The sequence below is a fragment of the Sceloporus occidentalis genome, unplaced genomic scaffold (assembly GCF_023333645.1).
Source record: "Sceloporus occidentalis isolate IW3139 unplaced genomic scaffold, rSceOcc1.0.p SCAF_4, whole genome shotgun sequence".
Lineage (NCBI taxonomy): Eukaryota > Metazoa > Chordata > Lepidosauria > Squamata > Phrynosomatidae > Sceloporus > Sceloporus occidentalis.
The window spans coordinates 29,347,779-29,419,867 of NW_028316984.1; the positions used below are offsets into that span (position 1 = coordinate 29,347,779).

The following is a 72,089-nucleotide window of genomic DNA, read 5'->3' on the forward strand; positions in this document are numbered from 1 at the left end:
ACCCGAAAAAATGGATTGCCAAGTTAGTTGAAATGTCCAAATTCATGTGGGTTTTAAAGGATAAACCAACTGAGGATTTTCTGAAAAACAGGAAAGAGTTTGTGGATTTTATTGAGCAACAAGAAATCTAGCAATGTAATAATTTGTGGTTATGGTTTTTAGGAATTTTAGTAGGATTTTATAGCTGGTTCTGTAATGGTGGAATAATATTTCTTCTTTTTTCTCTTTTATTTTTCTTTTCATTAGTTAGAATTGTGGGGGTTCTGAGATCGCATATTAACTATATTTTCTTTCTTCCTTCCCCCCCTCTTTTCTCTTTTACTTCTTTCTATCTTTTTATTTTCTGTAGGTATATTACTTTAAAATGGTTAATTAGATTGTGTTAAAATTAATAAAATATATACTTTAAAACATTTCCAACCACAATATAGAGTAAAGTTCAACTTCCTGGTCTCTCCGCTTCTTGGCAGGCAATTTATTGCTTGAATTTAGCCTGCTGTTGGAATTTTGCCAAGCCCTGTTTATTTTCCAAAGGCTTTCATTTTAGCGCTTGCAAAGCTGACTGGGAATTTTTTAATATCAAGTATGTAGCTGCCTTGTAAGCAGTTTCCCTTCAAGAAAGCACATTATATTATTGACTCAAGCAATTTGTTTTGGAAGAGCCTTAAATTAATTTAGTAAAATAATTACCCCAGTAAGCTTTGAGGCCTAAAGCATATGAGGGCAAAGTAATACACAGAAAGATAAAAACAGGGGAGCTCTGCAGGGTTGTATTATTCCCACTGTTATTAATTGCTGTCAAGTCGACTTCTACTTATGACAACCCTATTAATGAGAGACCTCCAAGTCACTTAGTTATCAATAGCCCAACTCAGGGCTGTGGCTTTTTTGGAAGAATCTAACCACCTGCAATGAAGCCTCCATTTCCTGCTTGCCTTCCACCTTACCAAACATTATTGTCTTTTCTAATAAGTCATATCTTCTCATGATATGTTCAAAGTATGTCAGATTTGTTATCTTGGTTTCTAGAGAGAATTCAGGCTTGTTCTAGGACCCATTTGCTTGTCTTTTTGGCTATCTATGGTATCCGCAACTCTCTTCTTGAAGGGATGTCATATTGAGGAGGGAGCAAGCTTGTTTTCTGCAGCACCAGAGACTAGGACCCGGAGCAATGGATGCACGCTGCAGGAAAAGAGATTCCACCTCAACATTAGGAAGAACTTCCTGACAGTAAGGGCTGTTCGAACACACTCCCTTGGAGTCTCCCTCCTTGGAGGTCTTTAAGCAGAGGCTGGATGGCCATCTGTCGGGGATGCTTTGATTGAGACATCCTGCATGGCAGAATGGGGTTGGACTGGATGGCCCTTGCGGTCTCTTCCAACTCTATGATTCTATAATTCTCCAGCACCACATTTCCAAGTGAGCTGATTTTCTTCCTAACAGCTTTTTTTGCTGTCCAGCTTTCAGAACCATACATGGAAACTGGATAGCATGGACAATCTTGAGTTATGTATTCAGTGATCTATCTTGACATTTCAGGATTTTTCCTAGTTCTTTCATAGCTGTCCCTCTAGTTTTCTGATTTCTTGACTGCAGCTTCCATTCTGATTTATGACTGAGCCAAGGTATAGGAAATCCTGGACTATCTCAATGTCTTCTTAATCTATTTTAAAGTTAGGCAAATCATCTGTGGTCATTACTTTTGTTTTCTTAATGTTGAACTGTAAACCCGAATTTGCACTTTCATCTTTGACTTTCTTCAGTACTTGTTCCAAGTGCCATTTTCTGCTAGAGTGACATCTGCATATCTTAAATTGTTGATGGTTTTTCCTGCAGTTTTCATACCTCCTTATTCTTGTTCAAGACCTATTTTATGTATGGTACATTCAGCAGACAGGTTAAATAGTCAGCATGACAAAATGCAACATTTGCTGCCACTTTCCCAATTGGAAATCATTCTGTTTCCTCATTATCCACCCTAATAGTGACCCCTTGTCTTGAGTATAGGTTATGCGATTAGTTCCCGCAATTTTTTTTTAAAACAGATGCAAAAATTCCCTGAGGGAATTTAGATTAATATCTAAGTTTGGTTTTTATAATCAAACCCTACAGCATAGCTAATTTGATTTTACTTGTTAACTGGATAATACATTGTCTGTATTATATTTGGTCTGTTCCCTGGCTTCACATGAAGTTGTTTTAGTTTTTACTTGATGACTGAGATACAATCTTTAACATCCCATCTAAATTATACTGTTTTATACTCTTGTTAAACTGATCATCCTCCCTAGGATGACAATGGTGTAGGAGATGTATTAAAGGATTATGTTTATAAACAAATATGTTAAAGTTATATTTTAAATATATTGTCAACCTTCCCAACTTTATTACATAATGGAACATTTAGGATCTAGTTGTCTCAGCTATGAACGTATATGTATTTTGATGGAACATACTACATTAGGATGACATCCATTATTTGTATTATTGGGATTACTGTCTTGATTGCTAATTTTTGCTTTTTGTATGAGCTGGTCATGTGCCATAAATAAAAGTCATTCATTCATTAAATGCTGTGACAAATCCATTTCTTTAAAATATTGCAGGAAATCCATTTTCTTTCACAAACTTAGGCCTGTTACAAACTGCCAAAATAAAGCTGCTTCGGGTCTCTTTGGAGGTATGCTGTTTAAATGATGCATGCATCCTAAGAATCCGGAAGCTGCACCAAAGCTGCACTCCAGTGCTTGGGAATGGAGTGTGGCTTTGGCACGACCTCCGGACTCTTAGGACCCATGCATCATTTAAATAGCATACCTCCAAAGAGACCCAAAGCAGCTTTATTTTGGCAGTCTGTAACAGGCCTTAGAGGTTTTTTTCATGATCTACACAATCAAAGGCTTTGCTATAAAGCAAAGGCTGATTTTCTTCTGGACTCAGTTTTTGCCCAGCGCTGACACCCATTCTCTTCCATGCCAGTATTCTCTGAAGATGCCAGCCACAGGTGCTGGTGAAACGTCAGAAATAAACTCTTCTAGAACACGGTCACATAGCCTGAAAAACGCACAAAAAGCTATGGATGCCGGCTCTGAAAGCCTTCGACTTTATGTTGTAAGACTGTTTCCAGTATGTAGGCCATTGTTTTGTTTTCCATATTTGTTGGCAATTTTAGTTAGACTTTGTGTGGGTTCTGTCCCTGTAGCTTGAAGCTCTTTTGGTACGCCATCTGTGCCTGAGAATTTATTTCTCTCAAATGCTCTATGTGCAGTTTCCACTTGACTTTCTAAATGAACAAAGTAACAAAATAGATTGGACACTGGGGGCCCTTAAAGACTACAGTTATACGTAGCACTATTATTCTACTTTAATTGGCATGGCTGCATCCTGTGGAATCCTAGGATTTGTAGTTTGGTGGAGTGCTAGAGGAGATTTGTGATGAGAATTCAAAACTTAAACTACAAATCCCAAGAGTCCATAGGATGTTGCCATGGCAATTAAAGTGGAACTGTATTGTGTGAAATGGTTCCAGATGATTGGATTATTACTATTTATTAATCACTTTAAAATTAAATGCTTTGGTACAAAAGATAAAGAAGAAGGCAAGTCCTTAATGAAACAGTACAGGAAGAATTGTTCAAAAAGATTAAGAAGTGTAACCTCACAGAGGAATCTATGGCAACCAGATTCATTTGCAGTTTTGGCCACGGAGCCTTTTAGCTTTGCCACTGGAGAGAAGGATCATGCTCCATAAGGTTGTAATTATTCTGAAATAGATTGCAATTATGTCAGTGAAAATTACATGCATAAAAATCGAAGCACTGTTGCTACTTTGGACAATATTCCAAAGGGGTGTTGAAACATAATTGTACTGGAACAAATATCATAATGTAGCTACCATATCTAACTTGGGGAATGAATGTGCTTTCCATGAATCATTTTCATACTCATCCATGGAAGCATCATAGTCAAAGCATTTCAACAGTTTAGGATATGCAACAGGGTCTATGATTGCCTTACTTCACAGTGACGCCTAAATGCAAGATGCATGGAGGGGGGGGGGGGAGAAATCTTCAATGATTTGTAAACATTTAAAAGCTCAGGATAATAAATGATCAATTATGTGTGTGTGTGTGTGGGCGTGTACGTGCACATATATATTTGTGTATGTGAATATACACAAAGAGAGGATTTTTCAACCTAAAAATATGGAATATGGAATGATGACAGTTTTGCAAACGATTATCCCCAAAATTGTGCCATGTATTTGAGTATAGTAAGGATTTAATTACTGGGTGATATAAAATGGAAACACAAAGGAAATGCTCAATGTGACAGGTAAATTTGAACTCACAGATATTAGTTGAGATGTATGCCTAGTTATATATCAATTTGATGGTGATTCATGTTCAACTTGACTTACCTGCATCTGGGGGAGTGGGCGGGGGGGGGGGGAGGAAGAATGTTTTCTGACTTACTAGGTGATATGTTTGCAAACCCGGGGTCAGAGTGGGGTCGGAGAATACCATACACATTGGCATTGAGAGTGCTCAGATTTTACTTAAATCCGGATTAATATAAAGTTGCTTTGCTTGTTTGTGCAGAATTCATAAGGTTATTAAGGACACTGCTCTTACAGTCATGCACATCAGGTTGGAATTTCTATTTCAGTTTCATACAGATTGCTTCTTTAGTGCAAGATTTGTTTGGTCCTGTTTTGTTTTCAGTACTGAGCACACACATATATGGGAAGAACTGCAGTAACATAAGGTGAATGTACGGGTGTAAGGCAGAATGAGGAATGAAATGTTCCTTCTGTGTATCTTGGTATTTCTGCCAAGATCCTCTGTGCTCCTTGCTGTGGGTACTACCTACACCACAGCTAATCTATTGTGCTCAATAACATTTAAGGCATTTGTTATTGACACCCAAGTCTTGGTAAATGTAGACCCCTCTGACCTACCTCTATGGAGATAACTTACTGCAAGACTCACTAAATTGTTCCTGAGAGTTCTTGGGCTGAGTGGTTTGCCCCTAATAATGATAATAACAATTAAGATAACAATGATGGTGATTTTTTTCTTCTACCCTTCTGTAGCGCTTCTAAGCAGAGTTGAAGAAACAAAATACAAATAAAATATTAACAACATATGAACATTATTTTTGTATTGACATCCACTCCTGGGAGAAAAACAAAACACCTGCATGGAAAAGAATAATACTGGTGGCAAGTAAACCTCTCCAGGCAGGGTATTTTAGAAATGTGAATTTCGTAAAGATGAATTTCTCCACTTTACCTGAGATAGCAGTGGAGATTCTTTGAAAAGAATCCCAGTGCATGGACATCCCAAAATATCTGTATTTTTTACCCTGTATCTTTTTTCCTCCCTCTAGGAAAAAAAAGGACAGGTTTACTCAACTTCACCTGATATTGAGGGAGAAACAGATTAACAGAGTAGTTCCCTTCCTTCTTAAATAATTTGCTGTAATAATACATAATGATTGTGGGGTGAAACACATGGAAGAAGGGACAGCTTTAAGCCACCCCTTCCCAAAACAGAATGGGGCTGTGGTAAACATTATGTACTTTCATTATGTACTTCATAGCAGAATCCTATATATATGTAACCTGCTTGACTTCAGTGGGGTTTATAAGTAGGCATTGTTTTGCACTGTAGATAACTTTATTTTAAATGGATCGCCTTTGATGTACATAAGGAGCAAAACAGATGGCCCTGAGAAACCTGGATAGGGGCTGCAGCAACCATACGCTGTGGCCCTGATCCAGCTTTTTGCCGGCCCAAAAAGAAGCAGCTCCTTCTTGAGCCGGCAAAAAGCTGGCTTTTCTGCCACTGCTGCAGCTTTGTGGCGCTCCTGCAGTGTGTGGTGTATAAATGCCGCACTACCGGAGCACTGCAAAGCTGCCCGCCATGTGCTAAGGCAGCCAGCTTCACAGTGGCTTCCTGCCAACTCATGGGCGTGCGTCGTCTAAATGACATATCCCATGCTGCCAGGAAGCCACTGCAAAGGCCCCTATGTAAACTATCCTGAAACTTTAAAAAATATGGGGCATACATATTATAATAACCAACTGTCACTGCCTACTTTTTCTAACATTACAAGAAGACACTTCATGGTGGTCTTGACTTTTAAACATTTGGGTGTCCCATTTATTTCAGAACAAGCCACAGGGTGAAACACATTTGTCCCATCTGGAGGGCCCCATATTACTGAAAGGCAGAATTTAATATATTAACTAAATAATATTATTACTGTGTTAAAAAAATAATTCTAATTCCAGTGAATAGGCCTTAAAGGAGAATTTGGAGGATTGTCTAAATAATTTCTAAGAATAAATGTTAAGAAAAAGTTCAGGATCAGTGATTGGCAGAAGAGAAGAACAAATTAATGGGCCATAAAAATTCAGTAATTTATTATGCCTTGGAAACCAAATTACGAAGACATTCATCGTAAATCCCCTGATGTGGTATTTGAAATATTGTGCCTGGCAAGCTGACCAGAGCCTGGGAACAGCTTTTGTCAATTAGCTGATTCTTCCATTTCGCTGCTATGTTTGCTGCATGTGCACTTTTTCATCATCACAGAAGGAACTTGAGACACAAGTCTTGTGGTCAGTGAAAGCACCAGTTGAACCACCTGCATTTCTAGAAGTGCATAGCTTAGGGAATCAAGGGTTTTTCCCCCAGTCAGCAGAATTGGCATACTTACACAAACACCCTCTGCCTAGCTCTGATATTAGTGCTTATTTGCAAAATTTTCATCTGTTAATTTTGAATATCTATGGGTCAGCTGATCTATAGAAGAATCTATGACCAACTGCATGTTAATATTTGTGGCATATTTCTATAGGATCCAGTCAACACATAATGGATTTGAACACAAGAGCCATCACCTCTCACTTTTTAAAAAAGAAAATGTTCCTTGTGACGTCTATACATCATTCTGCAAAGTTGAAGACCCAAAAATGTATACTGTTCTTTTTTATATGGAGCAGCTTATTACTTTCCCCTTTCTGTATATGTTCCCCCACTTCTCACAGCTTGTATACTTCACCCCTTTGCCTGCAAAGTGTCTTGCAAATTCTTCACAGTAGGCTGTCAAGTGGTCTTTTTTTCTTTTTCTTTATTTGGGCCAGAATACAAAAGGCTTCTGACCACTCAGAACAGCTCTGCTGTACTACACTGTGCAGATACAATGGTCACAGGGAAGTATAATTTCCTTCTTCCAGAGATCAGCCAGGGCTTTGACAGGATCACCTGCCAAGGCAACAGGAAACTCCCCAAGAGCCATCAGGAATCCATCCAGATCCATAAATCTACTAGGGCAGACCATCTTAATCCCCCCCCCCTCCTTGCAGACTCTGAGTCCCAGTAAGTCTAACCCTACAAGTTAGTGATGAGTCCATGATAACAGAACTGCTGAAGTTCCTCTGAACCCAGATCACTGTTATCCAGATAACCAGGTCCTCTGGTTGATACTGCCTACCCAATGGAGAGAGATTGTGACCACAGGCTGATGCTGTCTAGCTGAAGGAGATAGATTGGCCATTGTGACCCCTGGTTGATTATGCATACTTGAAGAAGAGAGATTGGTCATTGTGACACCTGTCTGATGGAGAGAGACTGCCCTGTGACTGATGCTGCCTACCTGAAGAACAGAGAGTGACCATTGAGACTCCTAGCTGATGCTGTTTAAATGAAGGGGAAAAAATGACCTCAGTCAGACAGGGCATCCTTGAATGAGAGAGATTGGACATTGTCACCTTGGCTGACACTTGAAGGACAGAGATAGGTTATTGTGAATGCAGGCTTATTCTGCTTGCTTGAAGGATTGAAACTCACCTTTGTGATCTCAGGCTTATACTGCCTACCTTAAGTAGCAAAACTTCCCATTGTGACCCCTGGCTGTTGCTGCCTACCTGAAGGAGATTGGCTATTGAGAGCCCTGCCTCATTCTTCCTTCTTCAAAGAGATATATTGGTTACATTCACACCTTGCAGATGGAGTGAGACTGATACAGAGAAACTGGCCATTATAACCCTGGCTGATGCTGACATCCTGAAGGAAATAGGTGTCCTCAGGGTGATGCTGCATAGCTGATGCTGATTGCTGATTATGACCCCTGGCTGATGCTTCCTACCTGAAGCAAAGATTGGCCATTGTGACCTCAGGCTGATGACTGCTTGGAGGAGAGATCTTCCATTGTGACAACTAAAGCCCTCCCAGCCCTGGGTTAAAGCCCTCCCAGGTGGGTATAATATCAAGGAACAGGTAAGGGAAAGTGGGTGAGGGGACAGAGTTTCCTTAGTCCACAAAAGCATCTTCACTTTGGCCAGGAAACCTATCTGGAAAATAGGCCACATTGAGTGTATCTATCTGACTCTGAAGGCTAAGGACAGTCTGGGGATTCTGTTAGCATACCGTCCACCCCATTGCAAGGACGTAGCCAAGGGGAGGGGGGGTTCTTGGGGTCCGGACCCCCCCTTCCATTAGAAAAATGAATGGTGTGTGCTGCTGTGCTGCCGCACCCAAGCCCCATTATAATGGTGGCACTTAGTCTGGACCCCCCTCCTTCCTAAAATCCTGGCTACGTCCCTGCCCATTGTCTAACAGACTCTCCCTGGCAAAGTTGACACAGCTGGTCTCGGAGCTGGTGCTGGAGTCCCTCAGGTTTCTTGTCCTGGGGGACCTCAACATCCCCTTAAAAGCTGGTTTATCAGATCCCACAGGTGCAGCTCAGGAGTTCAGGACCTCCATGACAGCCATGGGCCTGTCCCAATTAGTCTTGGTTCCTACACATTGTGCAGGCAATACACTCGATGTGGTCTTTAGTACAAATCAGGAGTATCTGTGGGCAGAGGTAATTAATATCTCTGCCCTGTCATGGAAGGATCATTTTCTGGTCAAGGTGGGACTGAAGGCTACTACCCACAACTCCCTCAGGGGCAGAGGACCTATTAGAACGGTCCACCCTCGAAGGCTGATGGAACCCAAAAGGTTCCAGGAAGCCCTAGAGCGTTTTATGGTTGGGAACGACGGCAATTCTGTCGACGCCTTGGTTGATACCTGTAACAACGACCTTACCAGGGCTATAGACATTATTCCTCCCAAGCGTCCTTTCCAGCCCGCTTCAAATAAAAAACCTTGGTAAATGGGTAATCTTCGTATAATGAAGCGGACTGCACAACGACTAGAGCGCCGCTGGTGGAAACATTGACTTTTGCCTGACAAGACAAACTCCTAAGCTGCACCTGTGGGTACATGTCTCATTTTTAAAACTTAGCACAGTTCAAAGTTCTTTAGCCATCCATCCTGTTCTTAGACACCTCCCATTTTTCCTCCTCATTAGAACTATATTGAAATTGTGCCTTCAGTATCACCCTTCTGAGAAACTCCCATCCGTCCTGAACTCCCTTCTCTTTTAGTATCTGTGTCCACAGGATCACCCCCAGTATTTCCCTAAGTTTACTGAAATCAGCTTTCCTAAAGTCTAGAATGCGTGTCTGACTATGCTGGGCTTCTTGTTTCCACTGTATAACAAACTCCAGGAGAACACGATCACTCCCACCTAAGCATCCCATCACCCATTCCATTAATCAGGTCACCCCTGTGGGTTAGGATTAGATTGAAAATAGCTGATCTCCTGTTGCCTCTTCCATCTTTTGGACAATTAAATTGTTTTCCAGGCAAGTGAGGGATTTGCTACATCTTAAAGTTTTGGTTCAGTTTGACACCTAGCAAATATCAGCATAGTTGAAGTCCTGCATCACCACTACATCTTTCTTTTTCAGGGTGTGTGGTCATCTGTTCCAGAAAGGCATCATCCAGTTCCTCAGCCTGATTTGGGGGTCTGTAGTAGACTCCCATAATAACATCCCTATTGTTTCCCTACCCTTTAATTTTTATCCAGATGCTCTCCACCTGGCCTCCAGGATTTTAGTCCTAAAAATTTCTTCACAGGTAAACGTCTCTGACATAAAACACTCCTCCTCCTTCTTTCCTGTTTGACCTATTTGTCTTTAAAAGGTTATATTCCTGTTACTACATTCCAATCATAAGGCTCATCTCACCAGGTTTCAGTGATGCATGTTTGCATCAGTGATGTCTATTTGCTTTGTTGTGCTAGGTCTGGAGTTCAAATTCATCTTGTTTATTTCCCATGTTCTGTGCATTAGTGTAGAGACATTTAAGACCACTGGACCTCCCCTCTAGCTACCTATGGATTTCCCCCCCTTCCACTGTTGGGGCTTTGCCCAATAAAATTTAGCCCAAAATTTAAAAATGGAGGACCTTAAATGTCCTACATTTTGGGCTAAATTTTATCCTACAATTGTCCTACATTTTGATCTAAATTCTGTCCTACATTTTGTCCCGGTTTATAGTAGAGAATTATGGCAACCCTATGTGCGTGGGAACTGATCTTCTCCCCAGAAATTTCCTCTGTATGTTCCCCATCCAGAACTGTCTATTCAGTTCTGTCCAGGAAACCTCTTGCTCCCTAAAATGCTGAAATTTACATACCTGGGCCTTCAACTGCTGGACTTTCTCTTTCAACAGAGATATTAACTTGCAGTTGGTGCAGGTGAAGTTATCCTCATCCTTAGACAAAAACACAAACATACCACAACTGTTGCAGGTGACTACAGCAGTTCCCTCACTGGCCATGTTTAGTAGTCTTCAGTAGGCACTGAAGCAGGGCTCTGGGCTTCCTTCTCAAAAAATCCCATTAAGCCCCCATGTCTCTTGTTTGTTCACCAACTTTTGTCACCAAGCTCAAGAGTCTAAAATTAGTCATCATAAAACCTCTTTTTATACTCATCCTTACAAACTGCTGCTTTAAAAAATTCATTACAGAAGACTTACATTATATTATGTCAGATGATCAAAGATGTGTCCTGGAAATAAAAATTAACCTTTTATTTGAAAACATGAACATCTTCTTAAATTATCAGTAAGAAATTTAAATCTTGAAGTCCACAGCATTATACATCTAGAGAGCTGATGCCCAGCTGTAGTCCAGTTTTCTTAATTTACGCAGTTCTTTTTCCTGCGCTTTTGATAATTTAGGTATAACTTCCCCCAAACAATCCAATGCATCTGAAGCCTCTGGATGCACTTCAGTAGTGCCTGTTTCCTCCTCTGACTCATCTTCTTCATTGTCACTTTGCATTTCAACGTCATTAGGAACATCATCAGTTCTGTTTAAAAAGGAGGTATAATTAGAAATGTGCACCTGAAACCAATAAAAGGGATCCCTATCAATTTATTTTCAGTTAGAGTTTTACTATTTAAGATTGGATATTCCCTTCCATCCTGCACACCTTCAAAACCTGCTTGGAAAGGTTGGGGAATTTGTGAGTCAAGAGGGAGACATGTCTCATTGCCAGAACAGAGCTTCACTTGTGTGATTTGAGACTGTACCTTTTAGCAGCAAACATGTGTATATATATATAAGTGTTCTGCTAGGCTCTCTTGCAAGTAATATTGCGTTTCTCAATATTTTTATGGACATATAACACATACCCCTGTGGTGAAAAGACCAACAAGGCAGCCAATCACTAGCCAGAGGCCATAAAGATTCCATCATGTGGCAGTTGGTTTAGTCAGTTGGGTTTGGAATCTTGGGAGGGAGGTTCTGGGGAGTCTAGAGTAAAGACTGTTGATAGAAAGGGGCCAGTGTTAGTCAGTGACAGTTAGGGGTAGAGTCATAGGAAAAGGCTCCCTTTCGTTAATTATATATCCAGGACTCTGGGAAAGGGAGTGGCTGGAATAGACTATCCTGAGGGGAATCATTGGCCTGTGTGGCTGTCAGATCTAAATTTAAGGGATCTGTGTTTTTTTAAAGAAGTACACACCCGGATTTGAGTTAATACCACACCACTCACATTACAAAACACTGGTGGCAGAGGTGGGATGAGAAAATCCCAAGACTGCCATCTTAAAGAAGAATACTAAGGTGAAGGTTTGGCAGGCGCCCTTCAAATATTTGGTGGCAGTGCTGGGATTCAAAAAATCCAGTTGCTGAGGGTGTGCTTGAGTTTAGGGGTCTGAGTGCGAAATACCAGATACCCAATATTTGGTTTAAACTGAAAAGTTAAAAAAAAACACAACAGTTTGAAATCTAGGCATTTGTGTCAGGGGATTAATTTCTGAGGTAACAGCTAAAGGGTATTTGTAGGAGATTACTCGAGAACCTACCATGCAAGATAGTGACTAGTCTCTGAGGTAAACGTACTGAGGCTAGTAGGAAGAGGAAAAGCACACATTGTGATTCCTGAGGTAAAAGTCTGTGGTAAAGTAAGGAATCACTAATCTGACTTTGAGATCCAAGTGGTTCTTCATACTCAGTTGAGGCACAGGAAAATACAATACTCTCCAACTTGAGGTTTTTGATAAAAAGTGTAAGAGCCACAGACAGAAAGGAAAAACAGAGATTACACAGCAAGAATAAAAAGCCTTATAAGAGCAAGTAGACATAATAAATAAAGAAGAAAAAGTAGCAGTCAAGGACAATGAGATGAATAGGTCTAATGAGCCTGCTGGAAAATTGGCTGTGATGATAAGAGCCAAGAGGAGAGAAAAATTTAGCCAAAAGAAAAAGGGTCCTAGATGTTTAAAACCTCTAGGTAAATCAGATCAGGAAAAAACATCAGAGTTAGAGGAAAAACCTGCTTGCAAAGTCAAGAAGGCACTGAATTATACTATAATCCAGTTTCTGGTGACATTGATAATCTTGTAGAAAGGGAGGACATACTTCATAAACTCCAGTTGAATGAAATTTATAAACTGTCAGACCAGATAGATATTTGGAGGCTATATAATAAATGGGATTTGACTAGAGAATTCTTAACTGAGCAACTAAATAGTAACACCCCCCAAAATACTCTAGTTCAAAGGGATTGGAAGAATCTTGAAGATGTAAAATTAAAAAGAGTGAGCAGATATATCCAGGACATGTTGGCGGATATAAACTATGCTGTCACGCCTACTGATGATGACCCATGAGCGAGCCCGATGACGGTGACAGGAGACACTCTGCAGTTAGCGGAAGAAGATTGGGAGAAGACACAGCGCTCACAGAGAAACTGATCTGATGAGACAGGAAGAGATAAAGACTGTTTGCCCTAAATGAAGTGAGAAATCTTCAGCTGGTGTGTGGGGGGATGTGGACATTTAACGGAACTGATTTAATAAAAGTTCTAAAAAAGGACAATGGTAATTAGAATGTTGACTATAAATTAAATATTTTAAAATATATATTAAAATGTTGGTAGGTCTAATGTGAATAAACAGGTAAGTATAATTTATAACTGAGATTTCATTGACCCATATAACTGGTTGGTTACATGTGTCAATGAACCTGTTAAAGGGGGGAGGTGTGTGGTTGAAAAGACCAACTAGGCAGCCAATCACTAGCCAGAGGCCATAAAGATTCCATCATGTGGCAGTTGGTTTAGTCCGTTGGGTTTGGAATCTTGAGAGGGAGGTTCTGGGAAAGACTGTTGATAGAAAGGGGCCAGTGTTAGTCAGTGACGGTTAGGGGTAGAGGTTAAGTGCCCTTCACAACCCCAACACCCAATTCTATGTCATGCAACTCCTTGTTTATTTTTGAGGCACCTCCCCCCACTGTAAAGTTTTGCCGTACTGAAAGTAAGAGTTTTAAAGGGTTTATTTTTTTTAAATCCAAAAAAAATATTGGGTGATAAGAATAAAACCAAACTTGATGCAGAGGTTTCAGCAGGTCCAGGCAGGGCATAAGTTAGTTCCCTATTTCCCACAGTTGCCTATCTCTGCTGTTGCCCATTGGGCCTGAACAGCCATATGACATTCCTGGTCATCTCCACTATGGAATGCTTTTGCATTTTGCATTAACACCCCTTGGTATGTTAACATGACTGATAGATACCCATCTTAAAAATGTAGTCTATATTTGAGCGATCATGCAGTAGGTATCTTACCTTTTACTTGTTTTGGGCACCAGTAGTGAATTAATAAAAATAGGACACAGGTAAGCAGCAGATGGTAAGACATGAGCAGGAGTGTGAAGCAGCTGGAGGAGAAAAAAGAATTAAAAAGAAATCAAAACTGGGTTGAGAGGTCCCACGCAGCATTTATATATTTTTTCCAACCTATTTTTCCTTACTTCTTTCACAGCAGGTGATTCCTGTGCCATGTTGCTCTGCATACGTGCTTTGCCAGTTTCTCCAGTCTCTTTTGTCTGTTGCTGGTGTTTTCCCAGTAGCAGGTAAAAAGGTGTCATGGGGAAGCTGTCCTCAATTGCCAGCTAAGTTGACATGAAAAAATAGACCATTATTAAAAGAACAGAAAGGGCAGTATCTTCGGAAGTATTAGAGAAATATTTGATATTCCCATGTTCTCAAGCCCTACAGCAGACAAATACAAAATACTGACCAGGAACCAGTGCTTATGACTTCCTACAAGTCTGACTCAGTGAGTCTCTTTTTGTTCTCAGGAAGCAAAATAATTTATAAGCATAGGTATATATACACCTGTGATGACCCCCCTGTGGTCCAAGCATCCAAACAGCAGGCCTGCCTTGGCTCTTAGTCCCAGCAGATCCTTAGCTTCTCCTTGGGTCTCCTGGTCTATGTTCCTACTCCCTGTGGAGTTGAAAATGACCTCTGGAGATCCTCAAATCACGCTGCCACCCCCTAGTGAATTCATATTGGATTTCCCTTAACACACGTTGGGACTTGTTAAGGACTTCTTGTTCTATTTCTTGCTAATCTATTCAAGCCTCAGCCGAGCTGGGACACGTGTAAACGAGTGTCAAGGTAGCAGATACTTTAAAGGAAGTATTTATTATAATTAAACAAAACAAAACAAAAAGATATAAATCATGCAAGATCTTAAGGGCCTTGCAGGTACAATATGTGTAATTCTAGAAGAATTCATTTCATGCAGTCAACCAGAAAAATAACAAATGAGGCCAAAATGTTCTAATCTGACACATTCGCACCTAACTGATATATTGATGTAATATGCCAGCCTTGACGGATTTGAAATATAGTTACAGGTCTTAGCTTAGCATAGACTATCTGCCTGAATTATGCCTTCTTTCTATAGTCCCAACACTACAGCGTTCCTAATCTATAAGGCTAACTCAAGGGAGAGATTCTCACTGTAGAAACCACTAAGCTGCTGAAGCCTCTCTCTGCCTCTCTCTCTAACTGCCACTCTCCAACTGCCACCTGGTCTCAGAGGCTTTTTTTCTTAGAAGTGTCTGGAAGAAAACTCTCGCTCCTGCTCACTGATTGACCAAGGGAGCCTTCCGTCAGCTGTGATGTCATTACTTATTTGCATGTGCCTCCCTCCCAGCTTACTCTTATTACTTGGAAGAAGTCTTCTAATGACTGGAGGCCTAGTCATTACAACACCCATAAATCTTAAGTAGATAGAAAAGCTCTAATTTCTCACATAATGTATGTACCCACATAAAGAATAAGGATTACTCAACCTGCATAATGTAGAACAGAACAGAACAGAATATAACAAATACTGGGTAGCTGCAACAGATCTCATAGAACAGATTTCCAATATTTTGACAGTTTCCCCCTTAGCTCTTTGAAAAACCAATACCTGTTTGCTGGAGGGTGTAAGCCTCTCTTCAGGGGTTTTTGTGCTAAATGTCATCAATTCCTAAACATTCAGAATGAATAAACAAGTTTACAATGTAAAAAACCTCAGAATTTCAATGAGCTATTTTTAAAAACAGAAACACAATGTGAAATACAAATATACATAACAATCTATCAATTTATATATAACATTGAAAGTAAAATGCAGAGGACAGATAAAATGATAATTTCTTACCCTAGCCCCTTAAATGACATGGTGGGAAACACAGTCTCCCCCCCCCCCCAACATAAATGGATGGATTAAAATTTGACAGTATTGTTTGAGGTTACAGAAAAACTTGCCTTAAGGGGCTCAAGATGGCAAAGCTGGCTTTGTGCCGACACTGCAGCGGGAAGCTGGCTTCATGATGGTTTGGTGGCGTGTAAACACCACACCACTCTCTCTTTTCTGAAAAGGGAGCATTTTCTTTCTTTTCCTACCTTCCTCCCATGACTTGGGAGGATAGGATCATGGTACTACACTGAAAAGGTCTACAAAAATAAACAGTACTACTATATAATACTGCTTTTATGTGCTTCCAGTATGTCTATAAATGACCCAAATGGAATAAAACAAAACAGGAATAGAACTTACATGTGTTTCTGTCAGGAAGTAAAACTGAGATTGGCTCAGCCACTGATATTTTTCGGAGCAAATACATTCAGGCACTTCTCTTGGAACAAAAACAGCCCACAGGACTCTGCCTCTGCAGACTTTTCTCTGGATGCAGAAGGGTCGTGGTTCACTCGGTTTAAATACAAACACTAAGAAGAGGAGAACATTTTTAGTTTTTAAGAAAACTCCCCAGCTGATATTTCAGGAAGACTGTTAGTGACTGGAGTGTCACTGAATCCCAAAACTATAATGGAATCTTCCATTCTGTTCAACCTCTGGAACTGCCTGCATAGAATAACCTCCTATCTATAGTGCCACAAGCAAACAGTAGTATGGGTCAAGGTGCATCATGATGGTGCTAACACTCAAAGGCTGCATCTGCACTGTAGAAATAATCCAGTTTTATACCACCTTAACAGCCATGATTCATTACTATTTTAATCCTGGGAACTATAGTTTTGTGACACAACAAACTATAGCTTAGTCTGTCAGAGAGCTCTGGTGCCACAACAAATTACAGTTCCCAGAATTCCATAGCACTGAGCCATGGTAGTCAAAATAGTGTCAAACTGGATTATTTCTGCAGTGGATGCAATGATGAACTTAAAAAAACAAGCTTTTAACTCATTGCATAAAATGCAATTCTAAGCTAAGCAATTAGATTCTAATTTATTCAGAAAAAAAAATATAAACAGTAAAGTCAACCCCAAATGGAATATAAAATCAATGACTTCTCACTCATGATTTTGGCAAACTGTGCAGCCTTCTTGCTGACTGTGATCCACAGGTCTGCTTGTGGATTCAGACAATTCTTAAGACTTTTTCTTGATTGATAAAAGAGAACTGAATCCAGATTCACACAAGTATCTTTGTTGCACCCCCTGAAATTCTATCTTGCACCCCAAGTTGGGAATCCCTGCTTTACTGGAATAAAAGACTACAAAAATGCACTGGAGTCCCAAGATTGCCAGGGAAGTATCTTTGCTTTTCCTATAATGAAGATCTACTGGCCAAAATCCATTTTCAGTTATGAAAAACAGTTTGGATTGCCAAGATTGCCAGGTGCTCTTTTCAAGGAAGCATTTTGGCATTTCCAATAATGAAGACCTACAAGTCAAAAAATGTTTTCACAAGAGCCCATGCAAAATGTATTTATTTAACTTTTATTCTGCCTATCTTCCAAAGCAGAGACTTAAATTAATGACACCAGAGGGGCTTTTTGGTGGGCCTGGGCAACTACAAGGAGAAGAGGATGGGAAACCTTCCTTCAGTGATGTTTCTTAAATTAATGACTCTTAAAATCCAAGCTATAGTATAGTTTCCATGTTGATAGACTTAGCCTCTTTTAAGAAAGCTTGATTTATGTGGCTTTAATGTCTAAAAAAGCTCCAAGTATTTTCCTAGGCTGCATGGCCCAATAACTTTGGCCAGCCACTCTTCACCAAGAAGAAAGACGCTTTTATGCTCACCATCTGAGCATTCAGAATTCCATGAAATGGCAGCAATGTTTTCAGACAGACAATCAGGTTGCAGAACCGTGATGTTTAACCGGGCACTCCATTCCACTGAAAAGCAAAAGAAAAAGACATGAAAAAGAACCTCAGACTCAGCCCACGGAATTAGTTTTCCAACGTAGGAGGGCAAAGTGGAGGATATCTACAGTGCAGACAAATCATAGCCTTCAGCCTAAGCTGCTTTCTTTTTAAACTCAAGTAATTCTCTCTCTCTCTCTGTACGTTTAGGGAAACGACAGCTGCTTGAGGACATATAATGAAAATATCAGTTAGCTGACTCATCTACACATACAAATGACACTTGATAAATTTGAACAAGACCATGAGATTCCCAGTATTTCTATGACCTTCAGTTCTCTGCCTCAAAACAATGCAAGACCACTGTGGAGAAAAGATGGATTAGCCTAGCAACAGCGGCAGCCAATCACGAGCCAGCTGCCCTCAGCCAATGAGATGCTGGCAGGGAAAGATGGAAAGTTCCGTTGTGGGAGTTAGGAACTTCAGATAGGGATCTGTTGAGTCCAAGAGTGGATGGTGTTCTGAGAGTTCCAGAGTGAACTGTTAGTTGGGGTTTGACTTTGGGTGTCATCAGTACACTAATGACACCCAAATTTGTTTCTCTATGTCCCCGACTACTGCAGTGACTAAGGATGGCACCTCTCCTCTGGATGCCTGTCTTGGATCGGTAATGGGCTGGATGAGGGGAAAAAATCTCAGACTGAGTGCAGAGAAAATGGCGGTATTTGCAATAGGTACCCCACGTCCAGGGATGGAGTTTTGTCACCCAGTCCTGGATGGGGTCACACTTCCCCTAAAGAACGAGGTTCGCAGTTTGGGAGTACTCCTGGATCCGTCCCAAATAGATGCGACAGCCAAGAGTGCTTGGTATCAGTTTTGGTTGATATGCCTACTGCATCCCTACCTGGACCGAAAGGACCTTGAAGCAGTAGTACTTGCACTGGTACTCTCTCGGATAGATTTCTGCAATGCGCTCTACTTGGGGCTACCCTTGTACCAAATTCAGAAGCTTCAATTGGTTCAAAATGCAGCAGCCAGATTGGTCACCGGAACATCTAGGTTTGACCATATAACACCAATACTGAAATCTCTTCACTGGCTGCCAATTAGCTTCCGGGTGCAATACAAGGTGTTGGTTATTACCTTTAAAGCCCTACATGGCTTGGGCTCCAGTTACTTGCGGGAGCGCTTCTCCCTACATAATCCGCCCTGCACTCTCAGAACATCTGGGAAGTTCTTACTAGAATATTATAATACCAGGCTAATGACAACTTGACATAAGGCATTCAGTGCCGCGGCCCCAAGATTATGGAATGACCTATCGGAAGAGATCCGTCTCATTACTACCTTAGAGTCCTTTAAGAAGGCACTCAAAACGGATCTCTTCCAGCGGGCTTATCCACTGAATTCCATATAAAAAGGTTATGACAACTGCTCTTCCTTGACTCTGATTCTTGGCTAATGGACAAATTGTAATTTTTAGAGAACTAATAGGAATTCTTGGTAAATTCAGTGTTAGTATTTTATTGTTGTATTGATTGTAAATTGTACTAAGTGTCTTTTAAGGTTGTAATCCCTCCTTGATCTGTGGGAGAGGCGGGAGGTATAAATAAACTATATTATTATTATTATTAAACGAAGAAGGTTCTGTTAGGTCCAGAGAGGGACCTTAATATATTTGTAGTCTGAAAGAGAGAGACTCGGACTAAACTGAACTCTAAGGAGAGGGGTTCAATTCTTTGATATTATTTGGGATTCAATAGTCTGAGTGGCTGAGTTAGCAATAAGATTACAGTCCGCCTGCGTCATACGGGGCTTTCAGCATACGCGTCCCATTAGGTTTAGTTAAATGGGGCTTGAGCATGCGCGGTATTTGCTTTACGTGGGGGAGTCCGGAACGGATCCCCCGCATAAAGCAAGGGTGCACTATAAGATTACAAGAGTACAACTGTAACTAAGTAACAAATTAAGACTATAACAACAACTTTGTATCTATCGTATCTTATACAGTTCTGTTTTCAAATAAACCTTTATTCTCATTTCAAATACGACATGGCCAGAGCTTTTTTTTTAACAACAACATGCTGCTGAACCTTAGAAATTTAGAGTAGGTTGTGACATAATTTTGGTGGCAGTGCCATGATTCGAAATCTGGTTGATGAAGTTATAGGTTTGAATTTGGTGAAAAACCAACGGATTAGAATCTAGGCGTTTGTGTCAGAGGAGTAATCTCTGAGGTAACAACTAAAGGGTATTATTAGTAGGGGATTACTTGAGGACTGACCACGCTAGATAGTGACCATTCTCTGAGGTAAAAGTGCTGAGGTATTGGTAAGAGATTAACAGGAAACGAGGAAAAAAGCACACTTACGAGATAAACTTGGATAGTGATTCCTGAGGTAAAAGTTTGGGGTAAAGTAAGGAATCACTAATTGATCAACAAGATCCCAGTGGTGTCTTCATACTCAGTTGAGACAATGATATTTAGAAGTATTTCCTGAGGTAAAAGTCTTAGGTGGAATAAAGAGAAAAGTAAACGAAACTTTTCCCCAACTGGCATGCCGTCTAGATTACTTCTTAAAAAGTTGGGTGGATGGATATAAAATAACTTCAAAAGAAGAACTGCAAAGCTTAAGAGGCTTAGAGCAATTCTATAATGTCATCCTTCAAGAATATAAATGGCTAGTACCAGATAAAAAGCCCAAAACTGTAGCAGAAGAAGCCAGAATGGTAGATGAACTAGTGCTAATAAGAGGAGATGACAAGAAAATGACAAAACCTGAGGAAAATTCTCAGTGGAAGGATAAAAGAAATCCCCAAAACTGGCAAACTTTAAAGGATAGAGCTGGTGAGGATAAAAATGTTAAACCTTGGCACTACGACAAAACTGAAGCTGAGAGAAAAGATTTTGGGTTGAGAGAGGGTGACCTTGATACAAAGAAAAAAAGGGACTGGTCAAAGGACATGTTACGAGTCTGGAAATCCTGGACATTTAAGGTATAATTGTCCTAAAATCTATAATAAAGAGGTGAAGTCAAACATAAAATCAGGTATAAAATCAGTCAAACCTGCAGTAAAAGATTGTTGCCACAGAGAACGTACAGAGCCTGCAGTCGCCATGGAAACGACAGTTGGAAGAATAACTGACTTTGATAGCTTACCTTCACCAAAACCTTGCTTAATTGTCTCAACTTCATCCCAAGAGTTTAATTCAGATGAACACAGAGAATTAATACAAATACAGTTGTCCCTCCATATTCATTAGGGTTAGGGGAACAAGGCCCCCGTGAATATGGAAAAAACGCAAATAACAAAAACACTGTTTTTACCTGAGAGGACACCTCTCTAGGAATCTCTAGGTCAGGGGTAGGCAACCTTTTTGAGCCAGGGGCCGGGTTGCTGTCCCTCAGACAACTGGGGGGCCGAACTCAAAATGGTGCCCGGAGCGGCGCGGAAGCTGCGGCAGGGGCAGCAATCGGTGGCAGGACTGGGCTGGGGCCGGTCCCAAGGCCTCGCCGGGCCGGATCCGGCCCACGGGCCGTAGGTTGCCGACCCCTGCTCTAGGTCCTCCAGTGCAACTCTGTGGTCAATGTCCAACATACACTGACCATAGAATGGCACTGGAGTAGCTACAAATGGTCTTTCAGTGCAACTTTTAGTTAAAATTGACCACAGAGTTGCACTAGAGGATCTAGACAGTCCTAGAGAGAACATATTAACAAGGTCTTATGGAAGGAAAAATGGAGAAAATGGTTACTCTAAAAGCAAGTTTAGATAATAAAGAAAAGACTTCTTCAGAGTTGGAGTGTAAATTTCTGATATGAAACATTCATCAAAAAGTGCTAATGAAACCCTACATAAATATGGAAAAGATATTACTGGACTACGGGGGTTTGCTAGATGGAACAAATGACAGGTTTATTCAACAGAATAGAGAGAAAGAGGCTTTAATGCAAGAGAATAAAAAGATACAAGATCAACTATATGATTTAAAGCAAGAAAATCAGATTCTGCATCAAAAAGTCAATAAAGGTCAAAATGAGCTTGATAATCTAGAGTTAAAAACCGAGGATCTATACACAGAGATTGCTAGAATGGAAAATAGTCAAAACTGTAAAGGCAAACAAAACAAAAAACAAAAACAAACAAACAAAAAAAAAATCAGATACTTTTGAAAAATTACCACAGAGCCAGTAAACAGGCCAAAAAAATTGGAAAACAAAGTTTTGCCACGTAAAAGCAAAATACAACTCTATCCAACTTAAATTTCTCAATATAAAGTCTAAGAGTCACAGACAAAAAGGAAAAGAAAAATAGAAGACAAATTTCATAGATCCCAGCAAGGTGAACTTTCTATACTTTCAGATCTGACATATGTCTGGAAACTATATATTAAATGGGACATTGTTGGAGAATTCTTGACGTGGCAACTGGGTGATGTAACTCAAGAAAATGGCCTAGTTCAAAAAGATTGGAAGAATCTTGAAAAAGTAAAACTCGAAAGAATGGACGTGTGTATAAAAAACATGCTAGCATCTATGAACTTCGCTGTCAAACATACCAGTAAAGACCAAAAGGCAGATGGTCAGTGGTTGGACAAGAAAAGACATCAACCAACAGAAAAAAGAGATCGGGCAGATATAAAGTCTGAACAACATACTCAAAGAATCTGGTCCAGTGAAACAAGAAGAAACAGAGACTTTTTACCAGGTGAGGTGTTAATTCTTCAGCTGGTGAAAAGAAATAAGTTAGCAGTTGCAGGAACTGATCCACTGAAAACTCCTGAAAAGGACAATGGTGTAAATGAGTTAATAGACTGGAAAACCAATGTGTTGGTGTGTGCCATTAATATAATGGCAAAAAATTTTTTTTTCAGAACCGTACTGGGAACATGGTTAGAGCTAATGCTCCATCAATCTTCAATTCAGTAAGAAAGAGAGATCAGAAGATTGAATATGTTGGGTAATAAATTTAAGATGAACTCATAAGGATCTAAATTTGGGTTGAAATGTTGTTAATGAGTTAAAAACAAGTTAAAATTAATATTAAAAATATATTTTAAAAGATAAATGTATGTTTGCTGTTAGACCACAGAAAAAGCCTGAAGATACATAACTTGGTAATTGGTTATTGATAAAACTTATATTGTATGTTATAGTAAAGGGATAATAACTATAGATTTAAAGAGGATCGTTAAATATTGCTTTTACAATGGAGAGAAAAAATATATAGAGATATGATAAAGTAAGTATTTAAAAATATATTATATGTATAACCTGATGTTTATATGATGTTATGTATAATGCTGTTTAAGTCTAAGTATAAAAACAGGTAAAGTGTTTAAAACTGATATATTGTTTTAAAATATCACTTGAATACTCATTTACACATGCAAGCTTGAAAAGAGCTTGAATGTATCAATGACTTATTAAGGGGGAGGTATGTGGAGAAAAGATGGATTCTATAGCCTGAGTGGCTGAGTTAATAATAAAAAGATACTTCGGCCCATTACAAACGGGCACCCTAGGACGGACTCAGTCCGTGCTAGGGTTAGAAAGGGGCGTCTCTTCCAGACGCCCCTAACCCTAGCACGGACTGAGTCCATAACAAATGGCGGTGGCCGTTCCACATGGCTGCCGCCATTTTGACGTAACGGACGCTCTGCGTCCGCACGTCGCGCAGCGGAAGTGACGCCACAAGTGCGCAACTAGCGCCTTGCGGCGTCTCTTCTGGGCTGCAAGAAGGAGCACGATTTTCACGCTCCTTCTTTGCTGCATCTGGGAACCGCGCTGCTGTGGTTCCTGGATGCAGTAACCAGCGGCGGCAGCAGACCGCCGCAATCCGGCGGTCTGTAACGTGCCTCCTGTAACTAAGTAACAAAGACTAAAATAACAACTTCATATCCATCATATCTTATACAGTTCTGTTTTCAAATAAACTTATTCTTGTTTCAAATACCACAAGTCCAGAGCTTCTTTAAACAACAACACACTACTGAACCCTTAGAAATTTAGAGTGGGCTGCAACAACCAACCCCCATTTATTTGCTCCTGAAGACTTCCTAAGGTGTTTTTATTTTTATTTTTTGATGCTAAAAACCCTTCCAAGACTTTCAAAGGAAAAGAATAAACTGGAAGGTGAGGCCCCATATTGGTTGAATTTTTGATTTTCAGCTAAGCTGCAGCCTGCAGAGGGCCTCAGCTTGAACACCTGTACTCTAAACACTACATCAGAAATGAAGTGTTAATGGAAGTCAGGGCTGTCAATGGCTACTATACCTCTGAAAACCAGCTGCTGGACATGGGGGCTATGCTCTGTCTGTGACCTCTCAAAATGCCTACCCAGACATTTCTGGAGACAGAGTGCTAAGACAGGCAAGCCCTTGCCCAATCCAGTAAGACAAGTTTGGCATTTTTCAGAGACTAAGGCAGGGCTGAGAGTCAGGTGGCACTCCAGATGTTGAATTGTTACTCCCAGCATGACTGTGCTGGCCAAGGGTGCTGGGATTTGTAGTCCAATGACTTCTGCAGGCCTGCATTTTGCCCACCATTGATCTAAGAGCTTCAGCCTCATAAAATAAGATGCAACATCACGAGGCAGGCAAATTAAATTCAGTTCTGTGGTCTCTTGCTGGCCTTTTACATCAGAAGCAGTGCTATTAGAGTCACATGCTTTGTTATGAAATCAGTTCTAAAAGTACAAGACTTTAAACTAAGGTTTTCCATGTCAAAGTTAATAGCTGTCCACTGACAATGATATTTATAATGGCGTTAACCAAATGGTAATCAGAGAGAGAGAGAAAAAGAGAGACAGACTAAGGCCATTTTTAACAAGACCATATTAATTTTATATGATCACCAAAGTGGTTTCCAGTGACTGGATAAGCTAAAGCATCTGACATGATAGGCAGACATCTGAAATAGATAGCAATGGATAGGAGCCCAGCAGCAGAGAAAGAGTTCTGGCATTTGGCCTTGGGCACGCCTGAGCTCTCCTCCTCCCAGCCCTCGGAGACAGAGGCAGCGTGGGTCCTCCAAACTCAGCCTGAGACTACAAAAACCCTCCACCAACACCTGCTCTGAGAGGAGCCCAGCAGCAGAGAAATAGATAGCAATTGCCTTTTCAAGTACTGTCAACATAAGCAGTGTTTGAAATACTAAAACAAGAAGCCAAACAAAAGAAAGAGAAACAGTCTTACATGTGCAGCTCAGCAAATTCCAGCAACACAAGGAGCCAGTACTGGTGGTGGCAAGGAGGTACTTCGAACAACTTAGCCTTCCAAAACACAGGCTTCTGGAAGAATAAATGGCCAAGACAACATTAATTAGCAGAGCCACTCTCATCTGACTGAAAAATACAACTCATTTCTTCTGCTTAATCATTCTGGGATGGAAGTGTGGCAGCAGACAGGTGTGTGCAATGACTTCTCACAGTCTCATATCTTAAAGACCATTACCAATGTCCATGTAACTCCACTCAGGTATTGTAACTTTCTCCATGTGAAATACCTCTATACAGGTTTAAAGAGTTCATTTCATTTTACAATGAAAAATGAGGAGTGTTCACAAGCAAACGTTTTATTAGTATTGTGACCAGCCACGCTTTTAAATGTGTCAGCACAATGAGAAGCACATTACTCATGTTCAGACACACAGGAAATTAAGTAGTTAAGGCTGACCATAGTCTTCTCAGTCCACCACCAAGCAGCTTTTGTCTAATTCTCACCTAACTCTCCTGAAACATTGTATGTAGACTTTGGGACAGATTCTATTTTATGACCATGTAATTACGATCAGTGTGATTCCTCCTCCTCTTTGACAACTGGGGAAATATTGACACTCTACACAAACTGCCTCAAGAGAGGCATTTCATAGACAAATAGAAGAGCAGCAGCTTCCTCATAAACCATCCTGTTGGAATCCAATTAAGATAACAGTGGTACATGCAGGTGGTAAAAAAAAAAGCAACATAAGAAGTCTTTTATCAATTCTTGAACTTTCCTGGAGTCATTTTCCACACTGGAAAATGAGTTAGCAGCAACTAGTTTGCAAACAGAGAGATAGACGTTGCAAGGCATTCAACGAAACAGGAAGAACAAATATGCCTTGTGACCTGACAGAACTGCCATTAATATGGCACATTTAAAAATGAATGTTATACAAGCAGTGTTTAGTGTGGGATAAGGAAGCTTCTCTCCTCTTATCTGTGAATCCAGAATGTCCTACAGCAGAAGTGGGAAACTTCTGGCTCACCAGATGAACTTCAATTTCTATAAATACCTCATACTGATTAGGGCTGTCTAGAATTAATAGGGACTAGAGTTCAACATCTAGCGAGCCACTGCTTTCTTCAGTCCTTCTCTTGAGTTTTCACTACTGCAGTTCTTACAGACAATGTGAAAAACCACTGGCTGATTTGAAAGAGGCTCATCTCAGAGGATGTGAGAACAACAGTACTAAAAGCTAAGGGATATCCATATTGTTATAATACATTTTTACAAGTACTCTTAAGTATCAAGGAACATTCTGTAAGATGCTTTCTTATCCCAATACAGGCTGAGTCTGCCTTATCTGAAATGTTTGAGACCAGAAGTGTTTTGATTTTTTAAAATTTTTTGAATAACTGTATTTGCATATACTTTCATAATGAGCTATCTTGAAGATGGGACCCAACTCTAAACGGAAAATTAATTTATGTTTCACATATACCTTATACACATAGCTGGAAGGCAATTTTATACAATATTTTTAATAACTTTGTGTACGACACAAAGTTTGTGTACAACGAACCATCAGAAAACAAAGGTATCACTATCTCAGCCACCCATGAAAAAGTTTTGGCTTTTTGGGTATTTTGGAATTCCAGATAAAGGAGATTCATCCTGTATCTTTTTAAATCCATCATCACTCTCCACCTTTATTCTTAACCCAAGGTCTGAATGCTAAAAAGGAAGTTCTAGACAAATACATGTCAAAATTATGCTATTCTGAATTTTATGGGAGTTATTTTAGACATATTTTAGACATTTTGGCCCAGTACCATCAGGGGCTAGCCTGAAGAAGAAGAGCCCTCCCTCCGGTCCATCTGCCTAGGTCCAGGCCTCAGAGGGAGAGAAGAATGCTGGACCTGATTCCCTCCCTCCCTCACCATTCCCTTCTCCTTTTGTGTCGTGTCTTTTAGATTGTAAGCCTGTGGGCAGGGAACTGTCTGTTATCCCCTCTATTGTAAACCGCTCGGATTCCCAGTGGTTGGGCGGTATATAAATAAAACCTATTATTATTATTATTATTATTATTATTATAAAAGTAAATTGGCTAAGAGTAATGCTTCTATTAAAGAATTGTGTCTTGGAATGAAAAACAAAACACAAAAGAAGAACAGAAGCATGGGGAAGCTTATCACATACCCAAAGAGTTGCTTCTGAACAGAAAAATTTATGGCTACGTGCTTTACATTTGCAGAAAACCAATTTAAAGCCACAGTGTCTTTCAAACACATCTATCAATTTAAGTTAAGCAAAGCACAGCAGAGCATGAAAAATCAAGGAAAGCTACATACAGTATAATTCCAGGGGGATGGCAGAATGTACATTTCAGATCCCACGTCTCTGAGTCCCACACAGTGACTATTTCATCAAAACTAACTGCAAGCAAAGAACCATCTTCAGAGAAACAGCAATTTGTCGCTCGGTAGTTGTGATAACTTCCTACAAAATCACAGGCCCAGGTTTTGTTTTGATCTGTTGAAAGAAGAGACGAACGGATCTATAGAATTGCTGCAAACATAATAATAATAAAAATTTTTATTTATACCCCGCCCTTCCGAATGATCAGGGCGGCTGACAAAATGCACCGAAGCGCAGACAGAATACAGAATTAAAAACAAGCACAATAATATTAATCAATAAAAACCCCCTTAGCCCATCCTCACGGCCACGAGAGAGGAGGGAGGCCCACAGGATGTTTTAGTCGGGGAATGCCTGATTTAATAGGAAGGTTTTTAGACCCTTCCTAAATTGGGCCAGGGTGGTGGATGAGCGGAGCTCCGTGGGCAGCGTGTTCCAGAGGGCTGGGGCAGCTGTGGAAAAAGATCTTCTGGCCGTAGCAGCCAACCTAGCCCCAGGCACCTTCAGGAGTTGCTGCCCGGATGTTCTGAGGGTGCGAGGCGGAATGTACGGGGAGAGGCGGTCCTTCAGGAATCCTGGACCCAAGCCATTTAGGGCTTTATAGGTAATAACCAACGCCTTATATTGTGCTCGGAAGCGAATGGGCAGCCAATGGAGATCTTTAAGCACGGGTGTTATATGGCTGGTCCTGGGAGCGCCAGTGACCAGCCGTGCTGCCATGTTCTGCACCAATTGCAGCTTCCGAGTTAGATATAAGGGTTGCCCCATGTAGAGTACATTACAGAAATCCAGTCTCGAAGTTACCAGAGCGTGTACAATAGTTTCAAGGTCCCTCTGGGCCAGGTATGGGCGCAGCTGGCGAATCAGCCGAAGCTGATAACAGGTGCTCTTGACTGTCGCATTCACCTGAGCAGTCAGGTGAAGGGAAGAGTCAAGAAGCACCCCCAGACTGCGCACGGAGTCCTTCACGGGGAGCGTGACCCCATTCAGGACAGGTGGAACCACCGTCATTCCTGGACCAGGGGAACCTATCACTAGTACCTCCGTCTTCTCTGGATTAAGTTTGAGTCGGTTTTCCCTCATCCAGCCCATTACTGACTCCAGACAGGCCACGAGGGGGGAGACGCCATCCCCGGTCACTGCATCAGTCGGAGACATAGAGAAAATAATTTGGGTGTCATCAGCGTACTGATAACCCCGCGCCCCATGTTTCCGGATGATCTCTCCCAGCGGTTTCATGTAAATGTTAAATAGCATGGGGGACAGAATGGCTCCTTGAGGGACCCCAGTTTTGAGGGCCCGCTCACTGGAGCACACGTCCCCCAGCTGCACCATCTGGGACCTCCCAGAGAGGTAGGAACGGAACCACTGGAGCGCAGTGCCCCCGATTCCCACCTCAGCCAGGCGCCCCAGAAGGATACCATGGTCTATGGTATCGAAAGCCGCTGAGATGTCCAAGAGCACCAACAGGGACACGCTTCCCCTGTCAATGCCCAGACGGAGATCATCGACCAAGGCGACCATGGCCGTCTCAACCCCATGACCCGCCCGGAAGCCAGTTTGAAATGGGTCCAGATAATCCGTTTCATCCAAGACCGCCTGAAGCTGAATCGCAACCGCCCTCTCAATCACCTTCCCCAAGAATGGTAGCAGCGACACCGGCCGATAATTATTATGAACCAGGGGGTCAAGGGAGGGCTTTTTTAGGATCGGTCTTACTATGGCCAATTTAAGATCCGATGGAAATCGCCCATCCCTGAAAGATGTATTTATTATCCGGCGTAACAAGAGTGTCACCGCCGGTCCCCCCTGGGCCGCTAACCATGAGGGACAGGGATCAAGAGAGCAGGTTGTTTTCCGAACACTTCCGAGGATCTTGTCCACATCCTCGGTACTCACCGACTCGAACTGATCCAGAATAATACAGTCTACGGAGGCTCCGGACACTTCTACCCTAGGTTCTGCCATAATGTCGGCGTTCAGACCTTCGCTTATACGAGAAGTTTTATCCACGAAAAAGTCATTGAACAAGTCACAGCAGGCCTTAGAAGGTTCAAGGATCTGGTTCAGGGCAGGAGGGAGTTGAGTTAGCTCCCTGACCACCCTGAACAACTCTGCTGGACGTGACTCCGCGGACGCAATGCGAGCACCATAGAACGAATTCTTTGTTGCTCGTATTGCCTCTCCATAGTCCTCTAACAGTCGGTCTAGGAGAGTCTTGTCGCTTAAGCGAAGGTGTTTCCGCCAACGGTACTCTAGCCGTCGCAGAGCCCGCTTCTTTGCCCGGAGATCTTCTGTGTACCAGGGCTTGCGTTTGGAAGCGGGTCTGAGAGGGCGCTTGGGAGCGATTCTGTGTATAGCCCCAGAAAGACCGGCATTCCAGATGCCAGTAAGGGCATCAACAGAGTCGTCGTCATTTCCAGCCGTGAACCCCTCTAAGGCTTCTTGGAACCTCTCAGGTTCCATCAGCCTTCGAGGGTGGACCATCCTAACCGGTCCACCACCCCCAGGGGGGATCTGGGTAGAAGCCTTGATTATCACCTCTACCAGGAAATGATCCGTCCATGACAAGGGGGAAATATCAGCTATTTCCACCCACGGATTTTCCGCCTCCGAACAGAAGACCAAATCGAGAGTATTACCCGCACAATGCGTGGGACCCTGTATCAGCTGAGACAGGCCCATGGCCGCCATGGTCTCCATGAATTCCCGAGCCGCACCAGATGGAACAGAGCTGGCCGTGAGGGAGATGTTGAAGTCACCCAGGACAAGAAGCCTGGGCGTCTCCAACATCAGCTCAGCAACCAGCTGTGTCAGCTCGTTAAGGGAGTCCACTAATGCACGGGGTGGCCGGTACACCAACAGAATCCCTAGACTGTCCCTAGCCTTTAGGGTCAGGTAAATACACTCGATATAGGTGGTCTGTCGGAGGTGGTTCCTGGTGAGGGACACGGTGTTCCTATGTACCAAGGCCACACCCCCCCCCCCGCCCACCTAACCTACGCTGGTCCTTCACCGAGAACCCGACAGGCAGGGCCTGAGCCCACACCACATCCCCTTCAGGCCCCAGCCAGGTCTCGGTAATGCAAGCCAGGTCACACTTAGAGTCCTCCAAGAGGTCATGGAGGATGTGGGTCTTGTTATTAATAGACCTGGCGTTGCACAGGAGCAGCGACAGGGTTTGTGGCACGGCTGGAATGACCCTCAGGTCCTTCAGGTTGGGAGGGGGACAGGAAGGCGAGATAGGTATAACGCATCTATCCCGTCTTCCCCTGAAACGGAAGTCCCTTCTCCCACCGCCATACCTCCCCCTGCCCCGCACAACCTCAATAGGGGCTCCGCCCACCAAGGTGTTGTCCCCGACCCAGGCATCCCCCGCATCTCTATCCCTCCCCCACCCTCCTATGGCTGTTCATATACAATCAACTACAGAAACAATCTAAAAATACAATTTGATAATATACAGCTGCAGAAACAGGGCGTAGCCCCATCTATCCCCAATAATACCAAAAAAAAAAAAAAAAAAAAAAAAAAAAAAAAAAAACTATTCTCAATCTCCCTCCCTCCAAAAAAAAAGTCCCTTGGGCCGCTCCTGCCCAGGTGGAGGAGGGCAAACAGCAGCGTCCTCTTCGGGGAGAGCCGGTGGGCCGGCTTTTGTAGGGGCCGCTCCCACCGGCCCCACCCCCTGGAGAAACGCCGCGGCGGCGGCGGCAAAGTCCCTTGGGCCGCTCCTGCCCAGGTGGAGGAGGGCAAACAGCAGCGTCCTCTTCGGGGAGAGCCGGTGGGCCGGCTTTTGTAGGGGCCGCTCCCACCGGCCCCACCCCCTGGAGAAACGCCGCGGCGGCGGCGGCAAAGTCCCTAGGGCCGCTCCTGCCCAGGTGGAGGAGGGCAAACAGCAGCGTCCTCTTCGGGGAGAGCCGGTGGGCCGGCTTTTGTAGGGGCCGCTCCCACCGGCCCCACCCCCTGGAGAAACGCCGCGGCGGCGGCAGCAAAGTCCCTAGGGCCGCTCCTGCCCAGGTGGAGGAGGGCAAACAGCAGCGTCCTCTTCGGGGAGAGCCGGTGGGCCGGCTTTTGTAGGGGCCGCTCCCACCGGCCCCACCCCCTGGAGAAACGCCGCGGCGGCGGCGGCAAAGTCCCTTGGGCCGCTCCTGCCCAGGTGGAGGAGGGCAAACAGCAGCGTCCTCTTCGGGGAGAGCCGGTGGGCCGGCTTTTGTAGGGGCCGCTCCCACCGGCCCCACCCCCTGGAGAAACGCCGCGGCGGCGGCGGCAAAGTCCCTTGGGCCGCTCCTGCCCAGGTGGAGGAGGGCAAACAGCAGCGTCCTCTTCGGGGAGAGCCGGTGGGCCGGCTTTTGTAGGGGCCGCTCCCACCGGCCCCACCCCCTGGAGAAACGCCGCGGCGGCGGCGGCAAAGTCCCTAGGGCCGCTCCTGCCCAGGTGGAGGAGGGCAAACAGCAGCGTCCTCTTCGGGGAGAGCCGGTGGGCCGGCTTTTGTAGGGGCCGCTCCCACCGGCCCCACCCCCTGGAGAAACGCCGCGGCGGCGGCGGCAAAGTCCCTAGGGCCGCTCCTGCCCAGGTGGAGGAGGGCAAACAGCAGCGTCCTCTTCGGGGAGAGCCGGTGGGCCGGCTTTTGTAGGGGCCGCTCCCACCGGCCCCACCCCCTGGAGAAACGCCGCGGCGGCGGCGGCAAAGTCCCTTGGGCCGCTCCTGCCCAGGTGGAGGAGGGCAAACAGCAGCGTCCTCTTCGGGGAGAGCCGGTGGGCCGGCTTTTGTAGGGGCCGCTCCCACCGGCCCCACCCCCTGGAGAAACGCCGCGGCGGCGGCGGCAAAGTCCCTTGGGCCGCTCCTGCCCAGGTGGAGAAGGGCAAACAGCAGCGTCCTCTTCGGGGAGAGCCGGTGGGCCGGCTTTTGTAGGGGCCGCTCCCACCGGCCCCACCCCCTGGAGAAACGCCGCGGCGGCGGCGGCAAAGTCCCTTGGGCCGCTCCTGCCCAGGTGGAGGAGGGCAAACAGCAGCGTCCTCTTCGGGGAGAGCCGGTGGGCCGGCTTTTGTAGGGGCCGCTCCCACCGGCCCCACCCCCTGGAGAAACGCCGCGGCGGCGGCGGCAAAGTCCCTTGGGCCGCTCCTGCCCAGGTGGAGGAGGGCAAACAGCAGCGTCCTCTTCGGGGAGAGCCGGTGGGCCGGCTTTTGTAGGGGCCGCTCCCACCGGCCCCACCCCCTGGAGAAACGCCGCGGCGGCGGCGGCAAAGTCCCTTGGGCCGCTCCTGCCCAGGTGGAGGAGGGCAAACAGCAGCGTCCTCTTCGGGGAGAGCCGGTGGGCCGGCTTTTGTAGGGGCCGCTCCCACCGGCCCCACCCCCTGGAGAAACGCCGCGGCGGCGGCGGCAAAGTCCCTAGGGCCGCTCCTGCCCAGGTGGAGGAGGGCAAACAGCAGCGTGAAAATTAGCACATGAAAATGTAATAAGGTGTGAGTCCACTAACCTTGCTAGCTGAGCCAGAAACACTGACCACCTGCTTGTTTCCCCTTGTTGGTTTGCTTACATGGTCAAAGTGCTCCTTGCCCTGTTTCTAAGGGGGGGGGGGTAAGGAAGGCCCTTTTCTCCAAGTACTGACTTTGTGCATCTGACCATATCAGGAGGTCCTGTACCTCTGTGCTCCATTGGAAAGATGGGGTAGTCCTCACCTCCTTTTCCTGCTTCAGAGCAGGAAATGGTGGCATGGAGCATGCTAGTTTCAGCCTCCACAGCCATGAAGCTCTGACCTTTCCAATGCAGCAATCAAACTGCTCATAGACCTCCCTTCCAAGCTCAAGGACAGGAAGTGGGTGAAGAACTATCAAACAAATGTTGGGCTGACTCCCCAGTCAAGGTACATCCTAAAGATGATGGAAGTCACTTCTAAAGCTATTATGTTTATACCAGAGCTGGTGTATTCCTTAGGAGTGGAACAAAGCAGTGGAAATTAAAAACTAGATACCTTTGAGTTAGGTGGTTTTATTGCCACCTAGTTCAACAGCAATTCTGCAACACCAACCACAAATGTATAGGGTTTCCTGGATTAAACATGACTTCAGTTTTTAATGCAAGGTAGTACTTAAATGTTCCTCCAGATTTAGAACATGCCAATCCCAGCTATTTTTCCTGGGATGAGCCCAAGGCCTTGATTAGAGCTACAGTCGCTTTCAGAATGTGTTTCAAAGTCAGTACCACATAAAAGAGCCACTGAAGTCCAGATTCCACTGCTCAGAAAATAAAAACTGGGAGGGGAAAAAACCACCGCACTTGAAACAGCAGTCTGGGCATTTACTAAGAAGTAGGTGTGCTCCAGGTTTCAAAATCAAATGCATAAAGTAATTTGTTATTTTCAAAGATGCCAGAATTTTTTTAAAACTTGGTATTGTTCCTTTTAACAGCAAATGATCAAGTGATCAAGTACTGATTTTGTAGAAATGGTATGTGGCTACCTCAAATAGGGAGGAATATTTCTACATACTTTGGAAACTCCTTCTATGTGCAAAAGTACACATTTTGCTGGAATTTTGGAAGCCCTGCAAACTGTTGGTTCCTTTCAGCACATAGTGCCTACTACACATTGAACTACAAAAGGATAAAAATGAATTCTGTCATGTTTTAGACCACCCAACCTTGTCAAGAAACTCTGGTGAACAAAAACAACCTTCACCACCAAACGTACCTTCACCATCACTTTCAGTCACCAGCATCCAGACTTTAAAATGTCCATCATTGCTGGTTGTTACCAAAGTGGGTGTTATGTTTATAGTTTCATCTGTGCAACGGAAACACACAGCTGTGATATGATCTTCATGTGGCATATTTATTCTTGTGTTCAAAGTAAAGCTGTAAGAAAAAAAGGGAGATGACATTTCTATGAGGTCAGTGAGAATCAAGCTGCCAATTCTGTGCTGGATTATGCATTTATTTTTTAAATGGTGAGCATCCATTCCAGCAAGCAAATGCCGTTTTTGAAAAACGATTAAGAGAGCAGATCAACTGCTGAACCAAATACCTTCACTTTATCATGTTGCACTCCACACTATATTCATTGGCAAGTAACAATGCATTTACTTTGCAAGTCATCCCAGCACATGAAATCACCTTAGGTACAATCTATCAATCTGTGGTCTTCTGCAAGGCCCACGAATGCAAACTGAGCAGTACAGGAAGATGTGCTTGGTGTGCAACCTCCTTTGCTTACTATAACAACCAGCTAGCACAGAAGTGTCATTAGATACCAACACATCCATGGCAAGTGGAAACTGATTTTTGGCTGCCATCTGCAAGGTTCATGAACAGATGCATATGCTGTAGTGTGGCCATCTAGAGGTTGCTGAACTGCAGCTCCCAGCATTTCCCATTTTGGCTATGCTGGCTTGGTAGGAGCTGCAGTTACACAACATCTAGAGGGCCACACAACTCCCATCTTTGCTATGAAAATACTGCACTTGCCACTGGTTCCCTAGCTATCAGCAACTCTTTTTTTCTGGTAGCAGCACAGGTCATCTACACATGAGAAGGATGTAACCTGGTGCCCCCATCAGCTCCAGCCTGGTCAGGGGCTATAGGAGTTAGTCCAGAACATCTAGAGAACACCAGGTTGCACAATTCTAGTCTACTACCACACAGTATATACAGTGTAAAGCTACACTAGGCCAAATAAATAGCCAAGTAAATGAGGCTTTTCTTTCACTTGCAGCCCACTTTGGAAAGCTCACCAGCACAAGATTTCAGACAGCTAGGATGTCCCTGGAGTATTCTGGTCTTCAGTTCCCCACTACTACCTGCTTTGTTTTGCTGCAACACTTCAGCTCTCATAGCAAACAACAGGTGACTGCCTTCCCACGTGGTTCTGTTTGTTGTCCATCGCCGCTGCTGAGGTCAGAATTAGGTGGCCAGCCATGTTATCGACACTGGGCACCTAGTTCTGATCTGAGAGCAACTTGCACTCACAGTTCTGTTGTGGGGTGGCTCACATGGGATTATAAGTGAAGGCAGCCACTGTCATTGCTGCAAAGAGAGTCAAAAATCTGCAGCAAAATGTGAGTTATTTAAATGTGAGTTAGAGGGAAGAAGCCCCAAATGGGGTGCAGGTACTGTGAAAACAGTCTGGATTTGATTTGGGGGTTTGGGCCTGTGTCATGTAAACAGGACACAGCAAACCAGTGGGAATTTGGGGTAAATCGCCCATGTAGATAAACCCTAATATGGAGGAAGATCCAACATGCATGTTACCTGAGCTGCCTGGATGTCACAATGTTTGAGGTCCACATGGAAGCTTCTATTGCTCACAGGGTCTATTTACCATGTCACAAAAAGAAGTCTTGTGAAGGGCATTGCATACCTTGTCTGATACAGTACAAATGCTGCCTGAGGAATTGTGCTGGGAAGATGCCAATGTGGCAGCAAACTGAGTTGGAGAGTGATCATGTCACTTGGGGAATGTGTGAGGCATGCAAGTAATAGCATGCCACTGTCAGACCCCAAATGTTTGATCACTATGTACTGACTTTCATACTGCATAGCCTAAATTGTATGGTTAGTTCTGATTAGGGTAGACTCACTGAATCAATGGGATTTAACTGCATGCTGAAGCCCTATTCAATAATTGATTGAACAGGTCTACTCTACTTGGGATTAACCAACAGGATGACAGTTCATGTCTGAAGACTCAGCCATAAATTGCTTAGAGGAATAATACTGGATGAGTGTGTATGAGGAAAAGGATGCTTCCAATGCTAGGAATCACAACTCTTTGTTGTTGTGTGTCTTCAAGTTGCTTCTGACTTATGGTGACCCCTATCATGGGGTTTTCTTGGTGAGATTTGCTCAGAGGACGTTTGCCCTTGCCTTCCTCAGAGGGTGAGAGCACGTGACTTGAGCAAAGTCACCCAGTGGGTTTCCATGGCCAAGTCAGTATTTGAATCCTTTTCTTCAGTCATAGTCTAATGCCTAAACTACTACACCATGCTCTGTCTGCCTGCAATTTCCCTTCAGTCCTCAAATTTCCAACCATTCAGTAACTTTAGTTCACCAATCAGTGGGGTTTCATAGTCCACACTCAAGCCATACGATATCTTGGCTCCATACCTTACATACACCTTAAGCTCTACATTAGTCATTCAAACAATCTCAGCAAACACTGATGTTCTGCAAAGCAGTCATTATATAAGGGGTGAATAAAGGGCAAATCAACCCATGGGTTGCATCCAGATCCTGAGGGCCCAAATGTGGCCATTATCACCCTTACCTCCCAAAACTGTATTTATTTATTTCTGGAGGGAAAGCCCCCTAGCGTGGAATAGTGGTGTGAACAATACATGGCGACTCTGGAGACGAGGGTTCAAATCCCCTCAGCCATGGGAACCAGGTGTGTGACTTTGGGCAAGTCATACACTCTCACCTCAGACAATCCTGTGATAGGTTTGCCTTAGGGTTGCTGTAAGTCAGAAATGACTTGAAGGCACACAGAAACACAACCTTCTAGATACTGTGGGGGAAAGGAATTTCTCCAGGTCCGCCTCTCCACAAGTGGTTTAAGGGAAAATGTGTTTTGGAACTTCTTTTTAAAACTGGAAGCTACTCCTAGGCACTCCTACTTGGAAAAAGGCCTCTTCCTACACCAAGCAGCTAAAATCTCAGCTAATCAGGGCAGTCAAAATACCAGCGAAATTGCCCTCCCTATGGCTCCATTGTGATATAGAGCCTTTTCAGTAATTACCGTATTTTCCGGCGTATAAGACAACTGGGCATATAAGGCGACCCCCAACTTTTCCAGTCAAAATAAAGAGTTTGGGATATACTCACCGTATAAGATTACCCCTCTTCCAACGCACACCAAATAAAAATTTAAAAAACAGATTTGATTTCAATATGGTAATTTTAATTCAAATGTTTATGACATGCTGGTACTTAGCAGGAAACCTTGTTGTATACAAAGCCTGCTTGGATTGGTCAGCTCTCCCTGCCTGCCCAGCCCTCCCTGTCCCCAAGACTATCAGAGCAGTAGCTGCTTTCATATGATCGTTGCATATGGTGGGGATGTGGCTGCATCTGTTTTTGAGCTCCCCTCACCATATGCGGCGACCACAGATTCTCTAGTCTGGCTCGGAGGTTTCAGCACCTGCCCTATAAGACAACACCCAGCGTATAAGACGACTCCCGACTTTTGAGAAGATTTTCCTGGGTTAAAAAGTAGTCTTATATGCCAGAAAATACAGTAAAAGAATTTGGGGTGCTGGAGTGTGTCCTCCGAAGTCCAGTGGGGGCAGGGGTAAGCTTCAGATTAGAGGAAGCTGCCCATTTGGTCATTATAAGAAAAATTGCTTTTTGCTGAATGTTTCAAAAAATCTAAGTGTAAGTACCTTTGTGTTTGCTCATCATAAGCCCAGAGCTTCATTTGCAATTCAAGTTCATTGTCTCCTTCTTGTCGCTGTTCCACAGTGGCCAGCCAGTTGCCTTTGGAATCAAATGCAGCTTTTACTACCTCAATCTGGTTTAGACCCTGCTGATGTATATATTCCTGCTGCACAATATCCAACTGCAAAAGGTTGAACGAGAGTCATAAGAGGCCAGTGAACTGACACACTGGAAACAACCCTGTAGTGGAAGAAGACTTTGAAACAGCAACAGTGTTAATGAAGTATAAAAGTACTAGGGGAGAAAAATAAGCACAGATACCTGATTTGGTTTCAGGGGGTGAGAGGGTAGACATAATATCAAGATGCATCTTAATATATTAATTTATTCACCTCTCATAACTTTCTATTAAAGACAACCTTCTCAGGCTTTGGTCTTCTTGATTCTCAGAATTTCAACTTCCAAAATCCCTTACACTGCTGGCTGGGGAATTCTGGGAACTATAATTCTTTGGTGGTGCACATCTTCAGCGTGGTGCAATGCACTTCACACAATCACGTTAACAAAAATTAGGGATTTTTATATGACCTGTGAATAAGTCAAGGGTATCCCTTCCTCCCCCTTCACAGCGCAGCCGTCTCCTCAGAGAACACCTGAACTGAGGAGGAGGGGAAAGTAAACGTTTGCTTCCCAAGCCCTTCCTCGGCTTGGCCCTCACTTTGGGAGATAGATGGGCTATGGAAGACGCTTGGGAAAAAATCCTATTACAGTATTGCCTTGTATATAAGCTGACCCAGGTTTTTGGGTGACCTTTTGGGCATAAATTTCTCGACTTATACTCGAGTATATACAGTACGTTCCCTTAGCACATGCCTGATGTTCAGTTGAGTACTTCCAGACATACTGATAAGTCTTAACATTCTTTGCTATCTTTGTGAAGGCATTAAAAAAATACTTGGGTGGATCCTGAGTTTTGCATGTAACTCACCTAGTTTTCATTAGGTGAGGAGGAATTCCCTGCAAATGGACAGGTTCCCTGTAAGTGGGCAAGTGGGATGATGAAGGATGCAGAGGTTTTCAATTCCTGCTCCACCAATATGCTTGGTTTCTAGGTTGCAGCAGAGAAATGAGCACCCACCCTTCAGATGTGTCCATCCTGGGCCACAATGTTGGCAGAGGCAATTTTTAAAAAGCCAGCTTGCTAAGAAACTAATATCCTGGATAGGGACGTCTTGGCTGGATAGGGATGTCTTGCCTTCTTCTGCCACTAGTATGGAATCACAGTAGACTGTATTTTTGTGACTTAATTTACAAAACTGCATTTGAGCGTCACTTAACAACTGTATCAGATAGTCACAAACAACTTACATTGTACAGCTGCTTGTCATTTTGCAGTGAATAGAACTGCAGATGGCCAGGCTTTCCATTCAGAACCAAAGCTTTAGTTCTTGGGTCAACCATCAAGCCAGTCTTGACTTCACTGCCTGAAATGAAAAAAGATGGTCTAACTAACTGGACGGTGATTTCTTCTGACAGTGAGAAAAGTTTTAGTTTTTATTAAACATACCTCTGATTAATCCTTGAATCATTCCAGATACTTTCAAGTTGCTGTGTATGATTACTATTTCTACATGTATTGAGGGGAAAAATAACAAAGTTAGGAATTGAAGCTTGCCAAGTATTAAAGAAAAGCTATGGTGCACAATACTGTATTATGAATTTGTATTTGTTCATGATACAATTTTGTCAGGAAAAAATATCTAATTTAAAATAGTTAGATAACAGTTTATTGCTTGATGGTGCAGGATGTCCCTAGAACCAATGCATTTTCTTGGAACAGCCATGTGGAGGTAGGAGCATACAGCACATTTGATAATCTTCAGCTGTTTTGCCAGATATACCTCTGCTTGGAAATGAGGGACTTGGAAAAACCAGTGTGAATGCCCTGGTAAGTAAGGGCCCAAACAGATATGGACTCCAACTTTCAATAGTTCCAGCTGGCATGGTGAGTGATCAAGGGAGCTGAAGACCAACAGGACAATGGCTCCCCCAACCATGCTTTCTCAACTTTCAATTTTTGCCAGGTAAGTTTAAACTGTTAGGATGTCAGCAAGACACAAGTGCTCTCTCAGAGGTTTTTGTGGCCTTCCCCCACCACACACACACAAACGGGGGGGGGGGGGGGGGAATACAAAAAAACAAAACAAAACAAAAATCTCACTCATTTTTTATCCCTAGAATCCTCTCCAACAGGCAGTTTTGCTGTAATCTCCCAAAATCCCTCCCACCCACAATTATTAAATGGACACCTGGTTACTTACTGTTTTTATCCCCCCCCCCCCCCCAAATTTCTGGCATGGGAGCTAGGCTTTGAGCATATCCTGGGAATAGAAAATTGTCCTTTGATCCCAGGAACTTGCCCATTCCTGTGATAGTTTATCTTGAAAGCCTTTTGCCATCTGAGCAAAAAATAAACCTCATGACAAGAGAGAAATTTCTCTCAAACGTTTATGTCTCCCCTCCATTCAGTGAATGCTTGATGTTGTTTTCAATCAAACAACAAACTGAGTAACATGCAAGAACTGCAATAATCCCACAGATAGAACTACAGCATAATGGGTACTATTTGTAATACCAAGGATAGGCATATCATTGGCACTGGAGGAGGCCAGCCAGCCACTGGCTTTAGGCCAAAAAGAGGCAGGAGAATCAACAGGGAGAAGGTTAAGTTGTGAGATGGAGGCCATTCCATTTTACACCTCTCTTCCCCAACTTACAACCACTGCAATATAAGCCAAGAGGTCCCCATATCTCTGCTCATCAAAGCAGAAAGAAGGGGAATCAAACAACTGGATGTTGAACCAAGATTTCCTGTGCACTCAAGGAAATCTGGGTCTGGGTCTGCTTGGACAAGGAGGCCCAAAGGAATGATTTATATTACTGTTTCAAAGCCATAGTTATGGCAGGCCTTCAATGTGACATAAACATCTCCACCATTCGTACTTACTGTTATCTGAATGTGAGGTACAAAGAAAAGTTCCATCGGGTGAGACGCCAATGTGTTGTATTGTGGATCCCAAACGAGGCAAGAATTCCTTCTTAGCATCTGATCCATCTCGCCACTGTACCAGGACCGACTCAATCCCTCCACTCAGCAAGCTAGTTCCTACCAATCCAAATGAATGTACGCTCCTTAGCTCGGATGGAATAAAATTCATTTGCTTCAGAAATACTAACACCTAACACCGGCATTTTGGGAATGTCTAAAGGCTTTGCTCACACCATTTTAGATCTTAAGAATGTCCATCATCTGCTGTAATGTACACTAACATATGCATGTGGACTCTAAAATTCTGGATTCAGCTAATGAGAATTAACAGAATCCTATGCATGTTTACTGAAACATCAGGGCTACTATGTGCAATGGAGCTTACTTCTCTACAAGTCCATTGCTGACATTTCCTGGCACAACAGAAGTCTTATAAAACATGTATTGGAATCTTTGTTTGTATAAAGCAAATATTCAATGCTTTAAAAACAACAACACACTTCTATGAAATCATGGCCAAAATTACAGTAGACTGAGGAAGGAGGCATGTCTAATTCCAGCAGGGTACTCTACCATGTGCCACTCACTTCATGACACAGGGTGACTTATGTTACCCACCACTAGTTTATGTTTGATTACTGAAAAATGACATATACACGTGTCCCTCCACATTTGCAGCTTTGACTTTTGCGGATTTGATTATCCGTGGATTTTATTAATATGTTCTCTCTAGGAATATCTAGATCCTTCAGTGCAACTCTATGGTCAACTTTAACCAAAAGTCACACTGAAGGACTTAGAGATTCCTAGAGAAAACACTCCACTAGGCATTTGTAGCTCCTCCAGCGCAATTCTATGGTCAATGTCTGGCAGATGTTGACTAGAGTTGCACTGGAGGACCTAGAGATTCCCAGAGAGGTGTTCTCTCAGGTAAAAACATACTGTTTTTGTTATTTGCGGGTTTTCCACATTCATGGGGGTCCTGTGCCCCTAACACCAGCAAATGTGAAGGGACAAGTCTACTAGGAAAGGGCAGATGACCCTGGGTCTTTCAGAAGCAGTCTAGTTTATACTAGAACCTAGAAACAGTGTTGGAAACTCTTCCATAAACACAAAAACAGTGTTGAATTGCCTTCAATTCTTACAACGTCTTCCACTTGTGCTGAGTTGACAGAATGGAAGCAACATTTGCTGGGGCTACCAGAGGTTGGTTAAACAGTGGTCTATGCATCAGTCAACTAGTCAGGTCTATTAACAGATATTCTGACTGGAAGAGGCAATTCAAAACTTCAAGTTTTTCTTTATCACTGTGTTCTTGGAATATCATTTGTCAATGCTAAGTCATGTCATCTACAAATAAAATGTGTGTTTTTTTTAAAACATATTCCAGTTCCATGGGGCAATATTACATTCTGCCATAAAGCCAATGTGGGTTCAGCTACTAGAAAGGCTAATGTTTCATATACACTGATCTGGAAGTATGCTAACTGAACCCAATGGGGCTTGGTTTTTTACAGACTTGTACAGATTATTTCTGCTTGAATGTTTTAATGTTATGGAATTCAATGATAAAATAAAGATATTTAATTAAATATAATAAAATAAAAGTTAAAGGACTTCATAAATATGATTTGGAAGGCTTGATCCACATAGCAAATACAAGATTGTAAATTTTACATTTGGTTAAACAAAGAAAAGGTTAAACACAAAGTCTATTTTAGGAGTTATTAAAATGTGCTTATGGAAGCAAAATGCATTAAAATGCTGCAACAGCAAAACTCTCCCACTTGCCATGTGAAAATATTTCCTGTTTCTGTGGATAAGTCAGGATTAAAATGAATACAGTGTGGGGGTCATGTATGAGATCCCATGAGGTTAACAAGATTTTATCTTAGCTGCTTCTAACAGCAACAATGATGTTTTTCACCCTGGTTCCACTTAGGCAGTGACTCAGCTTTCCTCTTCTGCTCGCTTAAGAACCCAAGCTGTTTACATGTGCCTGCCAAGCAAAATGGTAACATAAAACAGGCTTACATGTTTTATTACCTTTTAATGCTATGCAACACAGAGACAGATGCTTGGGATGTGAAAAAGGACAACTCAGCAATTTTGCTATGGATCTCTTACTTTTATTTACTTATTATGTTATTTCTTGAATTTGTATTCGGCCTTTCTCCCACAATGGGATCCAAGGTGACTTCTAAACCTCCGATATACATAATGAGCAGTTCCCCATCTTTCATTGTATAATAAAACTTCGTATTTATAAGTATCAGAAGCCCATCACATAATTGGGAGAAGGGGAGTAATATTACCCCAATACTACAAACTGAGGAGAAAGAATGAAAGAACACAGCTTATTTAAGCCCTGGCTTGGGTAACTTTACCTTCTACAGAAAAAGCAAGATCCATAACTTCATCATGATGCCAGTGCATAGTAGAGAATGTGTATTCACTCCTATGATTAAAATTTCTCCTATTGGAATAAAACAACAATATTTAATTTAGGATCAATTTTTCAAAAGTGACAAAGCTGATCTTGGAGCAAATCTATAAGATTAAGAAATTTACAAGCCACTTTGGCAAATTGCTACATATTCCTAATTCCTGGGTTTTTCTGACTGTTTGTGAAATTATGCATACACAACAAAAACCAAGAAACTGATTTGGTAAATCCTAAACTCTACATGCAAGAAGGGGAATGGCGACAAGTGCACAAGCTCCACTTATTCCCCCAATTCTGATCACCCTTTATGTATGGAGGACAAAGATTCAAACAAGAAAAATAACTAAGAGTCTTATGGAACCTCCAAGGCTAACATGTTTGATTTGGAATAAGCATTCATGGACTGCATCCCACTTGTCTCTGATGAAGCATCTTTCTTTTTCTGGCAGTAAAATGCAGCAACAATCCAAATAAGTAACCATTTGCTGCCCTTTCATGATACTGAAAACCTTCTACCTGAATTAGCTCCCTCTCTCTGCCTGAGGACCAAACCAGTCTTGATATATGACTTGGAAGTTCTACCCACTGCAATCAAAGGGAAACTTAGCCATCAGTTTCAGTGGCAACATTCCATGGGATTCTGAGATTACCAATTTAGGAGAGGCTTCTGGGGCCTCTGACCGAAGTACAAACCCTAGGGCTCTATAGGATGCAGCTATAAGCAGTTAAAGTAAAATGATCCTGCTATAACTGTGCAATGTGAATGGGCCTCAGGATATAAATTTTAATAAAAAACTGACCCAAAAAACCTGGGTTGATTTATCCTTGGGTCAATGTAAGTACTGTCCTTTAACATGTATTAAAAAAAAAAAAGAATTATCCCCTTCTCTAAATGGTGAAAGATGAGAAGTTAGCCCATCTGGGAAGCACCTAAAAGAAGCACCATCCATCCCTATACTATCTCCACTGTGGAGCTGCCTCTGAGCTTTTCAAATCCCTGGGTGGGAAAATGTCAGTGGTAGCAGGTCCTTGGTGCTTATTTCAAAGTAGCATGGAGAGGAATCAGGCTTTGAAGGATCCGAATAAGATATTTCTGTTTGTTTGTCAGCTTTTCTGGGCTAAAATCAGGCAAAGTTAGCACATTAAGGTTAAAGGCTAAAATCACTGATAACGTAGTTGCCATTTTCTTTGCTTTGCCTTTTCATCTTTTTTGACATGTGCACGTTTTCTTAGCCTTACCCATGTCTGGACCCTTCCCTCACACATCACACAGCCATCATTTACTGTTGTTCCCTCCTCATCCACCCTGTTTCTAGGATAAGGACAAACAGTTATGCCTGATGGAATTTTCTATGTTCTCTGGCATCGTTTTCCTTTGCTTCATCCTTTACAATCCAAAACCTATCTTCGACTTATACATGAGGTTGACTTATAGTTGCATATATACAGGATGTGCTTAGCAGACAAAAATCATTAGTACCAATACTGCTTAAATATTTGCCTCACCATAGACGAATTTTGCCATCCTTGTGTCCAGTTGCTATGCAGTCTTCCTTTGGATGACAGGCTACACAGGTGAAGAGGCTGGTTGTGCTACTTTTGAATTTTGAACCTAGGGAAAACCTTCAGAAACAGGAGGTATATCTTTAATTCAATTCAGGTGTTAGGAAAAGCTTCCCAGGTGATTCCTTAAGGTTGTGAGTTCAATAGCAGCCAGGGCTCAGGGTTGACTCAGCCTGGCATCCTTCCGTTGGTCTCTAAAATGAGTACCCAGCTTGTTGGGGGCAATTAGCTTACACTTTGTAAACCGCTTAGTACATCAGTAAGTAATATGGAAATGTACTTGCTAATGCTATTGCTTAGTGAGTACAGGAACAGGTTGTAGGAACAATCTCACTTCAACAGGACATAACATACATAATGACTTTACAAGAGTAATTATATCACCCTGATCTCCTTTGATATTGGACAGGACAGAAATACTTCAATAAAATAAATAAAAACATAAACCAAAGAGAGGTAACTGAAATAATATTTATGAATCAAACCTTCCTTGGACTGGAAATCTCACACTTATACAGTGGATCAACAAGAGAAATATGATTAAACATAGACACCCCTCCACCTTAACAGAACACAACAGGGAACGTGACAGGCCAGGAAAACCAAGAACCTGGGAATTTTGGGGAACAAAAACATTTTTCTGATTTTTCCCCCCAGAAAAATTTGGCAAAAATATTAGAAAAAATGATTTTAGAATATTTTCTTTTAGAACAATGAACAAAATCTTAATAAGATGTTATTTCTAAAAAAACATGTAACATGGCTGCTTCTAACAAAGTGGCAAAACTAAATTGGTTCATTACAGTTCAGAACCTAGTAAATCTATTTGTATCAAAATTAAAATCTTTTATAAGGGAATTTAATTTATAACTATTATTTCACTGATCTGTACTTTTAATATAAATATACAGTGCTTTATAAATAAAGCTTAATAATAAACAGTTTTATGCCAAACAAAACTGTGTAATTGTGTCAGTTTCTCTGCTGTAAGAACAAAATAAAGAACACTCATATTTTTGCCCCACCACCCCCTTCCCAAATTCAGTTTCTCCCCAAACTCTGTCCCCTATGGCTTCAAACGTCCTGTAAATTACATCTCTACACATAAGAAGCTATGACTGTTACTGACAACCAGCAGAACTTCTGGAGACCTTGACAACGCAACCTGACAGATAAGAACAAAAGACTCCTGCTAGATCAAATCAGCACCCTGCTCCATCTTCAGCTGATTTTCTGCCTCCAATGTATAGTATTTAAAAACATTACTACTGTTGGCCTTACAAACAATCATAATAGCAAAGGCAGGAATTTTGTGGCACATGTACCACTAAATTCAAAGCCATGCCAGCATACTCTGGTCAGGACACATATGTTATGATGGTGGTGGGGTGAGTCTGGCAGTTTGCATTATTTTTTCCTCCCCTCTACTATTTTTTAAAAAATCTCCTCTCATTTGTTATTAATAGGTGGGAATTATGCCAGCTCCAAGGTAGGCCTCTGGAGGGGATGTGTGTGACAAAGAAGAGGGTAGGGAAAAAAACAAACAGAATTTTTTCTAAGTCTTTATTAATCCTTTTCATTATACAGTCATCCCTCTGTGTTTACAGATTCATTATCTACAGATTCAGGCATCCACTGCTTAAAAATATTCAAAAAATAGCAAACCTTGATTTTGCCATTTTATATATAGCACACCATTTTATTTAATGGGACTTGTTACATCCATAATTTTTTTGTACCCTCAAGGGGGGGGTGGTGGAATGCTAGAACAAAACCTCAGTGGATATCAAGAGTTTACTTTATGTTTATATAATGTTTTATGCTGGATGTCTGTTTTTTGTTGCTAACTCATTTTGAATGCTTATTATCATATTGATTTTGATAATATTAACCCCTCCCACAAAGGATGAATTGGACTAGGCAACATATGAGCCACAGGTGCCCACCCATCTGTTATTGCAGATACCCCAAATATTCGTGATCCTTCCCATCCCTCCAAAAGAAGATGTGTTGTTAATGGAAGCTTCAACAAGAACAATTCTCCTTTAAAGCCACATGCAAGGCCTTACTATAGGGCAGTGATGGAGAAACTTTTTGGTACAGCATGCCGGGGGCGGGGCTTCCCCCACCCTCTCCTGGCCTCCAGCTGTCTCTAGAGACAGCTAGAAGCCGGGAAAAATTGGGGGGGGGGGTGACGGGCTCGAGTCTGCTCTTCCTGCCCTTACCTTGGCATCTAGCTGTCTCTCAGAGACAGCTGGGGACCAGTAAGGGCCCATGGGATGGGGGGGAGCAATGGGCCCATGGTCCCTGCTCCTCTCCTTGGGGCTTTGCTAGTCCTGAGGTGTCCCTGGAAGGAAACTTCAGGTATGGCAAAGCCCTGCGGTGGGGGGGGGAGGAGGAGGGGTCCGCCCGCTCATCCTCTCCTTCCTGGGCCTAATCCTCCGCCCAAATGGACTCCTCAGAGCCCATTTAGGCTAAGGAAAGGCAAGCCGGGGGAGAAAGGGCTGGGAATTTGACCCAGGTCTCTCCTCCCTGGCTTGCCTTTCCTCCGTACGAACGGACTATAGGGTGTGTGTCTGTTTGTAAAAACATTTCCCCATGTTTTTCTAAAAGCTGAAGTGAACTCACTTGTAGCTTTGAAAAGCCCACTATCAGAAACTGAAAAGGGCAGGCCAGCCACAGTAGTTTTTCCAAACACTGACATTGACAGGAAATGAAGGAGTAGCAGTTCTCCTCCAAATCCCATCCAGTTATACAGCCAAAGGAACAATTATAAGTATTATAAGAGCTGTGAACATTTTCCTAAGAAACAGCAAATATCCTATCCAAAAGCACTGTCAGCATAGTCACGGCAAACTTATCTTTCCCTAAGTACACTACTTACACACTTTTCTACTCACCTGTACATTTTTTTCTTCTTGAAAAAACAAACAACGAGGTGAAGTTCCAATACTGATGCCACATATTCATCCTGTTAGAATCAAAGCACAATTTAAAATTAAGCCTTTGCTAGGGTCCAAGTGGCTTGAAACAAGTGTGCGACTATAGAAAGGTGATAATGGATGAACAAAATGGTAACAGAGAGTTAAATGCTACACCAGTCAGCCAAATCACACAGATTCAGATTATGACCATTTTACAGAAATGTTATTTACAATAGGGATGGCAAACCACAAACCCAGGGGCTCACCTTCCAACTCACAGACCTTTTCTCTTTATTTACAAACAGTAACTGGAGAAAGTCAACTTATTTCTGCACAGAGTTGAGTTGTGCTCTGCAAGGCTAAAAAAGGTTGCGCAGATCTGGGCTGTGTTTTGTAAGTCTTGTAGGGAAATGTTCTAAGTTATAAGAATTGCACTTGGTTCTGTTCATGACCTTAGCATCTCTCAACATGGGAATGCTCCTCTCCACTGTAGTAGTGGCTCTAGGGTGATTCCATTCCAGCTTTTAACTCAGAATTTAAAGGAGTTATGCAAAGGGCCGAGTCTGTTTTGGAGAATACAGAATAACGTCTTTATAATTTAAACAAAAACCTGGAGTAGATTAAGCAGCCTGCTGACATGGAAACCAGCTGCCACTGCTCTCAACTTCAGACAACTTGTCCTGACACCAGAGAAAAGCAGGACAGGCAGAAGGGTGAGTGTGACTGGCTGAACTTCTACAAAGGGCAGTGCTGGCAAAAAAGGGGGCTTGGCAAACAGATGACTGTGCCCTGAGAACTGGGTGAGATGTAAGCTCCCTTTATCAGGAACCAAAAAAGCCACCTATGCTGACTTGAAACAGCAGCCAGATCTTTCCTGTAATCCTCTAGTATTACAGAACCCATAAAGATAAAAGGAACACATACATCTCTTCCGAATGAAGTACATTTGGGTGATGAGCTTATGCCCTCCAAGATCAATTCCCATTCTTTGGCTTCGACTTCCTGTCCTGGTATTTTTGGAAGTGCCACTGAAACTAGTTGAAATATACCTGTTGAAACAGAAACCTTAATATAAAATCACTGATACATGTACACTTATATCAGTCCAGTCTGGACATAATGCTAAGTCTGGATTTTGAGGGAACTTCAGTTTATTGTGCTTGAACAGCATTGCTGGTGTAGACTGGTGGGTCACTTCTGCTCATCTCCTGCAAGCAGAAGCTACTAAAGAAACCATGGGGCATTTGACCACGTGTTATTTGTTGTTCTTGTTGTGTATTTTAAAGTCATTTCTAACTTAAGATGACCTTAAGTGAACTGATCACAGGGCTTTCTTGGCAAGATTTGCTCAGATGAGTGTTTGCTGCTGCCTTCCTCTAAAGCTGAGAGGGTGGGATTTGCCCAAAGTCACCCCCTGGGTTGCCACTGTAGAACAGGGATTCAAACTTTGGTGTCCTGGGGACTGCTAGTTTAACACTCAGACCACTACACTTCAACGGCTCTCTTGTTTATTACTATGTGCAAGTTTGTCTGAGAAGAAACAGGCCAGAGTTCCCAGGTCATATGTAACAACAAACCAAGCACACATGGGTCATCTTTCTCTCTCTGGCTCTAGTCCTAAAATAAACACTTTTCTACCCAAATAACCTATGCCCCACCCTTTGCGGAAGTCTTTTCCGAAGGCTAAAGGTGACTTCCATATCCAGGCTTGTTAGCGATTTAACCACATTTTCCTGGCTAAGATGTGATAGTAAACTATGAATAATCATAGTTTCCTGGTTTATTTCCTTGCTTATATGGAAGGAGGAGTAAATCAGCCTTATGTGGGTACACAACATTGATCTGTATCATACAGGTTACTAAAGTGATATTAGAGTATCCAAATGCAGCTAATCTCTAACATTAATTGCATTGTAAAGCCTAAACTGAACTGTTTGATCCAAGTAAACTACAGCCACTAAATCATCAGGAACTTGTTATGTAAACACTTGTTTCATTGGTTCAGCGACACTACTTTAGTTGGGACTAACAGCGTAGCATAATGGTTTGAGTGTTGAACTGCAACTCTGGGGTTTGATTCCCAGCTAGGCCATGAAACCCATTGGGTGGTGACCTAGGTCAAGTCACACCCTCTCAGCCTCAGGGAAAGGCAGTGGCAAACCTCCTCTTCCCAAGAAAACCCCATGATAGGTTCACCTTGGGGTCACCCATAAGTCAGAAACTACTTGAAGGCACACAACAGCAAGAATGGGATTTAGGCCTAAAGCATTCATTTTTACACATAGCTTGAAGCTCCTTGATCCTGTAAATACCTAGCTACAACAGACCAGCTTACACTGATAAATCATTTTTTTAAAAAAAAGCACTTCTGTGTTGCTCTGAAGAGTGGAATAAATTTGCAATCCCACTAGAGGGCTTTAGATACATGGTAATGCAAAGCTGTGTGCTTTAACATGCAATGTTGTCCCCTTCTTGCACAAGTGGTGATATGTGCAGCTAGGATACCGTGAGAGTGGGTGTTTGGCAGCAGTGGCTCATCCTTCTGCACTTATGGAAACTTTGGTTGAGTTTCCTGTATTGGGACACACCACAGGCTACTATATATCATCCTAATACAAATACTTATCAACTTGAATAGCAAGAACGAAACTCTGAGCATCAAAAATTATATTTAAATCTATCTACACCTGCGGTTCTCAAACTGTGGATCATGACTCCTTTGGAGGTGGAATGACCTTTTCGTAGGGGTCGCCTAAGACCATAGAAAAACAGTAGCAAAATTACAGTTATGAAGCAGCAACAAAAATAATTTTACGGTTGGGAGTCACCACAACATGAGGAACTGCACTAGGAACGTTAAAAACTACTGGTCTACACCATATATTTCTCAGTATACTATGATGGTTTTCAGTTTTCCAAGTCCATAGTACTGTCTTGTCTCATAAAGTTTATTTAAGGTTTTTTTTTGTTGGACGTAGGTTTCTTAATTACACAGAAAGTAAGAAATCTGTTCAGAAAGAGCAACCACCAATCTTGTGATATAAATGTGACATGGCTGGGATATAAATGTTTTAAAAATATGCGTTAAATAGCCAACTCCTTGAATTTAACAAAGTTATAGCACTTCCATTGTTTAATGTGCAACACATACTACAAAAAGGAAATTTACTTTATTTATCTCACCTTTCCATTCTATAATAAAACTCTTAAAGAAATTAGCAGTTTTTTAAAAAAGAGATATTATCAAATCATGCAATACCTGATTTTTCATCACCATCCTTTGGAATGATAAGAAATACTGAATTTTCAAAACTTGCAAGTGCATAAAATGCATAGAGTTTGAACCCAATAACAAATGTCTGCAAGAGAACAAAGAAACAAAGCAATATTAAGGCTCAGGTTAATAACTGACCTGAAAAATTTATGCTGCTGAAAAATGGGTTCAGGTCATGCAACTAACTTAACTGGCAGATAGGAAAGTGGTTTTTATCACTTTATACTTTAGTTATATGCGTGTACTACTCTATCCATAATCTTCTATCAACAGAAGAAGGAGTGGGACAATTGTTTCCCTATCTCCTGCAAGGGTTGAGAAACCCTCACTACTGTTTTTTGGGCTGCCTGTGAGGAATGCTTAGTCATGCTGATCACCACACACTTGTGCGATATTGGCTTTAGGTGACAAGCTTGACTGCTTTTAACCTGATGCATTTTTTAATTTAGCTAATGAAAAAGTTTATGACCCACAGAGGGAAAAAAGGCAACGAGAAAGAAAGCACAACAAACCTTAATGAGAATTCCATCCATAAAATCCCACAGCTTAATGGTGCCATCTAGAGAACATGAGTAGAGCTGTTGAAGAAGAAAAATAAAATCACCCAAAAGTTCCCTCCATCATTGTTGACTTTACCAGGGATGGGGAAAACCTGCCCTCTAGTTGTTGATGTACAATAATTCTCATAATCCCTCATCATTAGCTGTGCTGGCAAGGGCTGCTGGAAGCTGCAGCCTAACATTATGGAAACACCCACATTCTCCATCCCTGCTGTGTGTATGATGATGATGATGATGATGATAATAATTTTCTATTTATATACCGCCTTTCCAAAAGATCAAGGCGGTTTACAAAATTACATAAGCAAACACATAGCACATACAAACTAAAATTCCCTCCCTTACCCCTTAACTAAAATATAATCGTCAAATTATAATTTAAATTAATTAAATCTTGAAAATAATTAAGATTAAAATAAACAGTTAAAATTTAAAAATAGGCAGGCATGGGGGGATATTTGGGGCAGCCAGAGGACAATCTGCAACAATGAGTGGGAGGATCAATAAAAGGATAACAAAATTCTTTTAGAAAGGAATTCACTATTTTGGGAACCAAGACAAACTCCTCTGCCAAAGATAAGTGTAAGAACTGAAAATATGAAAGTTTTGAATTGTGATATTCAAGCCACCTGTCTCTTTAATGTGTGAACATGTGTGCATATGTGCATGCACATAGAAGCATAGAGTATTGTATGGGATCAAATTCCCCGGTTGTTTTCCAATAACTGGTGAAAAAAGTGGTCTTATTATCTGCAGGTGAAACAGCTATTATACAGCCAACTTTTATTGAAAAGTCAGGTATCTGGAAATATCTGGGAGATGGGAAAAGAAAAACAACAGCCCAGCATAGTTTGATGACGTGTGGATGTTTGGTCCTCCTTGGGAGTGGGCTGTGTGGACAGTGGGATTTTGATATGCTTTCAGAAAACCCAGGATCAATTAGCTTTTTCCTGCCTGTCTGCTCCGGCCCACAGAGCTGTGTGTCTAGAAGGGAGTAGGATAAAATGTGGCTAAAGCCTACCAAACATTTGATTTTTAGGGCGGGTTACAGACCGCCATAAGGGACGTCCTTAGAAGTAACGCCATTCCACACGGCAGCCCAGAAGTGACGCCACGAGCGCGCGCTTTGGCACTTGCGGCGTCTCTTCTGGGTTGCCGGAAGGAGCGCGATTTTCGCGCTCCTTCTTTGCAGCGCGGAGGAGTCGCGTGGTTTGGCTGCTGCGACTCCTCCGCGCTGCAACCGGCAGCGGCCCAAGACCACCTCTTTTGGGCGGTCTGTAACGGGCCAATGTAACCATACTAAGCTTGAAGTTAACGCACGTGAGACATTTTATTTCTGTATGTTCCTCAACAAAAGTTACTGTTTGTTTTACAGTGGCTGACTCTAACAGAATTGAAAGAAGAAAATACACACTACCTAAAGGATTGAAGCTGGTTTAAGGAGACACTTAGAACCCTAACCCTTATACATTTAAGTACAGTGTTAAAAGGGTGAAAGTAGAAGAAGTGACAAGTTACTTTCTGAGGGTGGAAGGTGAAATCAACCTAGGTCTTAAAGAAGGTCCTGTCACAAAATTGATTAACTCTGACTAACACTGTCTTCTTTAACTCTAAACCAAGGGGTGGTCATGCTTACCATAAAGAACACAACTAGTCCACACTGAGATCACTTGCAGACCCTGCCACCCAAAATCCAAGAAGGGATTTTAAAGTGGGGCCTTGCACTAAGGTGTGACTTGCAGGCATCCAAAGCTGGGAATTCCAGGGCCAGTCTTGGGAAGGCCAACGTCACACATATTTTTTGGGCAGAAGAAAGTATGAATGTAATGAAGTACTACTGTAGTAGTGCTGCACCAGTGTAGTCTTGGCTTTAGGGCTTTGGTCTTTACAGTGTTTCGCAAAACATTGTTCAAAAATGGTATTTTAATTATTTATTTATTTAAGTATTAACTTAATTAACTAAATTTGCATCATGTATTTTATGCATTTTGGTTGGCCAATGAAGACTTGCTGTTTTGTGGATTTTGGATGTTATTGTACTCTTCTGAATACAGATATCTTGTATTTCTATCTTCCTCAAATTTTGAAAAAAGCTCAACAACAGTCATTTTTACTAACTCTACATGTTAGATTCAAGATTTTCTTCACAGTACGTATAATATAATAACCTGTAGGTGGTTTGTGGGATTTAACTGGATTCCTGTTATTAAGTTGCTGTGACCCTGTAGAATATGGAGGCATTCTTCTGTGGCTGTGCTGTAGACTTTTACATAATCACCTGAAGCACACAAAAGGTACCTATAAAACAATGAAATGAAAACCCCCAGCAAATTAGAAGATATTCAAAACAATTCATAAAAAACTATTTAACTTGGATAATTCCAGAAGCTTATCAAACAAACAAACTTTAGATTGTACACAGATAAGTCAGCTGTCGACTTATGATGACCCCCTCAATTTCATTGGGTTTTCTCAGGAAAGGAATACTACAGCACTTTATATTTGTTGGTTGTCTCCCATTTATGTACTAACCAGGAGGTGACCCTGCTTAGCTTCCAAGATCACATGAGAACTGGGCATTTAGGGTATTTACTTGCTTCCTTTCATTTGTTAGTGTCCTTAAAATCTTAGCACATTATTAGGATAGACATATCTATACAGTGGGCCCTTGTTATCTGTTGCAATTTGGTTCCAGGATCCCCCGTGGATAACAAAATCTGTGGATGCTCAAGTCCCATTAAATACAATGGCATAACAAAATGGTGTCCCTTATATGAAATAGAAAATCAAGGTTTGCTATTTGGAATTTATACTTTTTTGGAATATTTTCAAGCCATGAATGCTTGAATTCGTGGATAAAAAAATCTATGGATAAGGCGTGCCGACTGTACAACTAGACTCCTGCATCTTTAATAGCTATTTGGGCAGATATGAACTGGCCAGATATTCCTTCTTCCATATTTCTGTTCAAGGTAGAGGAATCTGCCCCCTCTGACATCTGGGTGCTCCATGGCAAGTGAATGTACCCCATTCCTACAAAAAATGGCACTGTGTAATAAGAGACCATCTTTGGTCCTTAAATAGGCACCAAATTACAGTTAGCTAAGAGGAGGCAGCCAGACATACATCTGAGGTCATAATCCAGTACAGGATGAGTCTCCCTTATCTGGAATTCAGAAATACTCCAAAATCCCCCACACAGGTGGTTTAAACAGTGGCATCTTTGCATTCTGATGTTTCAGCGTACACAAACTTTGTTTCATGCACAGAATGATTGAAGATACAATGTTTAAAATTACTTTCAGACTATGTGTATAAGGTGTATATGAAACATAAATGAATTTCGTGTTTAAACTTAGGTCCCACCTCCAAGAGGTCTCATTTTGTTGTCAACTGCCCTCAAATCAACTTTGAGTCATGGCGACCCTGTGGATGAGACGTCTCCAAGAGTGCCTATCCTCCATTGCTCTGCTCAGGTCCTTGAGGCTCAGGGATGTGGCCTCTCTGATTGAGTCCATCCATATGGCATGTGGTCTCCCTCGCTTTCTGCTGCCCTGACTTCCCTAGCCATAGTGTCTTTTTCAGTTATTCATGGCTTCTCATGATGTGGCCAAAGTATGACAGCCTCAGTTTCGTCATCTTGGCTTCCAGAGATTCAGGCTTGATCGGTTCAAGGACCTATTTGTTTCTCTTTTTGGCTGTCCATGGTATTCTCAGCACTCTTCTCCAGCACTGCATACCAAAAGAGTTGATTTTCTTCCTATCAGTTTTTCCAGTGTCCAGCTCTCCCATCCATACATGGCAATGGAGAATACAACCGCTTGTATGATCCTCACTTCAGTGTTCAGAGACCTTTGCCAGTTCTTTCATAGTTGCTCTTCCCATTCCTAGTTGTCTTCTAATTTCTTGACTGCAGTCTCCATTCTGACCAATGTTTGATCCAAGGTATGGGAACTCCTTGACTATTTCAATTTCCACATTATCTAGGGTGTAATTTTGTAGATCTTCCAGGGTCATTGTTTTTGTTTTCTTAAAGTTCAGCATCAACCCTGGCGCTTTCCTCCTTGGCACTTCCTAGTAATTGCTCCAGATTTTGGTATATGCAAATATTCCAAAATCAGGGGAAAACCCCCCAAATCCCAAACCCTTCTCCTCCCAAGCATTTCAGACAAGGGAGACTCAACCTGTACTGACTTACCTGGGAGTAATTCAACAGGACCCAATGCAACATGAATAGACATGATAGGACAGCCTTGCAAAAAAGGAGGAAAGAAACACCAAGAGCACAAAATCACTTCTGTCAACTCAGAAGGAATCCCAATGGTGGTTCAGTGATGCTCACTCCCATGAAAGTGTGTTCAGGACCACACCTGTGGCACAACGTAATGCAAAAGACACTGGTGCAATCATTGCTGTTGTTGTATTTATTTGTACCCCTATTTTGTCCCAATATTGGTTCATGGTATAAAAGAATGATGATAATAATAATAATTTGTTTTATTTATATACCGCTATTCCAAAGATCATAGCGGTGAACAGCAAGTAAGCTAATTAGCAAGTAAGCTAATTTGCCCCCAACAGTCTGGGTACTCATTTTAGCGACCTCCTCGGAAGGATGCAAGCCTGAGTCGAGCTTGGGCCCTTTTGCTGGTCTTGAACTCGCAACCTTGTGGTTTCGAGTGAATGGCTGCAGTAGAGGCATTTAACCACTGCGCCACCATTAAAAGCATGCAAAGAGTGGGCCAGTGCTGTGGTTAGAGCACTGGACTATGACTCTGGGAGGCCAGGGTTCGAATCCCCACTTGGCCATGGAAACCCACTGGGTAACCTTGGGCAAGTCACTCACTCAGCCTCACAGCAAACCTCCTCTGAAGCATCCCAATAAATAAACAAACAACCATGATAGGGTTCCCTTAGGGCCCCCGTAAGTCAGAAAGCACAACAGCAACCTCCACATTTACTCTCCAGTTCTTCAACGCAAGAGAACCCAAAACACACTGCAGAAGTGACCCAAGTCTGAGACCGCGTCAACCGTTCTGGCTCAGTTCTGGGGAACCCTGGGGACTGTAGTTTCTGTGCGACATTTAGCCTTCTCTGTCAGAGGCAGCTCCGGTGCCACAATAGACTACAAGTCCCAGGATTCTTTCTCACAGGAGAGAGAAACCCAGTAACATACGTCTTATGAAAAGAGATCCAAGAGAGCTGGAGCCTATTTAGCTCAGCAACAGGAAGGACGAGAAGGGAACGCGATTCAGGAGCCCTGTTGCCAGGACAGCTGAAGGACTTGATGGCTCACAGCAACAAAAGAGTGGGCAACAGAACAGAATTAACCCAGACGTAGCTCCACGTGGCCTGCCTTTCCTTCACTCACTTGCCATCGGCGGAGAAGGCGGCGCGGCTCCCGCTCAGCCAGCTTCCCCCGCAGCGCACCACGCGGAGCTGCTCCCCGGCCACCATTTTCTCCTCCTCCTTTTCCCTGCCCTCCACGAGAACACCGGCACTGCCTCTCTAGGAACACATTTCCTGGAACTCTATGGCACGCAGCCTCCATTTCCGCTTCCGTCGCGCGCGGGTTGAGCGAGCCTAAATGGTTAAGGATCATAGAGATTCGGAGGGAATGGCGGCAAGAGCGTCTCTTCCTGGAGTCTACTGTCTATGGTTCTCAAAACACGTTGCGGAAGTGTTGCTCACACAGTGGCTGCCCACTGTCAATCATGAAGGGTGCAGACCAGTCCCAACTAACCCAGTTAGTTGAGAGTGTAAAGTATAGTAAAGTAAAGTGAAATTAAGATTAAGATTAAATTAAAAATAAAATTAAATAAATAAATAAAATATTTTTTTAAAAAATTAGAAGAATGTAAAATTAAAATTGAAATACAAATAATAATAAATAATAATAAATTTCAAAATAATAAATAATATTAAATAACAAATAATTTAAATAATAATAATAAATAGTAATAAATAACATTAAAAAATAAAATGAAATAGAAAATAAAAATAAAGATGTAAAATAGTAATTAAAAAGTTATAATTATATGGTGAGCCCTTAGTATCCACTAGGTTTTGTTTCCAAGACCCTCCCCCCTCGTGGATACCAAAATCAGTGGATACCCAAGTCCCCATTAGATACAGTTGGCATTGTAAAATCGTGTCACTTATATAAAATGATAAAATCAAGATTTGCTTTTTGGAATTTATATATATTTTTAAATATTTTGAAGTTGTGGATGCTTGAATCCACAGATAATGGAGCCGTGGCTGACTGCGATTAAAATGATATGAAATGAAATAAATATCAGCTAAAAATAAAAAACAGAATTAAAATTAAAATCAATAAATATAAATAAAAATAAAATTAAAATGAAATGAAATATATTAAAATAAAATTAACATTAATTAAAATTAAAAAAAAATTAAAAAAATTAAAAAGTAAATATAAAACATTAAATCTCAAGCTAAAATAAAAGTTAAAATTACAATTACAATAAATAAATGAATACATTTTTTCAATAAAATTAAAAAAGTAAATTGAAATTGAAAATTAAAATTAAATATATAAATTAATATTAATATTAAAATAAAATTAGAATTTAAATAAAATGAAATAGTACAAGTTTCAAATTAAAATTAAAAAAGTAAAATTAAATAAAAATAAAAAATTAAATAAAAATAGAAATAAAATTGAATATAAAATAAAGTTAAAATTAAGATTAATATAATATTAAAATTAAATAAAAATTAAAATATTGTAAAATAATAAAAATAATAATTTGTTTTATTTATATACCGCTATTCCAAAGATCATAGCGCTGAACAGCAAGTAAGCTAATTAGCAAGTAAGCGAATTTGCCCCCAACAGTCTGGGTACTCATTTTAGCTCCCTCCTCGGAAGGATGCAAGCCTGAGTCGAGCTTGGGCCCTTTTGCTGGTCTTGAACTCGCAACCTTGTGGTTTTGAGTGAATGGCTGCAGTACAGTACATAACATTAAAATAAAAATAAAATAAAAATAACATAAATGTCTAGTTAACAATTTGTAAGCCACTCTGATAGCCTTTTGGCTGAAGAGCAGGGTATAAATAAATAAATATTATTATTATTATTAAAATTAAAAATAAAATTACAATTAAAATAAATAAAAAAATAAATAAAAATAAAAATATTCAAAATAAAATTAAATCTAGAATTAAAATTAAAATGAAATTAAATGTTAAATAAATTTACAGTTACAATAAATGTAAAATAAAATGTAAAATAAAATAAAATGTAAAACATTAAATTAAAATTAAATGAAATAAATGACAAATCAAAATTTAAATTAAATTAAAATTTGAAGGAGAAATATTGAACATTGTGACTCTTGGCTGACGGTGCCTACCTGAACGAGGTATACTGGGCTTTGTTACCTCAGGGTGGTGGTGCCTACCTGAAGAAAGACTAGCAATTATGACCTCAGGCTGATGCTACTGAACTGAAGGAGAGTTTATCCATGGTGACCACTCACTGATGTTGCTTATCTGAAGAGAGAGAGTGACCATTGTGACTCCTGGTTCATGCTGCCTACCTGAAGGAGGGATACTTGGGCCTTGTGACCTAAGGCTCATACTGCTTAACTGATGAGAGAGATTCTCTATAGTGACCCCTGGCTGATGATGGTGACCTGAATGAGAGAGACATGACCCCCTTAGTGATGCTCCCTACTTGGAACATAGGAGATCATTGCATCAGAGCCAATTCAGCTGTAATCACAATATTATTAAGATAATGCAACAGTAGCTCTATAGCAATTGATATTTTTGCACAATATTATTGTCTCAAAGGGTCCTTCAGAGACCAGGAAACGGGCTATGGAGGACGGCAGCCACAGGTGGGCACCTCTGCTCGCTCCCCCCCGGAGTTTCCCAGTCTTTGAGGGTTCCAAAGGGACCCTCATTAGCCGTGAAACGGGCTTTTCAGAACAGAAGCGACAGGCAGGCACCTGTCTGGGTGCTGCCCTCCGGAATTTCCCGACCTCTGAGGGTCCCAAAGGGTCTTTCAGAAGCCGGGAAATGGCCTTTGGAGAATGGCAGCCACGGGTGGTCGCCTCTGGTCATCACCCTCCAGAGTTTCCCAGCCTTTGAGGGTCCTTTAGGGACCCCCAGAAGCTGGAAAAAGGCTTTGGAGAACTGGAGACATAGGCAAGCACCTCTGGTTCCCACCCTCCAGAGTCACTTGGCCTCTGAGGATCCTAAAGGCCCTCACAAGCTGGAAAACGGGCTTTGGAGGACAGCAACCAGAGGTGAGCACCACTGGTTGCTGCCCTCTGGAGTTTCCTGGCCACTGACAGTCCTAAAGGGAGCCCCAGAAGCTAGGAAATGGGCTTTGGAGTATGGCAGCCACAGGGGGACACCTATGGTCACCGCCCTCCAGAGTGTCCCTGCCTTTGAGGGTCCCTTAGGGACTCCCAGAAGCCAAGAAATTGTCTTTGGAGAACAGCTGCTAGAGGCGAGTGCCTCTGTTTGCCACCCTCTGGAGTTTCATGGCTTCTCAGGGTCCTCAGAGGCCAGGAAACAGGCTGTGGAGGACGGCAGCCATCTGTGGGCACCTCTGGGTGCCGCGCTCCGGAGTTTCCCAGCCTCTGATAGTCCCAAAGGGTCCTTCAGAAGCTGGGAAATGGGCTTTGGAGGAAGGCAGCCAGAGGCGAGGCGAGGGCCTCTAGTTGCCACCCTCTGCAGTTTCCTGGCCTCTGAGCATTATCAGATATTCATTTCAAGGAAGCCAAAAGGAAAAAATTAATAAGGCCTAACCATTCTAACTGACACATTCCTAAGTAACTGATACAGAGATGGAATCTTCTGGCCTAGATGGGTTGGAGATGTAGTTACTGGCCTTGGCCTAGCACAAACTAATTTCCTAATGTCTGCCTTCTTGACACTTGCTCAACACTGCAGTTTTTCCCAACCGGCATGACTCACATCAAGGGAGATAATCACTCCAGACTCCCACGGCAGAAGCACCTCCAACTGAAACCAGAGGCCTTTTATATCCCTCTGTTGAAAGTTTCCAGAGGAAACTCTCACTCCTGCTCACTGATTGGCCAAGTGGCCTTCTGTCAACTGTGATGTAATTACTAATTTGCATGTACCACCCTCCCACCTTAACTATTTATTGTGTGACATAAGTCTTCAAATGACTGAGGCCCAGTCATTAAAAGGGGAAATGGCATCGCGTGCCACTTGTGGCACATGTACCATAGGTTCACCATCACAGGTTCCCCCCCTCCCCTCCGCTAAAACTTAAACTCAGAAGTCTTGCATGTATACCCTGATCCTGCTGTGGCTGCTGTCCTCCAAAGCCTGTTTCCTGGCTTCTGGGGTTTCCTTTAGGACCCTCAGAGGCTGGGAAACTCCGGAGGGTGGGAACCAGAAGCCCTCGTCTCTGGCTGCCATCCTCCAAAGCCCATTAACCGGCTTCTGGGGGACCCTTTGGGACCCTCAGAGGCTGGGAAATTCCAGAGGGTGGTGACCAGATGTGCTCAGCTCAGGCAGCCATCCTCCAAAGCCAATTTCCCAGCTTCTGGGGGTCCCTAGGGGACCCTCAGAGGCCGGGAAACTCCGGAGTGCAGCAACCAGAGGTGCCCATCGGTCTGTGGCTGCTGTCCTCCAAAGCCTGTTTCCCCTTGGAGCCCATTCGGCCGAAGGAAGGGGCCAAAGGGAAGGGGACTGGGACGCCTGCCCAAGCCCCTTCCTTCGGCTTCCCTTGCCTTCGGCCAAATGGACCCCTTGGAGCCCATTCAGCCAAAGGAAGGGGCCGAAGGGAAGGGGACTGAGACGCCTGCCCAATCCCCTTCCTTCAGCTTCCCTTGCCTTCGGCTGAATGGACCCCTTGGAGCCCGTTCGGCCGAAGGAAGGGGCCGAAGGGAAGAGGACTGGGACACCTGCCCAAGCTCCTTCCTTCGGCTTCCCTTACCTTCGGCCGAACGGGCCCCATGGAGCCTGTTTGGCCGAAGGAAGGGGCCGAGGAGAAGAGGGCGGAGGACACCTCAGGCCTGGCGAAGCCCTGCAGGGAGGGGGAGGAGGAGGAGGCCAGCGGCCCCTGCTCCCTTCCTTGGGGCTTCCCCAGGCCTGAGGCGTCCTTCGGAGGACATCTCAGGCCTGGTGGAGCCTCAAGGAAGGGAGCAGGGGCCGCTGGCCTCCTCCTCCCTGCGGGGCTTCAGCAGACCTGAGGTGTCCTTCGGAAGACACCTCAGGCCTGGCGAAGCCCCGAGGAAGGGAGCAGGGGCCGCCAGCCTCCTCCTCCTTCCCCCCGCGGGGCTTTGGCAAACCTGAGGACACCTCAGTCCTGGTGAAGCCCCGAGGAAGGGAGCAGGGGCCGCGCGCCTGTTGTTTCTGCCCCTCACGGGCCCTTTCTGGTCACCAGCTGTCTCTGAAAGACAGCTAGAGGCCAAGGAAGGGCAGGAGGAGCTGGCGCTCCTGTCACCCCCTCCCCCAATCCCTCCCCCCGACTTCTAGCTGTCTCTCAGAGACAGCTGGAGGCCGGGAAAGGGCGCAGGGAAAGCCCTGCCCCTTGAGGGTGGAAGCTCCGCCCCTGGCACGGCGAACCAAAAAGGTTTGCCATCACTGGGGGGAACAAAACCCCTTTAAAGAAATCTTACTATTGGGCTTGCTGGTCCAAAAACACAATAATGACCACCATGCAGCTGAAACAAATTACTTCAAACATCTCACCACTAGGCCATGAGTCTGTTAAGCCTGTGGGTGGCTCAGCGCCAAAAATCTAGCAGGGCCAACATGTGAAATTGTACCCAGAGGTACAACACTGAGATGCTTCAAAGCAACAACAATAACAAAAATAAAACCCAAAGAGACAAATTAGGAGCCCCTGCAGGCTGAGAGAGTGTGACGGTCACTCTGTCTCAGCCTCACAGACAGGCAAAACAATAAAATAATAAAAAAACCAGAGCCCCAAACAACATTGGTAGGAGCTTGCTAATCAATACAAATGAGTGTGAGCTTTCTCTTTAAGCATTAATTTTGGACAATGTAGTTTTGGTTTTGGGGGTGGAAATCTGTGGCTTCGCTGGGTAGTAGGTGGGGTGCCCACTTTGCACTTATGGAGGACTATTTCCCGTCAGGCCTTTCTGTACAGGGTCATGAGAAAGAATGCCTTCACACTATGATCATCTTAGAGGCTTCTCTGTGCAAGCAATGCTAAGGTGAGCAGCCAATTACTTCCAACAATGCACTTTATATGTGGGGATTTTAGGGGTGTTTTTGTAAAAACCCATCCTCGGTAACATGCCTACCTGAAGAAAGGAGACTAGGAATTGTGACTTCTGGCTGATGATGTCTATCTGAAGGAGAGAGAAAAGCTATTGTGATTTGTGATCTTAGGTTGATGCTGCCCACCTTAAGCAGAGAATAGCCATTGTGACCTCAGGCTGATGCTCCCTACCTGAAGAAGTGAGACTGGCCATTGGCTGATGTTGCCTACCTGAAGAATGGATGTTGTGACTATTGGCTGATGCTGCCTACCTTAAGGATAGAGTTTGGTCATTGCAACCCCTGGATGATTTTATTCTCAAGCTAACATATGTATCAGGCGGTACTTGAAGCATATGATTCCTTCCCCCACGTTATGTTGTGCTGTTTAAATATAGCCTTTGGCACTTAAGCTACAGAGAGAGTAACTAGAAGTACCGGGCTGCAACCTGCACAATCCAAGATGATCTTTGCACCAATCTTAATATGAATGGAGGAAGCCACGACTATTTCTGCACTTTCCTACCCTTGTCGTTTTGCTGCCTGCCTTTTCTCTATCTCTGGGCTGGAGAACCTTTCACCTATCGGCCAAGACTTGAATTTCCAAGTCTCACCAGTCTCACCCAATGAAGCCAATGGCAAGGGATGATGGGAATGGAAGTATCTGGTGGCCTAACATTTTCCCACCCCTCCCTTACTTGCAGTGGCTACTATGCGTGCAAGGACTGGGAGGAGATGCATAAGAACAGCTGCAGTATATTCTACCTTATATTTGAATGCTGTGTTAAAGTTTGCAGCTGGTAATGACAGTTCCAGAGTTTGCGTCTGATACCCCAGAGGGGGAAATTCGGGGTCTCCAGCTATTGCAGGAGTACACCTCTCATCACCTGTCACCATTGTGCTGGGACTGATGGGAACTGCAATCCAACAGCATCAACTGTGCCATGTTGTCCTCCTATAATACATATGACCAAAGAGACCATTTATGCCTTGCCCAGAAATTTGTGTCAGATGTTTGGAATTTAGGGGGCTTTAATCTGAAAATGTAGGCAAATACCTTGTCACATATGTGTATTATTTTGCTTATCCGAAGCCAGATCCTTCAATGAAGGAGGCTTATCAACTGCAACCCAAAATCCTATTTTACAAACTCCATTTTCTGTCCTGTAGAACTAGTTTATTCCCTCTTGGAAAATGTGTTGGCCACAGGGGGTTGCTATAGAACTGAAGAAGCTTTGCTCTGCAGCTTCTTGAATGTCGAACTCTGAAAGCTAAATAGAATGAGCTTACTCTACATCATTAATCAACTAATTCAGACTTACTGCTTTGGAAGTCCAAGGAAAGCCTCACTTTAACAGATGATCTTTTTAAAAAGACAAAATGATGATAGTCATGGTCTCTGTGGCAGCAAATAAGACAAATTAAACATGTTCTGAAGTCTGACAAGAGCTGGCAATCGGTCAGCTATCTCCTCAGACAATTCCATGCAAAGAGAGTTAGAACCCTTTGGTTTTAAGTATTTGAGAGGGTATCATATTGACGATGGAGCAATGGATGCAAGCTACAGAAAAGATTCTATCTCACCTTTAGGAAGAACTTCCTGACAGTAAGAGCTATCCAACGGAACACACTCCCTGGGAGAGTGGTGGAGCCTCCTTCTTTGGAGGTTATTAAACTGAGGCTGGATGGCCATCTGTCAGGGGTGCTTTGATTGTGAGTTCCTGCATAGCAGAGGATTGGACTGGATGGCCCTTGAGGTCTCTTCCAGCTCTAGGATTCTATGATCCTATGATCAGCCTGAGGTCACAATGGCCAGTCTCCCTCCTTCAGGCAGGCAAAAGCAGCCAGGGATCCCAGTGGACCATCTCTCTTCTTCAAACAGGCAGAATCAACCAGGGGTCACATCTGTAGTTCAAGCTGACAGCATCTGCCTAGGGAGATGGCTGGAGTGCCCATTTGTGTCAGTCCTCTCTCTGTCCACTACCTTTATGCTTCCCATGTTTTCCTGTCAGTCAGTTGGGCTATTCTTTTCACCTGAAAAGCCTTCAAAATATTTTCAGATGTATTTACATCCTTTGGATTTATAGCAGAAATCTGGTGGTGGCTTTGTGTTATTTGAACCCATTGGGTAAATGTTCACTATGAAATGCCCTTTCTTTGGTTTTTCATAAAGTAAGTTGATAAAAAAAATGTCATCCACATGAAAAGATAAATGCTGATATACATATTTATTTATTTATTTATTTATTTATTTATTTATTTTTGTATTTTATTTCTATTTTATATTTTTTATTTTATTTTTTATTTTACTTTATTATATTTTCATTTTATTTTTATTTATTTTATTTGAATTTTTATTTTACTTTATTATATTTTCATTTTATTGTATTTTCATTATTTTCTTTTCTTTTAAATTATCTTTCATTTTTTATATTTTTGATATAAATTAAAAATTAAAATTAAAAATTAATTTAAAAAAGCAATAAAGTAAACATAAAAATAAATTAAAATTAAATTAAAATTAAAAATAGGACATAAAAATAAAAAATGAATTAAAATGAAAATAAAAATATTAAGATTAAAAGTTAAAAATAGAATATAAAATACAAAAATACAAAATGAATAAAATAAAAATAAAAAGAATAAAAAAATTAAATTTTAAAATAAAAATAAAAAGAATAAACATTAAAATTAAAATAAAATAGAAAAATAAAATATTAAAAATAATAAATTAAATTAAAATAAAATTTTAAAATTGAAAAATGAATGTGGAAAAATAAAATAAAAATAATATAAAAATAACAATAAAATGAAATTGAAAATAAAACAAAACATCAAGAAAAATTAATTTAAATTATTATAATTTATTAAAAATAAAATAAAGTAAAATAAAATTAAGATTAAATATCAAAGTCAAATAAAATTGAAAAATAAAATAAAAGTAAAAATGAAAACTCAAAAAACTCAAAATATAATTAATTAAATAAACTAAAATAAATAATATAATAAAATTAAAAATTAAATAAAATTAAAATAAATGTAGAAAAAATTAAACTTTTTTGTTTCTACCAATATAAAAAGGATTTCTTAGCACCCCTGCTGATCTCCAGTTGAGGAAAGGCCGTCTTGGAGATATTTCCATCCATGAGATCATCATGAGTTGGAGTCGAGTTGAGGACAGTTAACAAGAACAATCTGTATTTAAGGGCCTAAATACCCTAAAGGCACCAGATCTTATCTGATTTTGGAAGCTAAGTAGGATCAGCCTTGGTTAGTATTTGGATGGCAGCCTATCAACTAATACCAGGTGCTGTAGGCTACATTTCAGAGGAAGGAAATGGCAAAACCACCGCTGAGTAATCCTTTCCTAAGAAAACTCTAGGAAATTAATGAGGTTGTTATAAGGCAACAGATGACTTGAAGATACACATACACACAAGCACCTCTCTATTTAACAGAGAAGTTAGGGTTGAAATGGCTGACCCCAATTGGGGCGGCTCCATTTAGGCTGGATTGGGGCCGTGGCTGGTGGAGGGCTCCTTTGGATCATGGTGTGTGGTTGCCGCGGACCCAAGGTGTGTTTGGTGGTTGTGGCTTGAAGCCACCTCTTCCTGCCAGTCTGTTCTGGTCCTAAGACAGTGATGACAAGGGCTTAAACCATAGTTTCTCTTCTTAACCATATTTAAAGTCCCCTGTGCAAAGTGGAAAACAGATAATTGGAAGAGCCTTCCAAGTTATGTTATCCAATCTGACAAGCCTGGATTATGAGTGTATACACTTATTTCTCTGAAAATGTTCAGGCTGCTGAAAAATAAATTGAGTGTGTACTTGACACTTTTGTAATACTTTGTTTGGTCTGAATCAGACAGTTGACTTGATGGCTATTGGGATATTGATCCCCCCCCTCCAACCTGCTGCTGTTTTTGCTCTCCTTGTTATTCTTGCTCATCTATGAAGGGACTAGCAAAAATAATGTGAATGCAAACCTTACACTTTGAAAGATATTTATGTAAGACTTTTCTCAAATGTTGTAAAGTTACATTGACCTTCACTGATGTATCTCTGAAATACTATATTCTGCAGTATTCTTGAAGGGAGAAAATGGTTTTAAGAAGCACAAATAGTAGTCATCTTAGTAGTAAAGTGAGTGGAAGAAAATGTAAGTCTGAACACTGGGATAAAAATCCTCATTATGAGATCATTCAGACTGTGGGATAATTCCTTAAGGGAAATGGAACATTCTTCATTATTTGAGTCATTTAAAACTAGACTGGAAGAAAACACTTGATGGGAGCAGAGGCTGCTTTCGTTTGGGCAAGTGGAAAAGAAATTTTAAGCTGTTTCTTTCTCAAGATGTCTCTACTGTTACATCTGAAAAGGTTTTTTCCAGATGTAGCAGTACAGAGACTTCTTGAGAAATTCAGTGTTATTTGCCCAAGAAAGAGGCCTGTGGCTTCACAAGAGAGAGAGTTACTTTACTGCTGCTAATGGGGTTTAAATTTTACTGTATTTTGTCTCGGTCCCCACATGGCCAAGAGGAGAGTGGCCTCTGCCTGCATTGAGATCCCTGCAAACTGACTGAACTTCAGCAGAGACAACACCTATACAATATGTAAGCCTGTGACTGCAACACGGGGCCAAAACAGATGGCCCTGAAGGAGTGGGTTCAAGCCGCCCAATAGAAAGCTGGATTGGGTCCACAGCAACCGCATGCTGTGGCCCCAATCCAGCTTTTTGCTGGCTCCAAAAGAGACAGCAAAATGCCCTTCCTTTTTGAGCTGGCAAAAAGCTAGCTTTTCCTGTGCCACCGCAGCTTTGGGCAGCACGTGGCATCTAAACACTGTGCCACCAGAGTTCCATGAAGCTGGCGCACATGTGGACAGGCAGGTGGCTTCCGGGTGGCGTCAGGGCAGCACAGGCCAGGCATCATGCATACGCCACACTTCCATGCTGCCCGCAAGGTGGCTTTTAGTGCTAGTCTGTACTGGCCCACTGTCACTCTTTCTTCCTACTGTCTGATTTTTGCCTGAAGAAGAAGCCAGTGGTACTTCAAAAGCTTGCATTATGTATTTGATGCATTTTGGCAGCCAGTAAAGTTATCATTCCTTAGTGTATTTTGTATGTAGTTTTAATTTCCTATACTATACAGTACTTTCTGTTTCAATGAAGGGGAAAGGGCTGAGAAGCAAGCAGTCCCAGTGATAAAATACTGCTAGTTAGAATACCAACCAGTTCATTATGAAATTAAACAGTCACCACCTATTTGGAATCTGGTCCTAGACCATTCAAAATTAGTTGTTTTTTTTTAATTTCCCAAAGCCAAGAGGCATGTTCTCATAAAGAGTCCCACTACCCAACTATTTTCTTATTGTGGCAGCCCCATGGGTTTTGTCATCCTACCACTGCTACCAAGTTATGTAACAAGAGCCACCAGAACTGTTTGTTTTCCCTTTTTAGGATTCACTTTCAGATGTTATCTCATAGCTCGGTTACTTATTTTAGATCCAGACAAGCTTGTAAATAATTAACAATAAAACTTTATTTGAAAAACAGTTTAACAATGCTTCACTTGTTCAGTCGGTACATTCACTTGTTATTGTTTCACTTTGTTGCTCTTTAGTTACACTTTGTTACTCCACTCTTTCTCTTTCTACTCTCACTTAGGACCATCACACCGTTCTCATTTACTGTTATCCTTCTGACCTTATTTCTATGAACTTGGAAAGGGATGCTCAGGGCTGCGCAAATCTGAGACAAACCGCATTTAACCGCACTCCAAAGTGTCCTCAACATGGCCCCATTCCGTCACCCGGTGCCAAGCCGTTCCCATTCAGGACTGAAGTGTGTCCTTTGCTTCCATCGGAAAACTTCTGTTCAAGCCAAAGCCTTAGCCCTGAATGGGGCACCAGAATGGGGCCATTTTGAGGACACTTTGAGGTGCAGTAAAATGCATCTTTTCTCGGACTTGCGTGGTCCCGAGCATCCCCTTCTCATGCCCATAATGGGGAGGGGGAAGGGTGCAGTAAGGTCCTATGCTAGCCCTCAGGCTAGCCCTATCCTCAGGATATCAGACCAGCAACTCCCTCACTTGGAGTGCTGTATTAGAACCAAGTCCCTCACTTCTGAACTTGCTCTCTATCAGACCCTGTCACAGAGCTAAGTCGTTTCCTTCCAAACATTAGCTCTCATAGTCCCTAACCTCTGGACTTCCACACAACCAGACCCCACACTGTCTGAAACCAAAATCATATCTGACTCCAACTGTCAGCAACAGAATTCTTCTCCTCTTAATGGCCAACAGTCTATTGGCTGTCGCCAGCTGACTCTTGATAGACTGTTGCTATCCTGGCATAATTCTGCTTGTTCTTCACATATATTTCCCGACTTTTTTCAATATGAAATGAAAACAGGGCTCCAAAATCTAGCATGGATTTTAATCTGAGCTGGAGGAAAAACTGAAATCTCCCTCCTTCCACCTTCCCCTCTTCAGAGTAAGGGCAAGGGTGGGTTGTGGTCTGCTGCTTTGTCTGCAAGAAATTCAAGAAATGTGGAACAGTCAACAAGAGTATTTCCATATGTTATCATAAAGTGAACATGGAGATTGGTATATTCTCCAGAAGGTGTTTGCTGTTGAACTTAATTACTCTAAAGGAATCAAGGGGATAAGTTATGAATATACAAGCTGTTCCAATTTTTGTGGGGAAGAAACCCTAACAGATTGCAATCGGCTTTTAACAATGTGCTGTTTTGCTGACTTTTAAAATTCTGTAATCTATCGAATTATAAATAGGTCTACCTCTATCAGTTATTTATTTTTTAAATACATAAACATTTATTTTTACTGATGTTTTGGCATGTTTTCAAACTGGTAATAATTTGTAAGCCCCCTTGTGTCTCAGTATTGGGGAAAAGGCAGGCTATAAATGACTAATTTTTAACAACAACAACAAGAAGAACACAATAACAATTCTAAAAGTGCAGGCAAATAGAAATGTGAAATTCTAATTGTATTTCATGATGGTGAGCCAAACAGGGAGCAATTGTTACATGGCAGAGCTTGGGTTGGAAAATCCCCAAAAGCTGTTGATCTGTTGATATCCTCCTGTTTATACTTATAACTATAAAAAGGTAAGCAGACCAACAATTTAGCTGCAAATGAATAATTAAAAACACAGAGGAAAAGTTTCCTGGCAGAGGGAACATAGCTAGAGCGTTTCGAAGCTCGATAAGTATTTGCCGTCCAGCTGTGTCTGCCTGTTTATAGCTCATAGACCTGAGCCATTGTGTAAGGAAGAAAATGCATCACTCCTGTTTTCCTTGTCACAGTTTAATTTATTAGCTCCAGGATTACAAAGTCGGGAAAGCATCTGATGAAAAATAAACTGGAAAGGATGCATTGGGCCTGGTTTTAACATGACTCACATTGTGGAATAACACAGCGTTAATTTCCAGAGAGGTATGTTAGTCTGTCACCTTAAAGACTGACAGATTTATTGTGGCATAGGTTTTAATGAAGTACAGTCCACCACAGAGGGAGAGAAACGAGACCAAATTGTTATGCAGTGCACACAACATTCTTGTGTGATGATTCCTCATAAAGCCAAAATGATCAGAATGACCATTCATAACAGTAGTGACTGCTGATAACACAAAGATCTTATTTTTACTGTATTCATGAATTCCTGTAGTAGTGGAACAGGAAACCATCGCCTTTCTGCAGCCTAATATATGCAATGAATCCAGAACATTTTAATTCAACAGTTTGACAGCAAACTTTCTCTTGGAAATTTTCTTGTTGGAGAATGAGACATTTGAGCTCAGGGAAAGCAGTTTTCTGGACAACTGAAATATTCTCTCACTGGTTTCTAAATATTGCCATACCTGAAGATTTGTATTGGTTCCTGTCATATTATTTATTAGTTTAAGCTTTTATAGCTTTTCAGGAAAATGGCATGAAGTGGTTTACTTAACATTGTGATCAGGATCTAATAATATTATTCTGTTGATTGAAATGCTCCAGTCATGGAACTAGGGCTTTATACGGATGAAAAAACTGGCTTCTTCTCACAGGCCATGAGCCTCGCATACAACAATTTTGACAATTAACAGGGAAGTCACTTTGAATTTGTAGGGAATGTGGTTCAGAGGGCTTTGATCTGATTTGTAAAAAGTCACCTTTTACCTGTAACTGCTTCTAAAAATCCAGATTTTCCACCGTGTGGCTGGTGCTCCAAGGCAGCTTTGGTGTGGAGCTGGGAGTGGGAGTTGTTTTTGGAGGCTGACTGGTTGAGTCTGGCAAACCTTGCATGTTCCACCATTTTTTCTCACTTCTCTGCATGTTTGGCCGTGAGATACTCTCCCTTGTCCAACTGTTGCACTTTCTTTTACCCTTTGTACTCTTCCCCCCATTTCAATCCTCTCCTTACCTGATCAGAGCATGTGCAGAGCATGTCAATCCATAAGGAAGAGGCAGGATATAAATAAATTTATTATTATTATTATTATTTGCATTTCCTCTCCTCCCTCATCATTTACTCACTCACTCATGAGGAGATCTCACACATTCCCTCCCCCAACCCCTCATCATTCTTTTGCTCATTCATATGGAGATCTGCAATATATGGGCATAACCCTGGACGCAGCCTTCCTGGCAGTTGCCAACTTTGGTGTAAAGCATAATTAATGTAACACAATGTGATCTGAATGATGAATCTTAACATGAATCCTAGCTGTTCAATTTCTACAGCGGTTTCCTAAGGGAGTTTCCTTCCTTTTTCTGAAATGTTGAGCTTTCGGCAAGGCCAGAGGTAGTGTCAGGTGATGGAAACATTTGAGATAGCAGGATGAGAGAACGGAGACATCATGGACTTGAAATTGGTTATTAGTGGGTAATGTCAGTGGTTAAAAAGGTAAAGGTAAAGGTAGCCCTTGATATGAATGTCTAGTTGTAACCAACTGTAGGGGGCACTGCTCATGTCCATTACTAAGCCAAAGAGCCAGCATTTGTCCAAGGAATGCTCTGGTGGTCATGTGGCCAGCATGACTGCACCAAATGCTGTCAGTGCAGTTTTAATAAGTTATTCCAGAAGAGAGTGGTCCAAATATTACAGTATAAATATCTCTATAAAATTCAACTCAAATAATCTGCCTGAGAGAGAATGACAAACCCCAGCTGGATTCAGTCTGTATGAAAAGAATATTTATTTTTATGGACAAGAAACAAACAAGGGTGAAAGT

The 72,089-nt window shown here is 42.2% G+C and overlaps 1 protein-coding gene across 3 annotated transcripts; it reads right to left on the reverse strand.

Annotated features, from left to right (window-relative positions):
* Positions 1-10,919: 10,919 nt before the first annotated feature.
* Positions 10,920-60,591, reverse strand: WDR75 (WD repeat domain 75). Of its 3 annotated transcripts, none has more exons than XM_089519614.1 (21): positions 60,567-60,591; positions 53,780-53,909; positions 51,564-51,629; positions 51,037-51,136; positions 48,702-48,826; positions 47,754-47,824; positions 44,797-44,913; positions 43,232-43,320; positions 40,803-40,961; positions 39,363-39,422; positions 39,164-39,279; positions 37,801-37,976; positions 34,116-34,279; positions 27,362-27,542; positions 25,002-25,096; positions 17,741-17,836; positions 16,251-16,420; positions 15,618-15,677; positions 14,161-14,301; positions 13,976-14,067; positions 10,920-11,215 (listed from the first exon to the last, which is right to left on the reverse strand). In XM_089519614.1, coding segments are annotated over exons 1-21 (2,418 nt in total). In that variant the 5' UTR covers positions 60,569-60,591; the 3' UTR covers positions 10,920-11,007. The 3 variants fall into 3 exon arrangements, with proteins under 3 accessions (XP_089375740.1, XP_089375736.1, XP_089375737.1); XM_089519610.1 differs by lacking the exon at positions 60,567-60,591 and adding an exon at positions 56,983-57,076; XM_089519611.1 differs by lacking the exon at positions 60,567-60,591 and adding an exon at positions 56,561-56,585.
* Positions 60,592-72,089: the final 11,498 nt, after the last annotated feature.

What these genes read in the sequence shown, in the direction of transcription:
- WDR75 (XM_089519610.1), bottom strand. Translation starts at nt 57,068, where the DNA reads ATGGTGGCCGGGGAGCAGCTCCGCGTGGTGCGCTGCGGGGGAAGCTGG. An exon ending in TGGATGGAATTCTCATTAAG is followed by an intron (nt 51,137 to 51,563) that starts GTTTGTTGTGCT and finishes GTTCTCTTGCAG; the next exon opens with ACATTTGTTATTGGGTTCAA. An exon ending in GTGCCCAAAACAAGTAAAAG is followed by an intron (nt 11,216 to 13,975) that starts GTAAGATACCTA and finishes CTTTTTAAACAG; the next exon opens with AACTGATGATGTTCCTAATG.